The sequence below is a fragment of the Quercus lobata genome, chromosome 6 (assembly GCF_001633185.2).
Source record: "Quercus lobata isolate SW786 chromosome 6, ValleyOak3.0 Primary Assembly, whole genome shotgun sequence".
In the NCBI taxonomy this organism is placed as follows: Eukaryota; Viridiplantae; Streptophyta; class Magnoliopsida; order Fagales; family Fagaceae; genus Quercus; species Quercus lobata.
This window is the reverse complement of record NC_044909.1, coordinates 11,340,635-11,412,723: the sequence shown is the minus strand read 5'-3', so window position 1 is coordinate 11,412,723 and position 72,089 is coordinate 11,340,635. Positions and strand designations below refer to the sequence as shown.

Below are 72,089 nucleotides of genomic sequence, written 5' to 3'. Positions count from 1 at the left end.
TTTTTCTTTTTTCTTTTTTTCCCTATAGCCCTTTTTTCTTCAGCACAATGCTGAAGAAAGACATTCACTGTCAAATAAATCATCAAATTCTTATCAATGTAACTCTCCTCAAACGAAATCCTTGTTTTTAATTTCAATTTACTGTATTCGTTACAAGATCTCCACCCACACAGTAAACACTTAAGTTGGGACTCCTAACCTTTTGCTTAGTAAATCAAAATAGGCATTTAACCAAACATAAAAGAAATCCATATCTGAATATGATATAAAAGAAACAAGCTTTAAAATGAAATGAAAGATAAAATTGTAATTGCATTAGTCAATTCCAATAGGCCAGAATCTCAGTTTGAGTCACAACTCTATTGCCTAAAAATTTTTGTAATTGCATTAGCCAATTCCAATAGGCTAGAAGTAATCAAAATTGATATTTACTAAGAGACAAATTCAATACATACATAGGGCCTGGGCAGTAGTTAGTCTTGCCCAAGGATCCTTCACCAGTAACTTCTTTACAAAATCTTTCGCACTGTTGCTTATGGTTGGCCATGGTTTGCGGTGAAAATCAGGCTTGTTTCGTAAGACCTGCAAAAGTGAGACAATTAGATAAGTATACAAAAGGAAACTATGGGGGGAAAAAAGAAGCAATATTGAAGACACAAACTTTATGGTAGATTGAGATAGAAAAGGCTCGACAATTGAACTCATTTTCTACAAATTCACCGAACTGGGTTTTCCACAACTTCATTGCCTCTCTTCCTCTCCCTCACCCCAAGACATCACACACACACACACAAGAACTAAGGTTAAAAAAAAAGTTCAAAGATTGGAAGGATAAGAACTAATATTAAAAATTTTCAAGTTTATAGAATCTTTTTAGAGACTAAGTATTAACAGCCATATGAGATTTAACCATAGTTCACTTTCAAGTGACATAGTCAAGTTGAAGTTGGGTTTTTTCTATGTTCGACCTACTGATTTTCAAGTAAACCCATTTTCAACGTTATATTGGGCTTGTTAAATTGGCATTGGACCTATTTTTAAAATAAAGAATAACAAACCATTTTGATTAGCCTAAAAACACACAAGTGACTGCCTTCTGAAACATACTAGAATATCTACCAATCATAGTTCATGTAATTTCAACAACACTCAAAAGCATAAATATAGTAGGATAAATATCACAAAACAATAAATACGTACCTTATTACCCATCACGAGACCAACAGCATAGCTAGGATTTGAGTGGCACCTTCCATGATGACGACAAAGTCTAAAAAGAAACCAGAAAATATATATTACAGTGTGCACAAAAAAAAGTTTGACAGAAAAATAGCCAGGTTACAAGGACATAACAGCCTTAATAAATGTGGTTTTCCATAAATAAAAATTCATAAAACCCAACTTCAAAAATCAAGAAATAATGAGAATTATGACATGACAAAAGTCACAATTGCACTAAAAAGTAGCATAAAAGAGGACATCGACTAATTCATGATTGGTATTTACCTAAAAACTTGGGATACCACTAACTAAATGAGAACTTCATTGCAAAAGCGGAGCACTGTCAGGGACCCTGCTATTAGCTACTTATCCAACAAAAAGAAAAAGAAAAAAAAAAGAGCCTAACCAAACTCAATCCATCCTCCAGGAAAAATAAAAAGACTATGCTACCTAGCCTAGTATTATTCAATAGTAATAGTACCCGACTACTCGTTAATTCGATGCCATATTTTTATCTGCATAGCAAGACTAAGAATCTTAAGCATACAACAATTGAACGATTGACTCAAAAGCAGAACTGAAAATCAAAACTCTCTTTTTAAGAGTATATATACATGCATACCTGGCGTGTGGGACAGACGAAGGACTACAATAAATACTTATACAAAGCAAAAACCTAATTAATTTATTAGTTACAAGTTTTAAACAAGTGTGTGTGTGTCTCTCTCTCCCATATGGAGTAAAGTTTATGAGGTGATTTCGAATGAGGGCACAAATCGAACTTTAATGCGATCTTTGACAACCTCTCTCAATACTTTTTTTAATTTTTCTAGCAAAATCGACACAGGCAAATTTTAAAAACCCTAAAAAAATGGGATCCATTCTATTCTACTTTGAAATAAAACTTAAGGAAAGGGCAGAAACTAAAATATTAAAATTAAAAATTAAAAATAAATAATAAATAAAAAACCAAGTACAGCAGCCAAAGTTTCACTAAGAATTCCTGACCCAAAAAAAAAAAAACTTGTTTAATTTTATTGAAGCGGCGGAAAGGAAAAAGATAGGGCAAGAGATACTAACCAGAGAAATAGAGGAGATGAAAAGGTTCTAGAAACTCAGTAGGCCAACGGCGGCCCTGAAGCGTCGCGATCGACGTCGATCGCCAACGGCGGCGTTCAAGCGTCGCGATCGACGTCGATCACCAACGGCGACGCTCAAGCGTCGCGATCGTCGCCGTTGGCGATCGATGCCGAGCGTTGGCGATCGGCGTCGATCGCGACTCTTCAGCGCTGGCGATCGCGACGACGTCGATCGCGACGCTCCAGCGCTGGCGATCGGCGCCGATCGCGACGCTTAAGCGTCGCGATCGGTGTGGGTTGGAGTCTTGGCGTCGCCGTTGAGCTTCATCGGCGACGGCTGAGCTCAACGGCGACGGTGTTTGTGGTTTGTGTTTTTTTTTTTTTTTTTTTTTTTGGACCGAAATGGCTCTGGGTTGAAATGTTTTGTGGCTTTGGGTTTCTTTTTGGTGTGCTATTACTATTGAATAAAGTACGAGGTCCTTAGGCCACGTTTTTAGCTCAAAAAAACGTGGCCTAAAAACCCGTCTATGGCCGCATTTTTAAAATGCGGCCACAGTTAAGGAAAACAAAAAAAAAGTTGCCAAAAAATAAAATACGGAAGTCCTTAGGCCTCGTTTTTAACTCAAAAAAACGCGGCCTAAGAACCCGTCTATGGCCCCGTTTTTAAAATGTGGCCATAGTTAAGGAAAAGAAAAAAAAAAATTTTGCCAAAAAATAAAATACGGAGGTCCTTAGGCCACGTTTTTAGCTCAAAAAAACGCGGCCTAAGATCCCGTCTGTAGCCACGCTTAAAAAACGCGGCCTAAGAACCAGTCAATGGCCTCATTTTTAAAATGCGGCCACAGTTAAGGAAAAGAAAAAAAAATTGCCAAAAAATAAAATACAGAGGTCCTTAGGCCGCGTTTTTAACTCAAAAAAACGCGGCCTAAGAACCTGTCTATGGCCACGCTTAAAAAACGCGGCCTAAGAACCCGTCTATGGCCCCGTTTTTAAAATGCCGCCACAGTTAAGGAAAAGAAAAAAAAAGTTTGAACTAATATAAAGTACGGAGGTCCTTAGGCCGCGTTTTTAGCTCAAATAAACGCGGCCTAAGAACCCATCTATGGCCCCGCTTAAAAAACGCGGCCTAAGAGCCTGTCTATGGCCGCGTTTTTATGAAACGCGACTTCAGTCTATCTTGGGCCGCGTTTTTTATAGCCACGGCTTAAAAAACGCGGCCCAAGGCCCCCGCGTTTTGTAGTGCATCCACTGCCTAACGATGTAGAAACGATGTAGATTTCTTTTACTAACCGATGGTGCATGCACTTTACATATCATGGACACAAATGAAAACTTATGGGATTGAAGCGTAATTTGATGGTAGTACCATTAAAAAAAAAAAAAAAAAAACACTCATGCAATCATATCCAAACAATCTAAGAATTAAGAGATCATAATTTTCTCCACTTAAATTTCTAACATCTTGTTTGCTCACTCCCAAGTGCAGGATATTATAGCAATATAATTCTCGGAGTACTGAGGTCGAACCACAAGGAGCGGGATAAATTCAAAGACAATGTAATTAACAAAAAAAAATTTAGTGAAGATGAAGAATAATTTTTGCCTAGTAATTGTTAACAAAAATAATAATAAAAACTGATTTAAATCAATAATGTAAATACCAGGGCATTGAGGTGTTTCCCTATATCGATATGAAATTCTTTGTAATCTAAGAAAATATATATTTTATAATTGATTGTTCTTATACAATTAAAAACTTATAATTCGATTGAACTGAGACAATTCAAGAACGCATGATAATCTAGATTAATAATGCAGTTAGAATAGTTTTCAAAAAAACCTATTCAATTTAAAACGTGATTTCTATTTGAAACTATTAGAAATTCATCTAAACATTAAGAAAAACATTATTGAACTTATTGAAAGCATGGAAGAACTAATACATCAAAAGAAATCTAATTGAACAATCAAATATGTTGTTGTCTAAAATCTTAGAAAGAATCACATTGAATATTCATACCGTATAGAAGAAACATAACCCCTAGCCCTAGCAAAGAATTTAGACTGCCATTAGAGAAAGGAAAATACAAGGTTTTCTCTGTCAAAATTTGTTCTGCCCAGCCTCCATTCAATTCCCTCACGTAAAAAAGTGTTAAAAGAAAATAAAACTTTTACTATTTTAATTTTCATCCAGGTTTGCAGTAGTAACTTGTGAGTTAATTTCAGCCTTCAAAAATTATAAATTTCGAAAAACTCAAAACTAGAAAGTTATAGATGTTTAAGTCACGGTTCCAACCCATCTGTCCTTGTGTCAATTGAATTTTTGAGGAGAGAGATACGCCCAAAATACTGATCAGTGCTCAAATCTGATTTTTCCTTTTCAGATTCTACCTCTTTGATTTCTTTCCTTATTTGAAGCTTCCAAACATGGTAGATGACCCAAGAACTCCAGCTGCAACTCCTCAAACATTTAAGCATGGTCCTTTAGCTCCTCTTTAATTGTAGTTTGGCCTCCATTCTCTCACAGACTCTTGTAAACTCATCTTTTTCACACGATTTCTTGAAAATAGAAAATTACACACAATGAATGACATCTTATTCAAGAAATTATGTAAAGATAAATAATAAGGACTAGTGCAAATCATGGCTTAATTATATAAATTAAGTATAGTAATAAGGAAATAACGTCCACATAAATATATAACAAGTATACATTTTAAGGCGTTATCACACCCCCCCCCCAACTTAAATCTTGCTAGTCCCTAGCAATCCACGAAGCACCCATGTCTACTTAAAGTGAAAAATTAAAACTAAAATACAAGTCACTTTCGTAGGCTACACGGCTGCACTTCCCATGTGCAGCAAGTCTTTGAACCCCTAAGTCACCCTAGTGGACGAGTTTACTCTCGTGAGGGTTTGCAGTGACTCTACCCATAAAAGAAAGGTTTCCTGAAAATTCCTGCAGCAAATGTTTATCTGCTTTATCATTATATCATACAAATGAACTTTCAATTTTGAGTTGGGATACTATTTATCATATTAAAGAGTCTTCACTAGCTTCACTTTTGGAGTGTGTGTGTGCATAGCCCATCCAATTAAATGGCTTTTCCAAACATGCATACACCAAGAATAATCTAGATTAGAGCCTTCAAAACCTCTCTTAAGTCATCAACACTCTGAAAGAACACACATAGAAGTAATGGCTTTTTTTCTCTCTCTCTCTCTCTCTCTCTCTCTCTCTTCAAATCACATGTGAACAAAAAGGAAAGAAGAAGTTTTAAGAATATCACATGTGTATAAAAAAAACAGTCGCTAAAACGACAGAAAAGGATTTCTTGAAAAGGATGTTGAATTCTTGAAAACATGAGGTTAATACCATTCTCATCCCTAGTTTTTATCCCAAACACATACTAGCCATGCACCTTTAGGATCAATTAAGACTTTAAGCTCAATGGTAGTATAGTCTTATGGTTAGGTAAAGGCAAAATGCTCTCTTTGAAATATGAGATGTATGAATCAAATGTAGAAAATTTAAACTAAACCCAACTCATAGCAGTAACCACCAACTTGAATTAAAATAACCTTTACTCAACCATATAACCCTTCTAAAATACATGAAAGATGTGTAGGATACCAATGATTTATTGATCGATTATGTATGTATTCTCTTTTTTTCTTTTTCTTTTTTTGAATAAAAGAGAGACAATTGTGGTATCTAAATGCTTCAATAACTAGAAACTTGAACCCCTAAGAGAATACCCATAAATAAAAATGTTTTGTGGTATTGTGAAAATATTTCTCATAGCTCAAATGATGGTGACAATGGTAAATGTCAAGGTAGGCTGAATATTTGTTTAGCTGGTGACAAAAGATTGATGGCCTTAGGCTCTCATCTTCTAGAATTCCACATAAACCAGCATGCCTAAGGATAAAAATAAGTATGATCATGGTATATCTCCCCATAATGTTTCTAGTAGTCAACCAAAAAATATAGAGATCTTTTACAAAAATTGAAGCATATGAGAGAAATTTAAAGAGTTCAAACAAAGATATACTCTCACAAAGAAAAGTAAGGCTCAAGAACTCTCTATATGGGTTGAGTTTCATCTTATATCTAGCTTATTCATGATCCATGCATATCCAACATCCTACCATCCGCTAACTTGGCTATTGTGTTCAAAAGTTTCCAATTGTGCTATTCATGAAAGAGTCTTAATATAACAAATAGTATAACCAACTCAACATTATTCATTCTATCACATGATATAAAAATAAAGATTATAACTATTCTGCATTCAAATTCAAGGGTTTTTTTATTTTTTTTTAATTGAAAAGTTGCAACCAAAAAGAAAGAAGAAAAAAAAAAATCATGCTAGGTGCAACAAAATGTGTAGACCTCTCCCCCCAACTAAAATATTGCATTGTCCTTAATGTATCAAAGCCAAAATAAATTCAAGTATAAAGGGAAGAAGTTACCTTAAGCATTTAAATTTTTTTTTTTTTTTTGAAATTTCTTTCACACCTGCAAATGTTATCTCACAAATAATAATAATAATAACCAAAAAAAAAAAACAAAAACAAAAACAAAAACAAAAGGCAAAAAGAAAAAAAAGAAAAAAATAGAAGGAAAAGAAAATTAAAACAAATATGGTACAACTTCATAAGGCTCTTTCAGAGTTCACGTAACATCCCAATAGGTAGGGATCTCTAGTGACATAGTCTCCTCCACTGGTATAACTCCCCCTAAGAATGTTTTTAACCTTTGTCCATTGCTTTCAAAATCCTACCATTCCTACGGTCCTCAACTATTATAACTTCATGGTTAAACACTTCCCTTACAATGAAAGGGCCATCCCACCTAGGTTTTAGCTTACCTGGGCCCAAATATGTATATTTAAGACCACCAAGCAACGGCTTAAGCTCTAGCTGTAATGCCTCTTCACTTGAATGCACAAGCTTTTTTTCATTCTCTAGTAGCTCCTCAAAGCAAGGCTTACATCCTTCATTAACTACCATCATTTGTTGTTCTTCCAAAACCTGTGAGGAATCCAACAAAGAAAATTTTTTAAATACATGAATATCACATTCTAAATCATAAGAACCAATAGAATTATTAAGAAGAGTTTCAAGAGGATCAAAAAAACAATTCTTATTAAACTCTCCTTGAACCACCGCCCCAATGAGGTTCACATAAGCACAGTCATCATCCTAATGTGATTGTTTAGCCACATGAAATATGTTTAGCTCTAAAGTCATGGAACCAAATGTGAGTTGCATCCTTCCATTCTTGCAATTAATTAAAGCATTGGTTGTGGTAAGAAAAGGTCTACCCAAAATAATAGGGGTATGAACACTAGGATGTAAAACAGGTTGATAATATAGAACAACAAAATCAATAGGATAATAAAATTGTTCAATTTTCACCAGCACATCCTTAACAATCCCTCTTGGCTCCCTTACAGAGCAATCAACCAATTGTAAAGTTATTGAAGTAGGTTTTAACTCACCAAGTCCAAGTTTTTGATATACACTGAAAGGGATCAAATTAACACTTGCCCCAAGATCTAGCAATGCATGCTCCATGATGTAATCTCCAATAGTACAAGAGATCGTAGGACAACCTAGATTCTTATACTTTGGTGGGGTCTTATGTAGGATAACTGTAATTACCTGTCCTGTTAGGAATGCGGTCTTCTTTACATGATGCTTTCTCTTGATGGTGCATAGATCCTTAATTACCTTGGCATATGCAGACATTTGCTTGATAATATGCAATAATGACAAATTTATCTTGACTTGATGCAAATGCTCTAATATCTTAAATGTGGTGTCCAATTTCCTAGGTAATTTTAAGGCTTGTGGAAATGGTAGAGGGATTGGGCATTGTTCAATGTTATCGAACCCATGTGACTCAGTTTTATCCTTATCTTTTTCAACTGAGGTCTCCTTAGACTTCTTAGTTACTGAAGGAGAACTTTTATCAATCTCTCTACCACTCCTCAAAATGGTCACAGCTTTTACTTCCTCATGTTTATCCTTAGAACCAATTTTTAAATTTCAATTGATGGGATTAAGTTGAGTTTGGGAAGGAAGCTTCCCTCTCTCTATCCCACTTAATGAATTTGTAAGCATCTAGCCTGGTGAGCATGGATTCAAACTTTTGATTTTGCTCACTTTGCCTTTGAATGAAAGTACGAAGTGCATCCTCCAAGGAAGGTCTAGATGATGATGATGATGATGATGATGATGCATGTGGTGAATTAAAATTCCTTGGAGCAGGAGGATTCAACACATTGTCACTCTTATAACTCAAATACGGATGGTTTCGCATATTTGGGTTATAATTGTTAAAATATGAAGAATTATTTGGCCAGTATGAATTAAATGCATGTACTTGTTCTTCTGGCATATTCAAGAATGATGAAAGTGATGCACATTCATTTGTAGCATGGTTTATCTCATGACATATTTTACACACCTCCATTGGGTCCTCTCTAAAGGTAGCACTAACACTCTTACTTCCTTTCATTTTGAGTGCCTCAATTTCTTTACTTAACATGTTGAGTCCTATCAGTGGAGTCTATAAGGCTATTTCCAGTCCATGTGTTAGAGTTCTCAGCTATCTCATCAAGATAATCCATTACATCTTCGGGTTCTTTTTGTAAAAAGTCCCCTCCGCATGAGAGTTGAACAAGCTATCAGTCCCTAGGTGTAAGTCCTTCATAAAAATAGCTAACCAACCTCCAATTTTCATACCCATGAGTTGGGCAGAAATTAAAAAGATCTTTCTACCTTTCCCAAGCTTGGTATAAGGTCTCATTCTCTCCTTGGACAAAATTAGTTGTCCTTCTTTTTACTTGCTGGACTTTGATAGGCTAAGAATGTATTGACCCATTGTGATGAATTAATTGATTAATTAGCCAAGTTTATTAATTAATCAAATTAACATGCAATGTACGTGGCAACACAAACAAATCACCAATAAACTAAAGTATGCAGCGGAAATTAAATTGATATGGTGATTTGTTTACGTATGGGGAAAACCTACACGGCAAAAACCCCACCAGGTGATTTTAAGATCATTGCTCTCGAGAATCCACTATTATCAAAACAAGCGGTTACAAGTAAAGGAATCCCAATACCTTATACCAACCTACAGTTGAACCCTTACCCCAATACCCAATTGGACTTGCTCTATAGTGACAATCTCTCCTTTTAATGCACGACTCCCAGTACGTGACTAACCAATTGCGCAGGTCCCAGTACGCGACTTCAATCACCAACTAGAGAAGGTTGTTGGCTGCAAAGTTCTTCAATTCATCACACGATGAAGATCGAAAAGCTCCTTGGTTACAAAATCCTACGGTGCACAAACACAGCAGCTTCTTCACAAGAAAGATGAATTATGGCAAATTCTGTCTCCGGTTACAATTTGCTTAAACAAACTTTGCTCAACACTTGTGCAACTTATGTCACCTTTGAAGGCCCTTAAAATAATCCTTATATATATTTAGGGTTGTGAGAAAAGAAAGCCCAAACATACAATCACGGACTGGATGAAAAACATAACAGAAAATCTGAATTTCATAAACCTTGACAGATACAAGTAAAGTGCGTTTTGTCAAAGGATTAGCCAATTACATAAAATAGTGACATATGTTCCTAACAAGTGAATCACATATGTCCTAACAGGTGAATCACATATGTCCTAACAGACTTTGTGGGGAGGAAAATGTTTCTTAAAAACTCTTAGGCCATCTCCCCCCAATTACCTAAAGACCTAGGTTTCAAGGTATAAAGCCAACTTCTTGTCTTATTCTTAAGAGAAAAAGGAAAGAAACGAAACTTAGTAGTCTCAATAACATTTTGTGCATAGAAACTACTAATTACCTCTTCAAAAGCTCTAACATGGACATAAGGATTTTCATTTTCTTGTCCCCTAAAGTCAAGAAGTATTGTTAATAAATCTTGTTTCAGTTCTACATGTGGTGCATTAGGAGGAAACATGATGCATGAAGGAATAGAATTTTGTGTGGGATGCAACAGTTCATACATAGTTCTTCTATTCTTCTCATGATTATTACGTGTTTCATCACCCATGATTGATGAAGAAGGTGAAGGTGATGGATTGTCAAAAAGATTACCAAAGTAAGTTTCAAAAATTTCTAATCTGCCTCTCTTGTTTCTAACCCAAATGCTTATACAACAATGAATACACAATAAGATAAAATAAAATAAAAACAAACAGAAAAATATAAGCAAAATAAGGGAAAAATGGAACGAAGTTACCAATGGAAGAATTTCCACCAGTTATGCTTTGCTCCAAAAGATTGCCTCTGAATACGCAACAACTCCCCAGCAACGGCGCCAAAATTGCTTGCTCACTCCCAAGTGCAGGAGATCGTAGCAATATAATTCTCAGAGTACCGAGGTCGAACCACAAGGACCGGGGTAAATTCAAAGACAATGTAATTTAAAAAAAAAAACTTTTAGTGAAGATGAAGAATAATTTTTGCCTGGTAATTGTTAACAAGAATAATAATAAAAACTGATTTAAATCAAACATGGGGGTGTTTCCCTATATCATTATGAAATTCTTTGTGATCTAAGAAAATATATATTTCATAATTGATTGTTATTATACAATTAAAAACTTATGATTCGATTGAACTAAGACAATTCAAGAATGCACGATAACCTAGATTAATAATATAGTTAGAATAGTTTTTAGAAAAACTCATTCACTTTAAAACATGATTTCTATTTGAAACTATTAGAAATTCATCTAAACAATAAGAAAAACATTACTGAAGTTATTGAAAGTATGGAAGAACTAATACATCAAAAGAAACCTAATTGAACAATCAAATATGTTGTTGTCTAAAATCTTAGAAAGAATCACATTGAATATTCATATCGTATAGAAGAAACATAACCCCTAGCCCTAGCAAAGAGTTTAGGCTGCCATTAGAGAAAGGAAAATACAAGGCTTTCTCTACCAAAATTCATTCTGCCTAGCTTCCATTCAAAACCCTCAAGTAAAAAAGTGTCAAAAGAAAATAAAACTTTTACTATTTTAATTTTCATCCAAGTTTACAGCAGTAATTTGTGAGTTAATTTCGGCCTTCAAAAATTATGAATTTTGAAAAACTAAAAATTGGAAAGTTGTAGATATTTAAGTCATGGTTCCAATCCATCTGGCTTTGTGTCAATTGGATTTCTGAGGAGAGTAATATGCCCAAAATACTGATCGGTGCTCAAATCTGATTTTTCCTTTTCAGATTCTACCTCTTTGATTTCTTTCCTTATTTAAAGCTTCCAAACATGGTAGATGACCCAAGCACTCCAGCTACAACTCCTTAGACATTTAAGCATGGTCCTTTAGCTCCTCTTTAATTCTAGTTTGACCTTCATTCTCTCACAGACTCTTGTAAACTCATCTTTTTCACACGATTTCTTGAAAGTAGAAAATTACACACAATGAATGACATATTATTTGAGAAATTATGTAAAGATAAATAATAGGGACTAATGCAAATCATGGCATAATTATACAAATTAAGCATAGTAATAAGGAAATAACACCCACATAAATATATAACAAGTATACATTTTAAGGTGTTATCACATCCTTACTAAGGTTCGCAACATTACAGTATCCTACTAAATGGGTTTGATAATACAAATATTATCACGTCTTGAATCCAACTTTAAGAACCAAAAATACTAAAATTTTGAGTTATTATACACCTTGATTGTATAAAGTTGACCTTGAGGTAACTTTTTAATTGGGGTGCAACCATTGTTATATACCTAACTCATATAAGTTAGTTAGGGTACTTTAAGGATGTTGAAGGCATGGTTACCGCATCAAAATTTAAGGTAATGGAAGCGAGGGAATCATTTACCAAAACAAATAAAACATATATATGTAACAGGTCTTTTACATGTAACAAGCATAAGGAACCGAAGAAGAAAAAAGAAAGAATGATTGAAATGAGTCTTATATATATATATATATATATAGAGAGAGAGAGAGAGAGAGAGAGAGAGAGAGAGAGAGGGAATAGCATTCAATATTTTTTAATTGAATGCGAATTTTGACAAATTAACCACTGGATTACATTATATTCATATATTCTCCATGTTTGCAAAATTTTAAGATGATTAAATATCACTAGTCATATTATCAATCAATTGTTTAAATTCAAGTTTTTATAGTTTAAAATAAAGCATAAAATATGAATTTATGAATCAAATAACGTGAAAATTGACATGAATGTTAAAAACATATAGGACATGTAATTCAATATTAGAATTTTCAAAATATAAATTCAATAACAAGTTATTGGATGGTATAACATTAATAAGCTATTGTTTATTGGACAAAGTTTAGCTACAAAATTAATTGTAGCTTAAGGCTACAAACTCACTCAATAAAATAAATATTACAACATATTTTGAAAATCTAACCGTTTAATTGCATGTTCTTTATGCTCTTAATACACATATTAAATTTTGTGTCAATCAGATATTATTTACTATATGATCTATAAGCTTATATTTTGTATATAATTTTAAATTACAAAAACTTGTAATTTAAAAAATTTATTGATAACATAGTTATTGATCTTTAATTTTCTTGAAATTTTGCAAGCATAGAAAATATAAGAAGAAGATGTAATCCAATGATGAATTTGTCAAAATTCACCTCCAATAGAAAGATATTAAGTAAGTTTGTAGCCTAAGTTTACAACTAATTTTGTAACTAAACTTTGTTCTTGTTTATTTCAATTAGAGTTTCAACTAAGTTATCTTAATAATTAATAAGACAAATGGAAAAAATGGAATGGGAAACTATAACATTAATCATAATTTCAATGATATCATACTTTATATATTAACTAAAAAAATTTGAAGTCTAAAACAAGAATGAAATACTAGACATGATCTTAGTACGAAAAATTCATAACAAAGAAGCTGGCTGCTTATAAATACATTGATTTTAAAGGAAAATATAAAAACAAAAGCTTCATGAGTAACGTCGAAGATATTTAGTGTTAACGTGTATTTGTTATGGGTAGGCCCAACTAGATTACTTGAATATCACACATTCTTGTATTACACTCTTATTTGTACTGCACTCATATGCCTCCTATATAAAGACACTCATGTATATTCTTTCATTTGAGAAATACAATACTATTACATTCAATATTTCTAACATGGTATCAGAGCCACTGCTCTGACTTTTTCTTAACAGTTTTGTCTTTATTAGTGTGACTCCATTCTCAATATCGCTTCCGCCATCACAACAACCGCCATAGCCTCTCGCCGTTGAACCTCCAACGTCTTCTAGCCGTTGTCCTTGGGTTCTGGACCTGCAGCCGCCGTTGTTAAGGAGTTTCACATTGCACAAACCACTGCCCTTTGCATCACCACTACAAATATTGCTCTGATTACGTTTGTGAAGGTACCACTGAGATTGTCTTGCGCCGATCTACACACTCGTGGAAGCCTCGGCGCCATCAGAGACTGCACGCGCCACCACGCGTCGCTTAAAGGTTCTGTTCGGAAGCTCATGCGCCCCACGCGCCTTCCATGCGCCTCTACGCACCCTCATGCGCCTTCACGCACCTCAACCCTCCCGCTGACGTCATTACTGACGTCATCCACATCAGCCCTAGCTATGCCGTTGCTGACGTCGCTTGCGTTAGCCGTTGACGTCATTGTTTGACTTCTAAGGGTTTGACCGTTGACTTTCGTAAGGTTGACCGTTGACTTTTTCTAGGGTTGACTTTTTGCAGCTCATGTGCTCCTTACCCAGTTTTTCGTGTAGATTTCATTTTTGCAGTCCATTTTTGCATATTTTGCTTCTAAATGAAGAATAAGGACAAGTCTCCTTCCTTTTGCAACAACCGTTGCTGACAATCCAGCAAACATTTTTGCAATTTTTGTAACCGTTTTGGCTATAGTATTGAGACTTACTATCATCGCAACAAATCAGCTGTTTCAATTTCTGCTGCTATTGCTGCTAACACTGAGAGTGTCCAACCAATGGCTCCCATCTCTGCAAAATCTCAGTCTTTTGGATCCACTTTCACCATTTCCAGAGATGACCTTATAAACATCATCGCTAATGTCATTCGTATGGTTAGTAATGCATCTTATTCCTCTTCTCTCTCAGCTTTATTTGGTATGTCTCCTACCTCTTGGCTTATGGATTTTGCTTGTTGCAATCATATGATACCTCACTCCTTTTTATTTTCTGAACTTACTAAGCTCTATTTCAGAGATTGGACTCTCTTACTGTGATTAGCCCCTACTAGTAAGAAGCTGTTCCCGAGCTAGGTTCCCTGGATCCACGTGTTCCTAGTCGGGCCTAAATGAATGAATGAAGAAGCGCGCCCGGGTAGACTTCCAGAGCTCTTGCTCTGCGTATCCTCCTACTTATTATTCTGGGGGTCATAAAAACATACGAACTGCCTAATCTTTAAAGCTTAAAGCCCTACCATTATATTTTTAAAAATGAAAGCTGCTTTCCCTCACTAATAAAAAATTGCAATCCCTCCCCTTCTGTTACCTACTCTACTTTTACTCATATCATCAGCATACCTCAATACAAGACAAACACAGGAAAGGATATTCAATCAAAAACCGGGTGATAGCCCTATTCTCTCTCAATTGCCTATCTTTTATAGATGAGGGAGAGTACCTTAGCAGTAGCTTCCAACACTTAAGATGTACCTCCTCAAGTGCCAGATATGAATGTTTTATGAATTTCATACAGGACTACTTACTTACCTAAAGTTCACTTCTGACTTACCAAATAAATTTACTGAAGGAACTGACCTAAGCATAGCTCTCTCTCTTAAATACAAATGCCAAGAAAGAGATTCCTTGGATAAGTGGAAAAATGCCTTTCATTTCTCTTTTAAGGCGTTTGTCCTACTTATAGTATCAGTCCTCCGGCCTATCGAAATTCGTGTTTTTATTAACCAACAACACATGCACTTTGTTGGAACTAAAAAAAGGTTATTCAATCCACTAGTGCAACTGAAAGCGCATCTACTGTTACTAGAAGTCTAGTCCCTCTCAGGTATAGTTTCGATCTCGAACCAACTTACTTTACTTAATAGGCCGGAAGAGAGAGATATTTAGAAAACCCGATTTCCTATCCTGTCTGAAGAACCTGACTCAAAAGAGAAAAGAAACCAAACTAAAATAAAAGAGATATCACTTTTGACGATTGAACTGCACTTTTATATCCAGATTGGAACTGGATTTGAACGTCTTTGGATCCTGCTTAGAGTTGGCTTTCACTCCACTTTCACTATCATATCAGGAGCGTCGACTTGTGCACTTGCAATATCGAATTTCACTTTCCAGAATCCTTGCTCCTGGCCTATTGGTTGATGATAGGGTTCTTGTTGGTAGAGTTCCTGCCCTTGGCCTTGGCTCCAATCTCGTCTCGCATGCCAGCAAGTATTCTAGAAAGAATGACTCGATTTCATGTCATGTAGCTACTATAGCTCCTCTCGCCTTTCTAGCCTGCCTTATGTTGCTTGAAAATGGCTAAGCCTTTTTCGAGAGGCTTTCACCCTGAAAACTTAACTAGACCCCGTTCCCTTTATGTCCATTCAATCTTAATCTTGCTGCATGAATGCACTATAAGACCGGGGATGCCCTCAATGATCCCTTCCTCTTCCATAAAGGCTTTCACCTGCACTAGCACTAGTATATGGTGATATCCAACTCGAAAACCCGAAGACAAACAAGCTTACCTTATATTAGAGAAAGGGGAAAGGGGGTAAACCCAAAGCTAAGAAGCTGACAATTATGAGACTAGGAGAATGGGAAAGACTTGGTATATAATCCGTGCCTTCGTTCCGGCTATAGTCCATTAGCAAGCGAGTAGGGGAACCGTTCCTTTCGTTCAGTAAGGGAATACAAGCATTACGGGGAGTTTTAAAAAAGGAATATGAATATGACTCTTCCCAACTCAAGTCAAGCGAAGCATAGTGAGGAAGGAGGAGAAGAACTACTAGAGAAAGGCTAAGTGAAGTACTTCTCGGGAGTTCTCTTTTCTTCTTTCAAATTCTTCTCTTCTTTTCTTGCTTATCACCGACTTTCCAAGCGTAGTTTGTAGTAGGGAGGGCCATTCTCGCAGGAAGTAGCATACTCATGTTGCCTGCTTTCCTTCCTTTCATCTCGAAGGCCGGTTCAGTAATAGAAAAAATCCTTCTAACTGGCTAGTGCATTAAGGTGGCATGCCTTACTCCGGGCCAACAATGAATGAAGTGTTAAAGTAGAGAGAGCTAGCGTTCCGTACTCAGCCGAAAAAGCAAAACTCCAGCTAAGCTAATAGCTCTAATTGTGGTATATCTAAAAAAGATGCTCTTGTTTGTGGCCTTCCTTCTCTTCGGGGTAGCTAGATTAGTCGCAATAGTCCTTATTAGTAAACTACAGCCTCGTTGTTAATTGACTCCCTACTTCCATTTTAGCTTCCTCCCACCCCCTTTTCCCTCTAAAACCCTTCGCTCCACTCATTTTAGCATTTCTTAATCAGACCTGGCTGAACTGGGAACAATATAGATCAAAGGGTCGTTCATTAGCCCTACTAGTAAAGCACAGGAAAAAGAGGGATTGATTTCAACCTTGCTTTTAGTTGTAAGGCTAGCTTTTGACTTATAGGGCGCTTAGGCTTAGCTCATCAAACAAGTGCGCCAAAAGTGGGAGGTGGTATCGTATTATCTTATAATAGGAGCACACCCGCTTTTAGCTCGTAGTTTCACTCTTGCTTTTGCCTTACCTTCTATTCTATTAGTAAAGAGCGTGTTCTCATCTTTTGAAAGAAAGATGTACAGTGGCGGTCTTCTCGTCAATCTTCGGAGCTAAGCTAGGCACTGGCTACAGGGTGACCGACCGATACTCTTTTTTTTTTCGGTATGCTGCAGAGCAAATGAACATAAATCCAACCTAATATCATGAATCTTCTTCGACCGTTTTATACTTTCTTTACCATGGTTCTATTTAAACTTAGCCCCTTCCTATTGATTATGGTTTCAGTGCTATAGAAACTTATTCTTATTCCGTTATTGTTTTCTTGGAATTTGAACTTAGGTATTTATTTATTTGAAGTGTCGATACTGGATTTGTTAATGTCCTTCATGGACAGTGCTCTTATGCCGCTTGAAGGCAGTGTCACCCCTTCCTCCCCGGGGTCCTCCCAAATGGCAGACCAAGTGGACCCCTCTTAATATTCGCACAGCAAATGGTTCCACAATGTCTGGTCATAATATATGTTCTGTTTCGACCTCCAACCTCTCAGTTCCTGGGGTCTTTAATGTTCCTGACCTTTCTTACAATTTATTCTCTATGGGACAATTAGCTGAGTTAGGTTATGACATTATCTTTGATTATTTTGGGTGTATTATACAGGATCCAAGGACGGGACAGGAGCTTGGGACTGGTCCTAGAATTGGGCGTATGTTTCCCGTGGACAACCTTCGTCTTCCACTTGTTACTCATATTTCTGTTGCTGCAGCTGCTGCAGTTTCTTCTGTTCATTCCCTTGCACTTTGGCATGCTCGACTCGGTCACGCATCTTCCTCTCATGTACAACAAAGGGCTTCTAGAGGTTTGTTAGGTTCAGTGTCTACAGAAAATTTTGATTGTGTCTATAGAAAATTTTGATTGTGTCTACAAAAAATTTTGATTGTGTCTACAAAAATTTTTGATTGTGTCTCATGTCAGTTAGGAAAACAACTAGTTTTGCCTTTCAATACTAATGAATCAATATCCACTGATATCTTTGACTTTATTCATTTTGATGTTTGAGGGCCTTACTCTGTCTCTAGTATTGGTGGGTCTTGATATTTTGTTGTCTTTGTTAATGATTATTCTCACTATAGCTGGATTTTTAATATGAAACATCGTTCTGAATTATTGCAAGTATATTCTAATTTTGCAAAAATGGTTGAAACTCAGTTTTCCAAATGCATCAAAATTTTTTGATCTGATAATGCTCTTGAGTACACTCAATATGCTTTCCAAGCTATTTTGCATTCCTATGGCACTGGTCATCAACTAACTTGTCCAGGTACCTCTCAACAAAAAGGTAGAGCCGAACCAAAACTTCGTCATATTCTTGACACTGTTCATGCTCTCCTTCTCTCTGCCAAAGTTCCTGCTCCTTTTTGGGGCGAAACTGCTCTTCATGTTGTTTATACTATTAATCGCATTCCAAGTCCTGTTATCCAAAATCAAACTCCATATGAGCACCTTTTTGGGTCACCTCCAAACAATCACCACCTTTGCTCCTTCGGTTCTGCTTGTTTCGTTCTTCTTCAACCACATGAGCATAACAAACTTGAGCCTCGGTCAAGGTTTTGTTGTTTTCTTGGCTATGGCAAAACTCAGAAAGGGTATCGGTGTTATGATCCTATCTCTCATCGTCTTCGTATCTCCTACAATGTTGTCTTTTGGGAACATCACCTCTTTGTCGAGCTCTCTCACTTCCGTGCTTCTATCTTCCTCCTCTGTCTTAGATCTTTTTCCAAATGAAGCACATATTCCTTCTATAGCAGCTCCTGATCATTTTGTAGTTGCTCCTAATTCTCCTATAGACTTCTCTATCCAACCACCAGATATCATTGATCCCTTTCCTAGTTCACCCTTTAATAAACAGGTGGAAGATGAATAGGTCGAAGATGAGCTACCTAACCCCAACCCTGAGCTTGGGTCCCCTGCTCCTACTCCGCCTGAAGATCTTGCACAAGACATTCCACCTCGTCACTCAACTCGGGTAAGATCCATTCCTGCACATTTACTTGACTATCATTGTTACACTGCTCTTGTTACACTACATGAGCCTCATACTTATCGTAAGGCTTCCACTGACCTTTTATGATAGATTGCAATGAAAGAGGAACTTGATGCATTATCTAAAAATCATACTTGGGATTTGGTGACACTCCCAACTGGGAAATCTGTTGTTGGTTGTAAGTGGATCTACAAGATTAAGACTCGCTTTGATGGGTCCATTGAGCGCTACAAAGCTCATCTCGTTGCAAAAGGTTTTACACAGGAGTATGGGATTGATTATGAAGAGACCTTTACTTCGGTTGCTCGTATCTCATCTGTTCGTGCCCTCTTAGCTGTTACTGCTGCCAGTAAATAGGACCTTTTTCAGATGGATGTCAAAAATGCATTCCTTAATGGGGATTTAAGTGAAGAAGTTTATATGCAACCTCCTTCTGGTCTCTCTGTTGACTCCAACAAGGTTTGTGACCTTCGACGTGCACTTTATGGCCTTAAACAAGCTCCACAAGCTTGGTTTGCCAAATTCAGCTCTACCATCTCTCGCTTGGGTTACATGGCCAATCATAATGATTCTGCCTTATTGCTTCATCGCACTGACAAAGGCACTATTTTACTTCTCCTATATGTGGATGATATGATCATAACTAGTGATGACCTCAATAGCATTCAAGAACTCAAGGATTTTCTCAGTTAGCAATTTGAGATGAAAGATCTTAGACATCTCAACTACTTCTTAGGTCTTGAAATCACTCATTCTACAGATGGACTTTATATTACTCAAGCTAAGTATGCCGCTAAACTCTTGTCTCGATCTGGACTCACTGATAGCAAGACTGTTGACACTCCAGTTGAGCTTAATACGCATCTGACTCCCTCAAGGGGGGAAACCATTGTCTAATCCCTCTCTTTACAGACGCTTGGTTGGCAGTCTAGTTTATCTCACTATTACTCGTACAGATATTTCCTATGCTGTTCACCAGATGAGCCAGTATCTGTCTGCTCCACGATCGACTCATTATGTTGTTGTTCTGCACATTCTTTGATACCTAAAGGGCACTCTCTTCTATGGTCTTTTCTACTCTGCTCAGTCTCCTCTTATTCTCCATGCATTTTCTGATGCTGATTGAGTAGGAGATCCCACTGATCGCAGGTTCACCACTAGTTATTGCTTTCTTCTTGGTTCTTCTTTGATTTCTTAGCGAAGTAAGAAACAAACTCGTGTGGCCCGCTCCAGTACTGAAGCAGAATATCGTACCCTTGCTAATACCACATCTAAGCTCCTTTGGCTATGATGGCTTCTCAGAGACTTAGGTGTGTCTATATTCTTTGCTACTCCTTTTTATTGTAACAACTAGAGTGTCATTCATATTGCTCACAATGATGTTTTCCATGAACGGACTAAACACATCGAGATCGATTATTATTTTATCCGTTATCATCTTGTCCATGGTGCTCTCAAGCTGATCTCAGTCTCCTTTAAAGATCAACTTGCAAATATCTTTACCAAGTCACATCTTAAAAGATGCATTCGTACTTTGGTTGACAACCTCAAGTTGGTCTCACATCCACCTTGAGTTTGAGGGGGGCTGTTAACGTGTATATTGTTATGGGCTTTAAGCCCAACTAGATTACTTGTATAGCACACATTCTTGTACTACACTCTTACTTGTATTGTACTCATATGCCTCCTATATAAAGGCACTCATGTATATTCTTTCATTTGAGAAATACAATACTATTGCATTCAGTATTTCTAACATTTAGAATCTCTTCCTCTTGTTTTCCCTCGAACCATTTGCTTTTGGAAAAATTGAACTCTCCACATATGCAATCACATAATTACTAAAGTCGTGAAATGATATGATTCTCTGAGTGTTTTCTTTAAGATTAAAGATGACTAACTTCTCTTGATCTACCTCCATTATAACATCACCATTCCTTGTGAAACAAATTGGAATCAAGGATCTAAATGATTCTGAGGTGACAAATAATTTAGTTCATGATTCCTTTACCCCATATTCTTTCATAGCCCACACCTCAAAGCAGCTTCCAATGGCCGTATCGCAATGAGTTATGCAAAGGCAGCCACTCAAAATCCCCAACTCAAATTTAGTATCCTTGGGTAACCAATCTGGCAATGGAATTTCCCTAAACCTTTCAGAGTCCATGTCAAAGTAAACGATTACATAGGGCAGTGAAAACCCTTGACAGACCATAGAACCCAATGTGGAGCTCCTCAATGTGACCCCTATACTTCTAGTCTTCTATGTATGTCCCCTATACATCTATATGCAAATGTATAACATGGGAATTCTCTACGCAAATATCTTCATGAATTGCAATGGAAACTATAGACACAGACATCAGTAAATTCAGAAGAGCCTGATGGACTATCATTTTTAGATAACATCCTCTTCGTGTTGTCAATTTGATTCCAAGCGGAGAATCTTCATGAACTTATTGAATGATGAATTCCAGAGGATGTAGTTCGCATTTTTGTCAGCTTTAATAAGTAGTGAACAATTACAAGTGTTAGTGTATAGCGTATAGCTTAGACTAGTTTAGCCCATTGGGCTTAGCCCAGTATACTGTACTTGTAGTTTACTCCATTTACTTGTACTGCACACATATCTAGCCTATATAAGGCTCTCTATTGTACATTATTTCATACACATTAATATACAGACTATTCAGTCTTTCTCTCTCACTTTACATTGTTAACATAGTATCAGAGCCAATCCTCTGACTTTCTGGTTCCTGTGGACATCTCCGGCGTTCTTCCGCTGCCCTCGCCTTCATTCAGTAGCCACTGTCAGAAGCGAGTCACCGCCGTCACGCCCACAGTCCAGCAACTCTCGGATCTCATTGTTTTGCTCATCCAACTGTCAAAGCAAAGGCATTGAGTGACAGAACAGACAATCCCGAGCAAAACCCAACCAAGAACGGCCAGAAAACACTTCACACGCGCCCCCACGCGTCGCCTGAAGTTTCTGCCTCACGAGCACACGCTACACGCGCCGCCACGCGACGTCTCTCCCATGCGCCAGATCAAACGTTCTACACGCGCCCCACGCACCAGCTGCTTTTCGCGAACTGCCACGTCAGCCCTAGTGTGACGTCACCCTGCCACGTCAGCACACGTCAGCCGTTGACTGGATCAGACCTGGCCGTTGACTTTGACCGTTGACTTGACCGTTGACCAAGTCAAAATTTTTCAACAGGACCTGTCTTGCTCAGTTTTTCGCGTAGATTCTGATTTTGGGCTCCGTTTCTGCATTTGAGGTATCTAAATCTCACTTTTTGGTCATTTTCTTCATTATGGCTCAACAAAGTGAACGAGATATCATACATCCTATCACCATCATGTTGGATGGTCCTACTAGCTATCATGCATGGTCTCAGAATATGACCGTCTTTCTCAAGGGTCGTAAACTGTGGAGATATGTGACTGGTTCAATTCCTAAGCCAGTACCAAACCCTAAGTCCAAAGCCACAGCTACTGAAGAGTCTTCCAAGACTGCTGTTCCAACAGATGATTATGAAGAACGTCTAGAAGAATGGGAGAGTATTCAGAGTAAAATCTTATCTTGGTTTATCAATACCTCTATTCCCTCCATTCATAATCTTCTTCCTCATCTTGAAACTGTTGAGGCTGCTTGGAAATTTTTGGCCGATCGTTATAACTGCACTAATGATTCAAGCTTGGAGTTTCACATTGAATCAAAGCTTTATCAAATGCGCCAAGAGACAGGTCAGTCTATTTCTGATTTTTATTCTCAGACTTCTACTATGTGGGAACAACTCTCTGCTGCAGATCCTCCACTGGTGTGTTCTAAGGACATTGAGCTCTTTGTCAAATATCGGGATCGCCGTAGATTTATGCACTTCATGATGGGTTTACGTGAGGATTTTGAGCCTACTCGAGCTTCTCTACTTAGCCGGTCTCCTACTCCTTCTCTTGATGCTGCAGTAAAGGAGCTCATTTCTGAGGAGAATCGTCGGCCCACTTATCACATGACATCATCTAATCATGTCTTGGCTACACCCTCACCACAGCCTCCCATTGTTGCATTCACTGCTCCTCCGCGAATAAACTCCGGGCGTCCCACCTCTCAGTCTTCCAAAGGTGCTCATTGCAAGTTTTGCCGTGCCAAAGGCCATGACATCTCTGTTTGTCGTAAGCTACAGAAATTTGTGCAAGAGCAGAATAAAGCTTCTCTTCCTCAGGCAGCTGCTGTATGTCCTTCAGATCCATCGGTTCCTACAGGTCCATCTTTGGCTTCCTCACTTACTACGGCTGATATTGAGGCAGTTGTTCAACAGGTTTTATCCCGCACTTCCACTGCCCTTTCTGTCACCTCAGGTAAACAACCTTGGTTTTTTGATACTGCATGTTGTAATCATATGACTCCTGATGAATCCCAATTTTCTGATAAGGCACCCTTAGAACATCCAATCACCATTTACACTGCTGATGGAACTCCTATGCCTGTTAGTCATAAAGGAACAATCTCTTCTCCTTGTTTATCCCTTAGTGACACTTTTCATATTCCAAAGTTATCCCTCAATTTGCTTTCTGTTGGTCAACTTTGCGAATTAGGCGTAGATCTTCTATTTACTAATCATGGTGTGGATGTGCAGGATCCCCGGACGGGTCAAGTGCTTGGGACAGGCCGTAAGGTTGGTCGCATGTTTGAGGTTCATGACTTGAAGATTCCTTCACAAGTTGTTTCTGCAGCTGCTACCACTGTCACCTCCTCACCTGATCTATGGCATGCTCGTCTTGGTCATCCATCCTTATCTCGTCTTCAATTGTTAGCTTCTCAAGGTCATTTAGGTTCAGTTCAGTTTTCAAAATTTGATTGTACTTCCTGTCATTTTGGCAAACAAACAAAATTACCATTTAATAAAAGTGACTCCTTTTCTTCTGCCCCTTTTGATCTTATACATTCTGATATTTGGGGTCCTGCACCTGTTCCCACTGAGGGGGGATCTAAGTATTTTGTCATATTTGTGGATGATTTTTCTCGGTATACTTGGATTTATCTGCTTCACCATAGGTCTGAACTTGTGTCTATTTACCAAACATTTCATAAAATGATTGAAACACAGTTCAATCGCACCGTTAAAGTCTTTCGATCAGATAATGCTCAAGAATATAATGATAAATCTTTCCTATCCTTTTTAGACAGACATGGTACTCTTCCTCAGCGGTCTTGTCCTTACACCTCTCAACAAAATGGTCGTGCAGAACGAAAACATCGTCACATTCTTGATGTTGTCCGCACCCTTCTCATTTCTGCCTCTCTTCCTGAGCGATTTTGGGGTGAGGCCGCACTCACTGCTGTGCACACTATTAATCGTATTCCTTCACCAACTACACACAACAAATCACCATTTGAGCTTCTCTATGGTCAAACTCCTGACTACTCCTCTCTTCGGGTTTTTGGTTGTGCTTGCTTTGTCTCTCTTCCTCCTCATGAACGAACAAAGCTCCAACCTCGTACTCGTCTCTGTTGTTTCCTTGGTTATGGTGTGTCTCAAAAGGGGTTTCGCTGCTATGATCCCATTTCTCATCGCCTTCGTGTCTCCCGTCATGTTGAGTTTTGGGAACATCGCCCTTTCACGAGTCTTCAGCAGTTTCCTACATCTTCTTCCTCAGAGTCTCCCATTTTTACTGATCTTTTCCTCCCTCTATATCCTGAACTTGTGGAGGATTCTTCAGCATCGACTGCCTCTCCAGACGACTCATCTCCGGTTCTGTCTCCGGCATATGACCCGCCTGTCTTGGATCCTGTGGCACCACCCTCTCCTGAGTCTCCTATTGGTCCTGAACTTCGTCGTTCCACTCGGGTAAGCATTCCTCCCCCTTATCTCACTGATTACCATTGCTCTTTTGCCCTTGCCACTCTCTATGAATCTCACACCTATCGTAAGGCTCATACTGACCCTCTTTGGCAGCAAGCTATGAATGAAGAACTAGATACCTTTCATAAGAATCACACGTGGGATATGGTTGATTTGCCTCCTGGTCAGTCTGTAGTAGGTTGTAGGTGGGTTTACAAGATCAAGACCAAGGCTGATGGATCTGTTGAACGATACAAGGCTCGCCTAGTTGCCAAGGGCTTTACTCAGGAGTATGGTATTGACTATGAGGAAACATTTGCTCCTGTTGCTCGTCTTACATCTGTTAGATGTCTCATTGCTATGGCTGCTGTTCGTCGTTGGCCTCTTTATCAAATGGATGTGAAGAATGCTTTCCTCAATAGAGACCTCCATGAAGAAGTGTACATGCAACCACCCCCTGGCTATCCACACTCAGGCAATCAATTTTGCCGCCTTCGCCGTGCTCTTTATGGCCTCAAGCAGGCTCCTCGAGCTTGGTTTGAAAAGTTTAGCTCAGTTGTTGCTCAGCAGGGTTTCACTTCGAGTCCTCATGACATTGCTCTCTTTGTTCGAAGATCCTCTGCTGGTATCACTCTTATTCTTCTTTATGTTGATGATATGATTATTACTGGAGATGATTCTGCAGGTATCTGCTCTCTTCAGAACTTCCTTAGTCAGCATTTTGAGATGAAAGATCTGGGCACTCTCAGCTATTTTCTTGGGCTTGAGGTTACCTCATCCTCTGATGGATACTATCTTTCCCAGGCTAAATATGCTTCTGATCTTCTCTCCAAAGCCGGTGTCACTGATAACAAGACTGTTTCCACTCCTTTAGAATACAATGCAAAGCTCACACCCTTGGACGGTGAACCTATATCCGATGCTACTCGCTATCGTCAGTTGGTTGGCAGTTTGATCTATCTCACTGTTACTCGTCCAGATATTTCACATGCCGTGGGTATGGTTAGTAAGTTCATGGATGCACCTTGTTCTGTCCACTATGCTGCTGTTCTTCGGATTCTTCGATATGTCAAAGGCACACTTTATCATGGTCTGCATTACTCCCCTCTCGATCTTCTCTCGAGCTTCATGCATATTCAGATGCTGTCTGGGCAGGTGATCCGACTGATCGATGCTCTATCACAGGTTTCTGTTTCCTGTTAGGTACTTCTCTGGTCTCGTGGCGCAGCAAGAAGCAGGATGTGGTTTCCCGTTCTAGTACTGAGGCTGAGTATCGTGCCCTTGCCGACACCACTTGTGAGCTTGTTTGGCTTCACTGGCTCTTGGCTGACATGGATGCTCCACAGGCCACTGCCACTCCTCTTTATTGTGACAATCGTAGTGCTATCTACATTGCTCATAATGATGTCTTCCATGAACGCACTAAGCATATTGAGATCGACTGCCACATCACTCGCCAGCATCTTAAGAACGGAAATCTCCAGTTATTCTCCATCTCCTCTGCTGACCAGCCTGCTGATATCTTTACCAAGACTCACCCGCCTGGTCGTCTTCGAGATCTTATATCCAAACTCCAGTTGGCTTCCTCCTTGCCACCTCGAGTTTGAGGGGGGATGTTAGTGTATAGCGTATAGCTTAGACTAGTTTAGCCCATTGGGCTTAGCCCAATATACTGTACTTGTAGTTTACTCCATTTACTTGTACTGCACACATATCTAGCCTATATAAGGCTTTCTATTGTACATTATTTCATACACATTAATATACAGACTATTCAGTCTTTCTCTCTCACTTTACATTGTTAACAACAAGAACCCAATATCTTAGCCCTACAAGGATTCTTCGATTTAAAGATATCATCAAGCTTTAAAACTCTGTGATCGGAAGCATCACAATCCATGGTATAGAGAGAGAAAAAGGAGTAGTCAGATAATCCAAGTTGTGCATATCTGACATGGCCAATATCATTACTAGCTCACTTTTGGTGTGCTAAAATAAAATCGTGGCTTGTGATCAAAGCAAGCCATAATTTTCTTAGGGACCTAAATCGTTGAAGAGACTTGAAGGGAAGTCTTAGCAGTATGTCAAGCACTATATCTTGTGGAAGGTGCTCTGACAAGGCTTGTTCCATAGCACTATATCTTATTTGCTTTGACTACTAGGGTTTTCGTTTGTTGTTCTATTATATACTATTTTTGACGGGAGGCTAGGGTTTAATTTTTTAAAGAAGAGCACATTACTTGATGGAGGGCTAGGGAACTTTTATACCGTCAAGGATCAGTAAGTTGGTTGTTGTGGACAAGGTAGAAGTTAATTAATTTGATGGAGAGTAGGTTTTTTTTTTTTTTTTTAATGTTTTGATGGAGGCTAGGGTTTCACAAACTTCTCTATCATTATTATTTTTTTGTTGGATTGGATATATCATTAATTAATTAGTAATCAAAGTTTGTTAGGTCTCTTAAGTCTAAAGGCAGTTTTGGCCAACATTACAGAGGGATTTGGATAAGGAACTTGCGGTTGAATATGGTGAAAGCCATAATTCCTTATTTGAATTAATCAAATTAGGGGGCAATTTGTGTTTGTGTATCGGATTCGTGTAATGTCAACTCATGAGTATTTGACTATGTGGGTCAGCTAATTTGACACATTTATTAAATGAGTTAGGATTTCTCAACCTTAACATGACCTATTTATTAAACAGATCAGTCCTGTCGACTCATTTATCAGATTTTATCAAAGCAAAAAAATAAATAAATACGAATTTCAATATTAACCAAATGATTTGAATTATGAAAAGCCAAACAAATTGATATTCTAATATAAAACTCAGAACTTACGAATAACTATATTACAAATAATTATTCAAAACTAAAACATATCTTAATATAAAAATAATCAATTACAATATGTCAAACAGAATAACCACAACAACTATTAAATTTATATTCCTAGAATTTTGAATGGTATAATGATGATAGTTAAACGAGTCATACGAGTCAAACAAGTTCTATGAGTAATGTGCGCACCGGAAATGAAATTATTGGGCCTAACTTCACTTGGGCTCACCACTTATTTATGAGGTGGGTTTTAGGATTTCCTACTTTGGGTCGTTCTCGGCACAGAGACTCAAAGTGATATTCCTTCTCCCTCTCTCTCTCTCTTGTTTTTTCTCCTTGTTTCTAAACCCTTTCTTCTTCCCCAACTTCTACTATTTATAGCCCTAAGCTAGTGGGGAGGTCATGATTACTGCCATTGTTAGTGCAATCAAAGGTGCAATATTATCTGTTGTAAGTGGGTGTTTAGGTGAGAGTGGAATGCTGAGATTATGGCTTTGGAACTTGGTCCCAACTCAAGTTAATATGCTCGGTAGTGATGTTTCCTGGAACTGCCGAGCACCCTATGGTACGTCTGGACAAAAGACTTTCTTAGTTGTTCGGGAAATTTATGCCGAGCACCGGTTAGGGGACGAGATTTAAAACTCGTAGTTTATGAAGGTAGTTTGAAGTAGAGATTTGAGAAATGGGGCCGTGCTATTGGGCCTGAACCCAGGGCCCAATTGGGTCTGGGTACCTCGGTGCCGTACATTAGCCCCCCTTGATTCATGCCCGGTTGTCGGGAAGAATCAAGGAACCGACCAGGCCTTCTTGTTTCGAAAGCCCTACGGCTAGGGACTCATGCGGTTTTGGCTTCCCATTAATGCTCTTCTCAAAAGACGCGCTATTCCGAAGCTCCAGGTTCAGTTGTCATTATTGCCTGACGGTTCGTGAACCGAAACGACGCGCATGTCGGTTATCTTTGGCATTTGTAGGGTCTTTTGTGAATCGTGCCCATTTATTGTTGATTAAACGTTCCCATGTCCTCTTTCACTCCTATAAATAGCTCTCTTTAGAACATTCTTTCACTTTTTCACTTCTTATTTCTTGAGCATACTCTCTGCCGATCACTCCTTTGAGCGCTTACTCACCAGCCCAGAGTCCCTTTCTTCCTTAGAGCCCAAAGTAAGTTCTCTTCCCTTTCCTTTTTCTTCAACTTCTTTCTACGAGTTTCCTCTCACAGTATTAGATTTCAAAAATGGGTTACTCTTATCTCCTGGAGGCCCCGGCGGCTTTGGCCACCTTTAGGCAAAAGTTTGATATCCCCAGTGACGTGGAAGTGGCTTACTGCCACAAGAGCGAAATCGCTTTCCACAGAGGGTATGGTACAGCTTTTTTTCCTTTAATGGCAGTTCTAGAGGGTAGGGTTAGGTTTCCCGTGGACCCTCTTTTGACCAACACACTTAGGTACTACAGGCTGTGCCTCGACCAGCTCCCTCCCAATTTTTACCAGGTAGTTAGCTGTGTTAGTAGGTTAAATCACACCTTTGATTTACAGTTAGATCACCATGACATAAACCACATGTACAGTCTCTATGGGAATAAAACTTCCAACTATTACTTAAAAACTAGGGATAATCGAGTATGGCTGATATCATGCCTACCTGATTCGAATAGAAACTCGGCCGGGGAGTTTGTCCAGGTGCGCGACAACTGGTTTGCCGGGGAGATCTCCTGCCCCCTTTCACGGCGTGAAGTGGGTTCGTACCAATCTCTGACTTAACCGTTTCTCCTTTTTTCTTTTTATTGAAGTAACTTTTTATTACTGGTTGTTGATATTGCATCTTGTTCCTTTGCAGACGGTAAATTGATCGTCTCAGACATTAGAACAGTCCATCTCAAAGACTTGAATTTCATCCTTCGTTCTGAGATATTTGTGCATTGGGATGGACAGCTCCGAGCCTCGCATCTGATCCTCGGAGTAGAACCCATTTATTCTACCTGGCAGTCCTTTAAACAGGCGCTGTTAATTGACAGCCCACTTTTGTCTTATATAGACGTTCGGTACGCAAATTTTCTACTGCCGAAACTTACGACCAGTGAGGCGAGGGAATTTGGACAACATTACACCTACTTAGACGAGTTAGCGCCTCTACGGGACGAGTCTGTGGAGCACGTGTCTCGGCGTCTCCGAGAGTTAGCTCACAAGGCTATCCAAGAAGAAGCTCTTGTTCAAGGACCCACTCACCCCGAGAACCCTGTTGAACCTGAGGCCCCTACTAAGGAAGCCGAGCATCTTGCAGTTGACGTAACCAACTTGTCAGCCACTGATCCCCTTCTCGGCGAAGACATGGTGACCAGGAAGACCATGACCATTGATCGTTTCGTACCCGATACGCGGTAGGCCATTCAGCCCCCGCCCTCTTAGAGTCAAACCCAGGTACCTCCCCCTCCACCCCCTCCTCAAGCTGGAAAAGCCCGGAAACGGCAGAGGGCCGTCGATCAGCCGCCCACGGGTCCAGGAGATGTAGCCACTCAGACCCCTCCCCGGCCAACAGGAGGTATCATCATTCACGAGCCACAAACCCAGGTCGGGCTGGGTGTTGCGTCCTCATCTCAAGCCGCGCCGGCGTGGAAGCCTAAGTTTCTGCTGGATGGCAAGCCTCTGCCTTCAACTACCTGTGTGCGGATGTGGGAGAAAGGCGAGGGGGGCCGCATTGCTCAAACCCTGGCCACGGGTCTTCTTCTGCCCGATGATGTACATGCCTTTGAAGAAGGGTCGGAGGAGTCCGTGGGGCACCGGTTAGAGTGGCATACTATCGCGGTAACTCTCTAGTTGTCAATTACTTATCATTCTCTTCATTTCGTTGCCGTACTAATTTCTGTCTTTGTCAGGCTGCTCAATTGGCCCATATTCTGGCTGGCCGTGCAAAGGATCTTGCCGAGGAGGTTAATTGTGAGAGGGAGGCACGGGAGACAGCTGCCAAAATGGCGAAGGAAAAACTAAAGGCAGCTGATTCTGCCGAGAAGAAGGCTGCTGCTGTGGAAAAGAATAGAGATTTGGCGGAGAAGAGGTGCACGGAGCTCCTGGCTAAGTAGAATGAAATAGATGTCAAGCTGGCTCAAGCAATTAGTTTAAACACGACCCAAGCTGAGGAACTTGCCGACCTGAAGGCGGCTTTGGAGGCTTGCGAAGAAAAATGGTACAATGAAGGGTTTGCTGATGCCGATAATTCTACGAAACCAATGGTGAACCAAGCTCGAAGGCTGGGTGGTTTGCTGCTCTGCAAGTTTAGGGGTTCCCGAGGATTCCCCTCTGAGAGATCCTAGCCAGATTCCCTTTTCAAGCTCTGTTACTGCCATACAGAATCCCCCAGTGCCCGTTGAGGAGGAAGAAACAGCAAGTATGAGGGAGCTGGTGGAACAGATCGACGCTCATGAAGAGCAAAATGAAATGGAAGCCACCAGCATCCCGAATGCTCAAGACCAGCTCGGTGGGGACCTGCACTTTCCCGTGGCCGACCAGCAGCAGCCTGAAGCAGCAGATCAGACTGGACCCTCGACCTGACTAAGTTACTTGCTGTACCGCTTTTCTTATGCTTTTACTTCTTTTTACTTCATTTTTTTTTTTTTTACTTGGTAAATTTGCCTGTCACCGGATTGTGGTGACTGAACAAATTTTTTTTTTTTTTTTTTTTTTTTTTTTTTTTTTTTTTCGCGGGGATGACCCGTACACGGTTGCCGAGTTTTGGCAATGGGGCATTAATTCTGCTTTTAACTTTATTTGAATGACTATCTATTCATTGTGTGTTTGTTTGGATCATGCCTGTGAGTGCTTTACTTTGATCTTCGGTGCTGCCTTTCTTCATTTATTTTTGTTGTTGCTATTTATTCTTTCACATGTTAGCCTGAGAGTTGCCTGCACGGTGGGTTAAATCGTGCCCCAATATATCGTGTTTATACAACGTATGTTTGTTTTCCTGAGAGTGTGAACGGCACGGTGCCTTAAAACCTGGCACACAATTCTGACCTACTTAGCGATTTTGATCGTATCGAGAATGAAATTCCCGACGTTAGAGTTTTTGTAAGAACGATAAGGTTTCCACTTGCTCAGCGATTTTGATCGAACCGAGAATGAGGTTTCTGTCCTTAGAGTTTTTTTGTAGGAACGATAAGGTTTTCACTTGCTCGGCGATTTTGATCGAACCGAGAATGAGGTTTTCGTCCTTAGAGTTTTTTGTAAAAACGATAAGGTTTCCACCTATTCGGCGATTTTGATCGAACTGAGAATTAGGTATCTGTCCTTAGAGTTTTTTTTGTAAGAACGATAAGGTTTCCACCTGCTCGGCGATTTTGATCGAACTGAGAATTAGGTTTCTGTCCTTAGAGTTTTTTTGTAAGAACGATAAGGTTTCCACCTACCCGGCGATTTTGATCGAACCGAGAATTAGGTTTCTGTTCTTAGAGTTTTTTGTAAGAACGATAAGGTTTCCACCTGCTCGGCAACTTTGATCGAACCGAGAATAAGGTTTCTGTCCTTAAATTTTTTTGTAATAACGATAAGATTTCCACCTGCTCGGCGACTTTGATCAAACTGAGAATGAGGTTTCTGTCCTTAGAGTTTTCCATTCGTACTAAATATGCAATTTACTTAAAGCGTGTTGAAGGCCAAAATTTCACAAGAAAGCCCATTCCATGAAAAGTAAAGAAGGCCCAATTTAAGCAGTAAGAAGAATCAACATTAAGGCCCTATTTATGTTCAGATTTCTAGCAAAAATGCCATTAAAAAATCCAGCAAAATCTAGTGAAAGAACTGGGCCGGGATACCCAGAGGCTGCCAGAGGCCCGGGATCCTCGGGTAATGCAGCACAGCTAATGTGGGATTAAGACAACTCAAGAGAGGTACCACGAAATACAAGAAATGAAGAACAGATATGTCCTTCTCAAGTACCCAGTGGTGCAGCAAAGAATCAGAAAGTATAAAACAAACATTCATGAACAAATGAGCTGTATCACAAGGAACCAAGAATGAGAAAACCATCAGTAGAAGCAACTGGAAGGGAACTTTCAATCCAGCAGTAAAAGATTCCAACTATTTGGGAATAATGACAGTAAGGAAAGACAACCGACAACTGAGTCTGAAAAGTGAGAAACCTTGAAAGAAGAGAGATTGAAGGCTAGTTGCCCAAGGACGCCTTGAAATGGAAAGTCAGCAAGTGACTTTTAGAGAAACAGCACTAAAAGATGAAAACTATGAGAAAAAAGGGAAGATACCAGCCCCTGGGCAACTGTCACAGCACGAGCTCTGAGGGGAAAAAGAGAGAAATCACTAGTACCTCGAAGTCTAGAAAACACACTATAAAAGGAAGAGAAAACCCATGTTGAAGGGAGGATTTTCAGTAGGAAGAATATCATAACAGAGCCATTAGAACTCTGTAAAATTTAAGAAAAACAAAGGAACGTCTCCTGGTATCCCAGAAACAGCCACTATAGCACATACTTGGATTCAAAAGGACTCAAACTTTGCAAGTCTTAGAGGCTTGGATAGCCATCAAAGTCTGTAATTTTTGAACTTATTTGAATCTTGTATCACGTCTTAGTGAGCACATTTGTAATCCACAATTAAGAAAAACTAATGAAGTATTTCTTATTAATTTGAGGATCCCTAACAATTGTTTTGTGTATTTCCTAATTACTTTGCATTCCTTTTGCATGTTTTCATTGTTATTCAATACAAATATTCTCGTTTGCTAGTTTATGTGTATTGTAGGAAGCTTGCCTTGTGCACCACTTGGTTCTTAAACAGCCCCTTTAGCTGCGGTGAACCAAGTCCAGTCCACCAAAATACAACTATTTGGCCCAGGATCCTTGGGCCTGTGTGCTAAAGAAAAAGGCACTCTCACAAAGCGCAATAACGAAATCGAAAATAGCTTAGGCAAGTAACTTCATCATTAACTTGATTACAGCGGAGTACAAGATTTGGACTTACGTTTTCGTGTATGAATGGTCATAGATAAAACTTCTTTAGGTTGTGGACATTCCATGGCCGGGAGAGTGGCCTCTCATCAAGGTCTTCTAGGTAGTAAGCCCCCGTGCCTGCAATGGTGGTAACTCTGTACGATCCCTCCCACGTTTGAGCTAACTTCCCTGCGCCTGCGTCCCACATGTTTCCCACGACCTTTCTCAGCACCAAGTCCCCAGCACTGAATTCTCTACCCTTTATATCTTGGTTGTATCTTTGAGCGAGTATCTGTTGATACTCCGCGAGCCGTATGGTTGCTGCTTCCCAACATTCTTCTAACCAATCCAAGTGCTCCATCATTAAATTGGCGTTTTGGATGGGGTCAAATCCCGTGACCCGTGCATTGCACAAACTCACTTCAGTCGGTATCACGGCCTCTGCCCTATATGTCAAGGAGAACGGGGTCTCCCCTGTGGATCTTCTAGGAGTTGTGCGGTAAGCCCACAAAATGTTAGGTAACTTTTCGGCCCACCTCCCCTTTGCCCCGTCCAACCTTCTCTTCAACCCGTTCAAAATCGTCTTGTTCACTGCCTCAGCTTGGCCATTGCTTTGAGGGTACACCGGAGTAGAATATTTGTTCTTAATGCCGAGATCGCTGCAAAAGGTCCGGAAAGCTTTGCTGTCAAACTGTAGCCCATTATCTGATATCAGTGAGTCTGGCACCCCAAACATTGTAATTATGTTTTTCCATACGAATTTCTTCATGTCCACATCCCAGATATTGGCCAGGGCCTCGGCTTCCGCCCATTTTGTGAAATAATCAACTGCCACCAACACAAATCGACGGTTACCTGTTGCTCGGGGAAAAGGGCCGAGGATGTCTAGCCCCCATTATGCAAACGGCCATGGACTGCTGAAGGGGTTTAGACGACCTGCCGGTTGGTGGATTAGAGGGGCGTGTTTTTGGCATTGTTCACACCTCCGAACGTATTCCGCAGCATCCTTTTGCATCTGTGGCCACCATAACCCTTGGGTCATCGCCCTGTGTGCTAAAGATCGCCCCCCAACATGACCACCACACACTCCATCATGCAGCTCGGTCAGAAGTTCATTTACTTTCTCGGGATGTAAGCATAAAAGGTACGGGCCTGCGAAAGACCTCTGGTACAATTTGCGATTTGCCGACAGCTAATACTGGGGAGCCACTCAACAAATCTTTTTAGCCTCTTTTTCATCGTCCGGAACTTTATCCTCGGCTAAGAAATTTATGATTGGGTTCATCCAGCATGGATTGGTTTTTGATACCACGGCCACCTCAACCCCGGTGGGGTTACAGTTATCTTCCATACCGATACTTGGCTCCCTTATAAGTTCTACTTTGATGAGCTGAGGAATCTCCTCGGTAGTCAACGAGGCCAACGTGGCCAGCGAGTCAGCGTGTCTATTTTGTGCTTGACCTACCTGGGCTACCTTCACTGTCCCAAACTTGCTAATGATTTTCTTAGCTGCGCTCAGATAAGCTTTCATTCGAGAGTCCCGAGCTTTAAAGCTTCCTAGGATCTAATAAACAACCAGCCAAGAATCTGAATAAATCTCCACATCCTTCGTGCCTAGGCACAATACGGCCCCAATCCGGCTAGAAAGGCCTCATATTCGGCTTCATTGTTAGAGGCCCTGAATCCAAATCTAAAGGAATGCTCTAGTCGTATGCCCTCCGGGGTGATTATGACAATACCGGCTCCGGCCCTCATAGCATTCGAAGCGCCGTCCACAAACACCTTCCACGGGCGATTCCCTACATTACAGATTATCTTCCCATCATTTTTTGGGGTGAATTCTGCAATGAAATTAGCAAGAACCTGTCCCTTCACCAAGCTTCGCAGCCTATATCTTATGTCAAACGAATCTAACCGAGTTCCCCACTTGGCTATTCGGCCCGTGAAGTCTGATCTTTTCAACAATAAATGCAGGGGATACTCGGTGAGGACGAACACAGTATGAGCCTGAAAGTAATGTGGCAGCTTTCTCGTCACGTGCACTAGAGCCAACACTAACTTCTTCAAGGGCAGATATCTCGTCTCAGCATCTACCAAGGTTTTGCTTATGTGATACACCGACTGCTGCACTCCTCGGTCCATCAGTAATATAGAACTCACGGCGTGGTCAGTCACCGAGAGGTACATGAACAAATCCTCTTTGGACTCTGGGGCCGTTAACATGGGTGCTTGCGTCAGATACTCCTTTAGGTCTCGAAAGGCCTTGTCACATTCCTCATCCCACTGAAACCCCTTCCACTTCTTCAGAAGTTGATAAAATGGTCTGCAGCAATCAGTAAATTTGGAGATGAATCAATTTAGTGCGGCTAACATCCTGGTCAATACTTGTACCTCCTTGGGATTGCTCTACGGTCTGAGGTGATTCACGGCCTTTATCTGGTCGGGATTGGCCTCTATCCCCTGAGTAGAGATCAGATATCCCAAGAACTTACCAGCCCCCACACCAAAAGTACACTTTTCGGCGTTTAGGCACAACTTATGCTGCCGAAGTACCTCAAATACTCCCCGGAGATCTTCTGTATGTCGTGTTTCCTGTTTACTCTTTACCACCATATCGTCAATGTACATTTCTACCGTGCACCCAATTTTCTCTCGGAACATTCTCGTCATCATCCGCTAATAAGTGGCTCCGGCATTCTTCAACCCAAATGGCATGACCTCATAGTGATAGTTTGCATCTGGGAAAATGAATGCTGTCTTTTCTCGGTCCTCGGGTGCCAGGGCGATTTGGTGATACCCTTGAAAAGCGTCCGAGAAACTCATCCTCGGGTGCCCATATGTAGCATCTACCAATTGATCAATCTTGGGCATTGGGAACGGATCTTTAGGACATGCCCGATTTAAGTTCGTGAAATCCACACAAACCCTCCATTTACCATTCTTTTTCTTCACTACTACTGTATTTGCTAACCATTCCGGGAAGAATATTTCTCTTATCACTCCTGCTTCCTTCAGCCTTTGGACTTCCAAGTTTATCGCGTCAACATGCTCCTTCGATGCTCTTCTCGACCTTTGCTTTTTGGGGGGGAATGATGGGTCCACGTTGAGCTTATGGACAATGAACTCGGGACCTACGCCAAGCACTTCGTACGGACTCCAAGCAAAAACATCCACATTCTTCAAAACCTCCTCGGCACCATCTGCACCTGTTTCTCCTCGGGGCTTCTGTAATTGCTATAAAGTTTCTCTTTCGGTGGTTTCAGTTTGTCCAACCTGTTCGCCCTTCCACCTGACCGCGGTGACTAGACACTGCCTAGCCACTCTCTGGATTCCCCGTACCACGGCAACTCCATACTCGGTGGGAAATTTAACTTTTACGTGCAGGGTGGACAGAATAGCTTTCATTGCGTGAATCCACGGCCTTCCTAGGATTGCAGTGTGCGGCGAGAACGACCTGACTACTATAAAGGTCACCATTACTTCCTTGCCTTCCATATCCACCGAGAGAGAAATTTGACCTTCGGGGATCACGACTCTTCCGTCAAACGAGACTAGTGGTGTATCATACTTCACCAAGTCCTGATTCTTTAATCTAAGCCCCTCGAACAAATCTGGGTACATTACATCAGCTCCACTTTCTTGATCTATCATCACTCTTTTCACCAAGAAGCCGTTTATCTGTGCTGTTACTACCAACGCATCATCATGAGGTTGGATCGTCCCCTCCAAATCTTCCTCGTCAAAAGAGATTGTCTGCCGACTAACTTTCATCCTTTTCTCGGGTGATTCTCCCTCCGCACAGGCCACCGTCAATACTCTCCTAATAGTGGCCGCACTCCTCGGGGCGGCGTGGATGACCTCGATCACTCCTAACGGTGGTGGGAGGGGATTCCTTTTCTGCTAAGCACCCTGACCGACGTCTCGGTTACCAGAATCCACTACGAATTCTTTCAAATACCCTACCTTTACTAGTTGCCCCAGGTGATCTTTTAATACCCGACACTGCTCGGTGGTGTGCCATTTATCTCTATGGTATGTGCAATACAAGTTTTGATTCCTCCGAGATAGGTCGCCCCCCATCTTGTTCGGCCACCTGAAGAACGACTCGTTCTTAATCCGATCTAGAATTTTATGCACCGGTTCTTTGAACGCCACATTCACTCCTTCAATTTGCGCTTCTGATTCCTACATTCTGAAATCCTTTTTTGGTCTTGTCGGAGTAATGCCCTGTCGAGATCTACCGAGCAACGGGGCCTTCCCCTTATTTTGCAGCCAATCATCTTTGAGACGCTTATACTCTTCAATACGCCTCATAAGTTGCCTCATATCCTCGGGAGGTCTCTTCGTCAGCAACTCCCGTAGTTCGGAATCTTCGAGAAGACCCATCCTGAAGGTGCTTGCCGCAATCTTCTCATTTCCCCCACCGATCTCATTGTAAATTTCCCAATATCGACTGGCATAACTCTGAAGGGTTTCGCCGACCCTCATTTTTATGGAAAGTAGCGCGTCCACCGGTTGCGGCACTCGACTGTACATCACAAATCAAGCGCCGAACTCCTGGATCAGCTCGGCGAAACTGCGAATGGAACCTTTTCGTAATCCATTAAACCATCTCAAGGCCATGGAGCTGAGACTAGAGGGGTATACCTTACACATCAGCGCATCATTGTGTGCATGCAAGGACATCATGTGGATATAATGACTAACATGCTCCACAGGATCCGTTTTCCCATCGTAGGAATTGAATGGCGGCCGTGTAAACCGACTCGGCACAGGGGCTTGTTCAATCTCATTTGAGAATGGTGACCGAGCAACTCTTCATAAGGCCTGGCTTATGGCATCCATGGCAGCATTGTGGGTTCGCCATTCCTCTTGTGAATTCGAGCCTCGGTCGTCATATCCATGTGAATGCGAACAGTTCCGATGCTGACGCGTCTCTCAAGAGTACGAGTGGTTCCTACGTCGGCGTGATTCTTGGGAAAGTGACCGGTCCGGGAATCATCGGGGACTAGATTGGCTAGAGCCCTCTTCGCCTCAATTTCCCATGCTATCATCCCTCCTTTCTCGGTTGTTTCGGTTCCTTCCCTGGCGCCGACTCCTTGCTTCCAACTCTAGATCCATCACTAATCTGCGCAACCACTCCAATTCTCGGTCTCTACCATCACGCTGCCCGTGTCCCGAGGCACCCGACATCGTTCGGTGAGTCTGGTCTGATCCCTCTCCCAGGCTAGATTCTTCTTCTTCTCGCACACGCTCCCTATCCTCACGCCTTTTCTGCCTTCTTTCCCGCCATGTGGAATCCCGAGAAGATCCTATCGATCCGCTCTCAACTTGGCCTCCTGAATGCCCTTCGGACATTTCTCGCGTTTGAGTCTCAGTCGAACCACAGCTTCGTAGGATGGCCCCACAGTAAGCGCCAATTGTGCGCGCTGAAAATGAAATTATTGGGTCTAACTTCACTTAGGCTCACAACTTATTTATGAGGTGGGTTTTAGGATTTCCTACTTTGGGTCGTTTTCGGCACAGAGACTCAAAGTGATATTCTTTCTCCCTCTCTTTCTCTTGTTTTTTCTCCTTGTTTCTGAACCCTTTCTTCTTCCCCAACTTCTACTATTTATAGCCCTAAGCTAGTGGGGAGGTCATGATTACTGTCATTGTTAGTGCAATCAAAGGTCCAATATTATTTGTTGTAAGTGGGTGTTTAGGTGAGAGTGGAATGCTGAGATTATGGCTTTGGAACTTGGTTCCAACTCAAGTTAATATGCTCGGTAGTGATGTTTCCTGGAACTGCCGAGCACCCTATGGTACGTCTGGACAAAAGACTTTCTTAGTTGTTCGGGAAATTTATGCCGAGCACTGGTTAGGGGACGAGATTTAAAACTCGTAGTTTATGAAGGTAGTTTGAAGTAGAGATTTGAGAAATGGGGTCGTGCTATTGGGCCTGAACCCAAGGCCCAATTGGGTCTGGATACCTCGATGCCGTACAAGTAAGATACGAACACGACACATTTATTAACAGGTCAATCGTGTCAACTTAAATATGACACGAACCCGTTAAGCTTCAACCTCTAACCTGCTATATTGGTGTCGTGTCATGTCGTGTTTATTGGTCGTGTTAGATTTTGCCACTCGTAAATCAAATCCCTCATTTGGCAACACAAAAATCCCAAAATTTCCATCTTCTTGTTGTTTCTTTCATATTTATAAATCTATTTCAAAATATGGGTACCCTTGGTATTAGTTTATTTATTTTCTTTATTTTTTGCTCGAACACTAACCAAAGATGAAATTCAATAAAATCAACATAATTGTATAGTGAAGGATTTTAGAAATTCTAGTTGTATCCAAAATTTAGAATTTCCCAATGTCACCATTTTCAAATTTCTAAAAAGATTAGAGCCAAACAAAAGAATCTGTAAATGGTGGGATTATAAATATCTCATCATTAAGTTGAGCATTTTACAAATCCCTTGCCCAGACACACAGTAAAGGGAAAAAGAAAATTTGATAAGGAAAAAAAATGATTGCAAAAGGAAAAAAAAAAGATTTAAATTAATATTTATGTAAAAGTAGAGACCTCATGCGGGAGTGCATGAACTCCTGCCATGTGGCACTATAATATTTCATTTAGTATTTTTAACCTCTTTTCATTATTTTTTTTTTAATCCAAAAGATCATATTAACTTTTTTTTAACTGTTATCTATATGGGCTATAATTTAAAATTAAATTAAAATCAAACCAAATCTTATGAAAAGCCTAAGCCCACTTATTACCTTACATATTATGAACTAGGTCTAACCCTTCCACATTAACTTTTTCTCACATTCTCGAAAATATGGGCTGGCATAATAAAATAGGACACACACTTTAAAAGACTTTCTACAATCTTTTTGATAAGACTCTTATTATTAAGTGTCACATCAATTTGCTCTTTCCTTTACCTATGGCTGATAGTATTTTTGCACAAAAATGGATTATTTCTACACCATCTTCTTTCATATGGTGGAATCTATTAAAAATAAATGAGCAAACAGTTTATATAATAGAAACAATAATTCCCTCAATTTGTTTTTTGTTTTAATTTTTACTGTAGAAGACTCTTGAAGCCAACAAATTATATGCCCCGTTGTCGACTCTCTTTCAAGGAATGTAAAAGATAACTGTACACTTTAATTAGCCAAAATAATTAAATAATTGTGAAATTCATTTAGACTATATATATATTCATATTCTTAATTATGTATATTCATAATAATTTTGGTTCTTTTTATTTATTTTTTTCCTCATAATGATATGTATATTATTAATTGAACATAAGATGAGTGTTATAGGGCCATAATGAATAGTTAGAAATTATTTCAAAATAAAAATATAAAGTTTTCGCCTATCGCGGGGAACATCGACTAGTTAAATTAAATTGTATGAGCACATCACCTCTTTAATTAGTAAAGATTAATGTTATTAACTCTATCCACTTTGTTTTTCAAGAAATACTTAGGTACTCTCGAAATATAGAGAAATTGTGTTTCCTCTTCTCACATTTATGGTAGACCCTACCATAAATTTAATTAGTGAACCCCGCCACGAACGTGAGAGGAGTGAATACCATTCAAAGTGGTCTGAGAGTACTTAAGAATTACTCTTGTTTTTCTCCTCTTTTATTTTCCTTCTAGTGAAAAAACTAAGTTGAACTTTAATGTTATCGTTTTCTCTTTTTCAATTTAACATGAAATTTAATAAGTGTGGTACTAAATGGGTTTTTATTAGGATTGCTTTCCTAGGTAAAATTATCCTTCTCTTTCTTTTTAAAAAAAATAAAAGGATGCGGGTTCTAGTTAGCTCAATTAGTAAAATCTCTGATGGTTGAATAAGAGATTTGGGGTTCAATCCCCCGCTTATATCAAAAACTGATTAATATCTTGGTCTGATGATAGAGCTATTATCAAAAGCAGACGTCATAGGTTGAAACTAAAAAAAATAAATAAATAAAAGGATGAGTTGAGATTAGAGTAAAATAATGGATTTTTTTTATTAAAAAAAACTATATTATATAAGTTAAACTCATAAGAATCCACTATTTTCATTAATTAGTGCAAGTTCTAGGTTCAACCCCATTTCTTTGAGTCTAGCCCGAGTGGTTTTTAATATTTGGTATAATAAATAATATGCAAATTAAAGAAAACATTTTTCCTAGTTTAAATAATGCAGTCTTAATAATTAATTAGCCACCTAAATCTTCAATAAAATCTAACATAAAATAATGTTAAGACTGAAAGTACACATACTGAATTGTATGAAAAAAACTCCTGTTGCTGCTCTAGCCTTGACTCCCACAACTTGGTCCCAATGCTCATGCCACAGTCAATTAAGAGCATTGAATTTGTGGGTTGGAAGCATCAAACAAACTAACTTCACTGATGGTAATTAAAGAAAACATTTCTCCTAGTTTAAATAATGCAATCTTAATAATTAATGAGCCACCTAAAACTTCAATAAAATCTCACATAAAATAAAGTTAAGACTGAAAGTACACATACTGAATTGTATGAAAAAACTCCTGCTGCTGCTCTAGGATGTTTAAGGCCTTGATCCTTGACTCCCACAACTTGGTCCCAATGCTCATGCATGCCACAGTCAATTAAGAACATTGTATTTGTGGGTTGGAAGCTTCAAACAAACTAATTTCACTGATGGTAATTAAGTCTGCTACAAATTGGGATTGTTTAAAAATTGCCAATAATCGTATACTACAAATTAACCTGCAATTGTTTACTTATTTCGAAATGTAGACAGTCACTTCAAATACTTGAAGCACTGGATAGAAGCGCTTGACAGAGAGAACTTGATTGAAGGTGATATTGAGTGGCTTTTACCAGAGGGGTATCATTGCTACTTTTGTTTTACTTATAACTCTTTGCCTAAAGATGCTTTGAGCATTAATTGTTCCTTTTAACTCCATGTGTTCACAAAATGGGATAGGAAAATAATCAAACAATATCAATGATATCATACTCTATCAACTGACAAAATTAAGTCTAAAACAAAAATGAAATAGTGGGTAACTAAAGAAGCTTCTTAAAGGAACTTGGAAAATATAAAACAAAAGCTTCATGAGTAACTCCTTAGATATTTATTTAGAATCGCTTCCTCTTGTTTTCATTCCCACCATGTGCTTTTGGAAAAATTAAACTCTCCACATATGCAACCACATTCAAAGCCCTATCCTTGTGATCATACAACGATATGATTCTTCGAGTATTTTCTTTAAGATTAAAGATGACTAACTTCCGTCCATCTACATCCATCAAAACATCACCATTCCTTGTAAAACAAATTGGAGTCAAGGATGCACATGATTCTGAGATGACGAATAATTTAGACCAAGATTCCTTTACCCCATGTTCTCTCATTGCCCATGTCTCAAATCATCTTCTATTGGACTTACGAGTTATGCAAAGGCAGCCATCCAAAATCCCCGACCCCAACTCAATTTTAGCATACTCGGCAACGGGTAACCAATCTGGCAATGGAACCTCCCTAAATTCTTCTTTCCCCAAATCAAAGTAAACGATTACATAGACCACTGAATTATGCAGGACAGACCATACAACCCAATGTGGAGCTCCTTTCACTGTGACCCCTATACTGCTATATAAAAATGTATATGGGAATTCTCTACGCATATGTCTCCATGAATTGCAATTTAAATTATAGACTGAGAAATTAGTAGATTCATAATTAAAACTGAAAATTTTCTTAATGGATTGTAAAGTACAATCTCGGTGTTATGAGTAATCTAAACTGAGATTAATATCTGTTTGTGTGAAGAGAAAATATTCAGAGAAAAGACGTAACAGAAAAGAGAGAAGAAAAGAGAGAGAGAGGGAGAGAGAGAGAGAGAAGAGAATGAGAGAAAATGGATTTTCTTTCTTAATTCATAATCTGAGTGTACAATCATATATATACTGTAATCTGCGTAAGGTATAGAGTAACAGAATTGCTCCTGATCATACGGATCAGCTCCATGAATTCAGGAGAGCTAACTAACTTCCAACTGACTCAGGTTTCGCGCCATTATTTGAAAAGCTGGTTTCATGCTTCTAAACGACACCTTTCTAGCTCATCAAGCTTAAATAACAAACACATACAAAACGGTGCGTCGCTCTTTATATTTACATAAATGAAACGGTGCGTTACGTCTGTATTTAAAAAACCAACGGTCATCCCCAAATTCAGTCGTCTTCAACCTTGCGCCTATTGATGCAACCAATCCAGAACTGAATCTCATCAGCCATTTGTAATTTCCTTTATCTTCTCTGAAGTGGAATTACCACGATCACTAACAAAAACCACTTATTGGTGAGCCTGGTGGACTAACATATTTAGATATAACTACTGCCTTGTAGCTATCAGTGGTGGATCTGTAGCCAAGTCCAGAGAGAACATACTCTTTACCAGAATGTTGATTTGATTCCTGTTAGAAATCAACACTAACTCTCTTGTGTCTAGAAATTTCTAGAGTACTCTAGAAACTTCTAGAACTTCTCACACAATCTCTCTCTCTAGAAATTTCTCTCTAATTCCGGAAATTTCTCTCTTGCTCTCGTTCCGAAATTCTCTCCAAGATAGTTCTTATATTTTCTCTAAAAACTTCCTTGCACTAGTGAATTTTAGCCACATGTTTATAGAATAGTCTAGAAGGTTGGAGAATGGCATTCATTTAATGCCAATAAAAAGGAAGATGCTAGAAGCTTCAAGTTGGTTTCCTAACCAACATATACCTAGTATAAATAGATGTGGTGGTATGTGAAGAGTGCGTGAGATTAGTGAGATATGTGAGAGACTTGTGAAGTGAAGAGAAGTAGAGTGTGTGTCATAAAGCACCAAGTGAGAGATGTATGAAGTTGTGAAGTGTGTGCCATAGGTAGCAAGTGTGTAGAGTGAAATAGAGTCAAGAGCTAATGTGTGTAGGTGTCTAGAAGTGAGGTGTGTGCAAGTGTATTTGGTGAGTAAGTTCTATGTTTGTGTGCACTAGTGTTAGTGAGTCAAAGTATTAGTGCTTGTAAATTGTTGTAATTCAAAGAGTCAAGTTTTAATAAAAACTCTTTGTTTAGTCATTTGTTTAATAATTTAGTGTTAGAGTTTCTGCTAACTCAACAATTCCAAGCCGCAAATCTTCATGCACTTCTTGATAGATGGATTCCAAAGAAAGTAATCCTCATTATTATAGTAATGCTTCTTATCTTTTACTTTAATAAGTAGCAAACCATTACAAGAACCCAATATATTAGCCCTACATGGTCGATTCAATATATGTAAAATTAAAAGTATCCTTGCCATAGTCAAGCTTTACAATTTCACGATTGGAAGCATCACAATCAATGGTATAGAGAGAGATATAGGAGTTGCCAGGTGGAGAAAGTTGTGCACATCTACAAAGGGTGACACGGTCGATCTTATTAGCTCTCTTTGTGGTGGGCTTCAACAAAACCTTGGCTTGTGATCATAGAACGCCATGATTTTCTTACAGACATGAATCGTAGTAGAGACTTGACGGGTAGTCTTAGCACTATATCAAGCAATAGGTCTTGTGGAAAGTGCTGTGACATTGGATATCTGTTTAGTGGTTATATTATATCTGATGGGAGGGCTGGATTATGTTTTTATGGAGGCTAGGGAATTTTGATACCGTCTTGGATCTATAAGTCGGTTGTGGCCAAGGTAGAGATTAATGTGATGGAGGCTAGGGTTTTTTTGGGGGGGCTCGGTTTACTATTTCGTTGTGACTTGTGATGGAAGCTAGGGTTTCACAAACTTCTATATCATCAGAAATCAACGTTTGTTATGTTAGGTCTCTAAGTCTAAAGTCGGTTTTGACCAAGGTATAGGTTAATTTGAACTATCCCATACAAAGTATACAAAGGGTAGAGGTGAAATTTTCATTATAAAGGTGACTATATTTAATAACATAACATGATTTTCTCCACACAAAAAAAGCACTGTGTGAATTCCAGAGGAAATAATCATCTTAAACAAACAACTAAGAACAGGTTATGATATTCTAAACTCATTATTTTGTAAATTCATTCTTTTCTACATTGGTTGGTTTAGGGGAAAACTTAACTATGTTTTGTTTGTTTCAATATTAACATTTTTTGGAAATAAGTATTTTCTAGAAATTTTTTTTCATTTTCTTATGTTTGGAAGAAATCTTAAAATGAGTTGGAAAACTATATTTTGATTTTTCTTATTTAGTTTGGTGTGAAATAGAGTTGTTTTTCATTTCAATAGTATTTATTGTTGCTACACTCATGTTAAGCTACATCAGTGTAGTATTTTGATCAATTTTAGTTCATTTAGTCCACTTAGGTTCATTTCGGTCCACTTCAATCTATCAATTTATTATTTAGACTAAGATACCTTTACCCCCATATTCTTTCATTGCCCATATCTCAAAGCACATCAATTCGAATTATGAGTTATGCAAAGGCAGCCATCCAACCCCAACTCAAATTTAGTATCGTCGGGTAACAAATCTGGCAATGGAACCTCCCTAAATGTTTCAGTCACCAAATCAAAGTAAACGATCACATAGACCAATGAATTCTCAACTCATACTGCTCCTGCTAGTATGTTTAAGGCCTTGATCCTTGAATCCCACAACTTGGTCCCATGGCTCATGCCACATTCAATTAAGAGCCTTGAATCTGCGGGTTGGAACTTGGAAGCATCATACAAACTAACTTCACTGGTACTTAAAAGTCAGCCACAAATTAGGATTCTTCAAAAACTGACAATAATCATATATTTAAATATTAACATGTTCTTGTTTGTTTGTTTCAAAATGTAACCACTCACTTCAAATACTTGAAGCACTGGATACATGCACTTGACAGATAGAATTTTGTGTGCAAGTATACTTTGATTGAAGGTGATGTATTAGGTGACAAGATAGGATCAAAGCTGGTGTAGAGTTCAAAGAAAAGATGAGATCAAGGAAGGAAAGGAATCAAGGACAAAGCAATGACAATGTACAAGGTTGTTGAAGTGACATCTCACCAACAACCCTACAGTCTATGCTTAAGCTTATGCGTCTCATGATGAGTTACCAATACCCTGTTTAGTTCACATCTCATCCATATCTCATAATTCGTATCTCAATTTTCATAACTCACAACTTACAATTCATAAACTCATTCTCATAACTCATAATTCTTTAACTCAATTCCAATTCCTATTTGGCACTTCATATTTCCTTAGTTTTGGTTTGTAAAAAGCAAAGAATAACTCAGTTTAGTGGGTCTTTAGTATAGTACCCTCCTCTTTAGTAAAGGAGCAAAGAGCCAGTTCCTAAAAAAAAAAAAAAATCATTGGAGACCTTGGAGTAATAAATACCATCTGACTTAATGAGACATTTTATCACATGTGGGTCCCATTTTGTGGGTGTTATTATAATTTTGCCACTTAACTCAATTTTCTAAAATTAGAAAACTCACAAAACTAGTCTCATTCTCACTTTTTTGACTATTGAGTGATGAGAATTATGAATAAAAATTAAGTCAAACAAGAAAACCACTGGTTGAGTGTACAAATTTTGAGTGATGAAAATGACTAAACCAAATACCCCCAATTGATTTGCCTCTGGATAGTTTGAATGTGTGGCCTTCCTTTGGCCCTTCTTAGTTCTTTATTTTTTTTCTCTGATTAATTTTCATTTGTGGTTTGTGATATTTCCTTTAATATAAAATGGTAGAAGCAAAAATCTTGAGAAAATCCTCTTTTCCTTTCTTTCTTAACTTTCAATGTAATAAAATTTCAGGTTGTAGGGATATGATAAAAATATAACACATGTTCTACCGGCTTGCCATTTATGGTATTCACCTCCAAATTAGGGTCAGAGAGAGAGAGAGAGATGAAAAACAGCATGGTAAATGAAGCTGTAATTTGAAGCAGAACACTGATTAGGATCTATAGAGACATTATGAATCTGAATACAGTTAAATGAAACAATAAATTGAAGAATAATGAGGATTTGACAATAAAGTATCCCCCCAAAAAATTCACACGTTGGGAATTACATCAGGAGTAAAAAGTAATGGCTTAATGCATTAAAGCTGCAAGATATCAGCAACCACCTCATAAACCAAAGAATCAAATATTTCACCCTCAATCTCTATCCCAAGTTCAAATTCATCAGCTTCAAAGTCTAGCCATCTTCCATATTGGCTGCTCATGTCCTTATCCACAAGCTCATCAACCATACAATCCCCCATGCCTCTCCAACCAGAAATCTCCTTGTACACTTCTTCTGCTAGCCACTCCTTTCTTCTCACCATTGCTACACCTTTCACCCACATTCCATAACCCCCACCCACATATCGCTGGCATCTCAAATCCAGGCATTCACTCACACAATCAAATAATGCCTTCCGTCTTAGCCTAGATTCACCACTATTACTTTCCCATTGTATTTTTCGACTTTCCAACTGATCAAAGAGATAAGGGTTTATGACCTCACGGGCCCGACCCAATGCAAAGTCCTTAAACATCAATTCCACATTGAACAATATCTCCTTCACATATTCTATTTCCCACTTGGTTGAACTCACACGACCTGTCAAAATAGAAATGCTTGCATATTTCTCTGCCATAGTTCCATTCGATGTAGAAGAAGCCGAATCTGATAATTCTGTATCAGCTTCTACTGAACTGAACTTCTTTGAAGAATTCAAACCAAGAACCTCCTGAGCTAGAACAGATGAAAACAACTTGCTTCCTGAAAGTAAGTTTTGAATGCTTAGCATTGCTGACTGAATGATACATTTACATGGAGATTAAATAACTGAATCTGTAAGCATAAAGGATATAATTCTTTTTACCTTCCAAACTGTTACTATCTGTGCTATTTGAAGAGTCACAACTTTCAGTTGAAAAGGAAGGCTCAAGAACAGAGACTGGACTAGGATGTCGACAACCAACCAATGGTCCAGCTTCAATATGATTGCTGCTACATCCATCCATCTCATCGGCTCCCTAATGATATTGCATTTGCATCAACTACCATTAGATGAAACAGGGATAAATGCTACCAATTAAATTTTGAAACTGCAAGAAATTGGGGATGGTGTAGGGGGCATGGTGGCTCTTTACAGCAATTCTTGGGATCATTAGTAACAAACACCAATCACATTTGCTCAAAAGGGTTCACAAAATATTAATAAAAAATCAAAAAAACAAAATCAAGCCAGAAATTCAACAATAGAAAGCAAGTTTCACCAATATAATGCTACTGCTATAAAATTAAGTTCACAATCTTGGAACACCAGGAGGATGACCTCTTTTTAACTTTCACAGTTTGCTAAAAGTTTGAGTATCACTACAAAGAATAGACCTCTATAAATAACTTTAAGTTATACTAGACATGGACCTTTTTCTTTAGATAATTAACTGTTATACACTTACACTAGACATGAACAGAAACCCATGTTTTATTTGAATTGCTACAAGTTCTACTTTCTAAAAAGAGAGTTAAACTAAGACTGGAATGCCCATCTGCACTTAAATTTTACAAAACATGTAAAACACAACGATTTAAGTTGTGTTCGGGATTAGAGTTTAAAGTCAACTTATTTTACTATTTAGTTTATTTTTGCTACTAGTCATAGGCCCCATTGCAATTTTTGGTACTATTCATGGGGTATTATTTCAGCTAACTTTTACATTTATCTACAGTACTTTTAACAAAAAAATTTCAATTTCAGTTAACTAAGTTGTTTCTAAACAAACCCTTAAGCGCTCAAGAACCTTGATAATCAGCTAAAGTGGCCCCCATATAGTCAGGACAGTGAACTATACCAAATGGCTATATCTTCCTAGTTTTTTGGAACAATTGCAAATCAACCAAACAAATTCATTCTAAACAGTACAGTATTTTTCTATCGACTCCTCATTTCTAGAATTAAAGATTGATTTGCGGCATTTGCCACAATATATATAACCCAAAAATGAATTAATCTAGCATGAATAACAATTGCAGTTTAACCAAAGTACCAAACAGAGCAATTCTAAACAGCACAGTGACTCCAGATATTCCTTCACTGTTGGTAAAAGCACGCTGCAAAGTGCGAAAAACACTACCAGAACTTCGCGCTGTTTGCCTCCAAAGCAAGCATGCTTTTTGGAGCTTTGTTATTTTTCAAAAAAAAAAAAAAAAAAAAAAAAAGAGTGAAATGTAGTGACCAAATCTGATGTTGTTGACACACACCATTGATTTGTTATACAATAGTCAAGTTTATGGTATGATTTCATACACCTAAGCCCACCCACCCCCCCACCCCTTTACAGATTTTAGAAGATGTAAACTTCCATTCAGGACCACACTCCACCACTCATTCTCAGAAAAGGAGACTTGACCAAGACAAGCTATCACTTTAACCATGTACATGACACAATTGATCCAATTTCCTTGAATGATATAGACAATAGCAAAGAGTGTTTGACCGGAAGAATATAAGAACCTGATGAATGTGCTAAAGATGATCTTGCATTTAACGATGATCATTTGACATAGGACTGCTAGTGTTGAAGAAGAAAGATTCAACATGAGATCAAGAATGAGGTCATTAGAGAGGGCAACAAGTTCATGTTCTAGTTCACAACATACTCCCCATGGGGGATAGACTATTAATTTAGATGAAGTAGATGAGAAAAATGGTAAGGGTTACAAATCTTGTGATGACAATGATGATGCTTAATGAGGATGATGATTATATGCTTTAGGATTGCATTGCTTTGCTTTAGTTAGGCATAGAAATCCTTACTTGACATTCCAGTACTTTTTGGCCTTAGCCTTTTGGGTATATCTTGATTCAACCATGTACTTCAAGTCTTCATTTTAATCATGACTATCAAAATATCATATGATTGTGTAGATTTTGTAAAGCACAAGAAAATAATATAAAACATTATATTTTCACTTTTCTATGATTAGTTTATTAGTTAATTGTTATATTGTCCATTAATAATTATTTTCAAATCTATTACATTATTTTTTTTAAATGTGTGCTTAAGCACGCCTGTCACTTATACCAACACCCATTCCTCTCATTTCTAGAATCAGTTCAGTGCATCTAGCATGAATAGCACTAGATCGTTTGTATCTAGCATGACTAAGAGTCTAAAGTCCAAATAAACAGAAGATAAATAATTACCAAAAAAAATTTCTCAAAAATAATTAATGAAAAATTATATACCTGAAACTTATTTTTCCATCTGAAGGTAGAAGAATTAGAGGAGGAAAATGACACAGAACTAGAAGCTGACCCTACATTCAAGGAGTCACTGGAAGAAGACTCAACTCCATACGTTAACTCCCTTAACTTTTGTTCCAAAAGCATACTCAATGAATCACCCCCTATCACATTGTATCCCAGTGAAGATAACTTAATACTATCTGAGTCAAGCAACGCTCTTTTACTTCGATGATCCATGGAAATAGCATTATTTTTCTGTGCAGCCTGGCAAGAGGGGTCAGAACCAGGCATTGATCGTGCCAGTGGGGCTGTGAATGTAAAAGAAATAACATCCATGCCTTTCTTTCTGCTATCTTGAGCCCAACTAAAGTCCCTGTCCATAGCCAGATTAGATTGACCTGGCCTCTGATTTTTGTCATTCAACACATTATCAACAGTCTGATTTTTCTCAAAGTGAAATTCCCTATCTATTGTTCGCTTCTTCCTAGGGAAATTCTTTGTACTAGAATATGTGTCTTTATCACCATCAGCTGCCTCTACGCCTAACTTTCTGGACCCAAGTCTGGAGTTCCCAGTGGTTTTATTTGAACTTTTGTGACGCCCAAAAGATGAATCCCCAGACATCACTTTTCTACTATGCAAGTTTGAACCCAAAGGTTTGGAGGGCAATTTGTTGTCCATGAGGCAATTTTGTTTCTGATTATTCTGCCTTAGAACTCCTGAAGCATTATGTATGGAAGATTTCTTATTCAAATTCTTATGAATAATTGGCTGGCTCTTGAAGGGCTGGTTTATGTTAGCCTCACTCTGTTCTTTCTGGCTTACCAAATTTCTACTGGCACTTGAATTTATTCCTTCTCTTCTCTGGACATTGACCTTTGCTTGGATTGCAAGTGAAATGGACTTTGACTTACTCCTTGAACCAGAAGAGCCTTCTTCTATGTCAGGAGAAGCCCTGAACGACGTATCTACAGATCCATTCCAGCTCTTGTTCATAGATTGTCCCTTTAGATACTTGGCAGCATTAGACTCAACTGGCCTTTGAGAAGTATCAGCAACCCTAGATGCTTTATGAGTGGCCTCTACTTTCTCTTTTAGATCTCGAACTTTCATGTTTACTGAAGAAGACCCAACCACAGGCACTTTCTGTGCAGCCTCCACTTTTTCTTTGAGATCCCGAACTTTCAAGTGTACTGATGAAGAACCTACCAGAGGCACCTTGGTCTTGGTAGTAGCTTGAGGTCCAGGCTCAATAATTTTTGCAGCTGCTTCCATTATGTGAGCAGCATTCTTTGTAGAAATGAAGCCAGGACTCTTTATAGGAGACAAAAGTTTATGGTGTGTAATTGGAATTGATTTAGCTGATTTAGGAGGCAAAACTTCAGTTTGAAACTTCTCAATTGGCCTGTTTAGCATCTTCAGGGGTTTTGACTCCACAAAGTTCCTGGCAGGGCCATCCACCTTATTCAGTAGATTTCCAGAATACATGATTTGGTGGTCATGATGATAATCAAAATCTTTCCTCTGATAAGGAGCATCTCGAAGAGACTGAGTATCAAAATATGGCGTGGAGTAGGGCTCAGGCGAGTTGGATTTGGGTAAAGATTCTAATCCCATAAGCCTGGCCACTACCCCAGGGGCCCTAGTTCCACACCCTTCTTCATCTGTAACTGATGAAGCACAACTATAATCGCTTCCTTTAATGCTTGACCTTGCTCTGGTGTCATCGTCATCTACCTGGACATGTTAAAAGAATCCAAAAAATGTCTTAGATTAAATTTTACAAACCAAGTAATAAGATCCTAAATACAGAAACAATAAGTAGCCACACTCCCACCAGATGGAGCCGCGTCATTGGCATGTTCCCATCACATTTCTTTCCCTGTATGGAAAGCTCTACACAAAATGAAGAAAAAATATAAATCCAAAACCGATAATGGAAGATACTAATCATATGTGCAACATTAAATCTACACAGGGACTGAAATTTGATATTGAATATTCTAGTCACATGGAATATAATTGTACCAGATAAATCTGACTTGCTTGAGAATAGCTTCTTCCGAGATTTGGCACTCCAGTCAAACAGGTGAAAAAAACTGCCTACATAACCTCCTCCACTTTTCGAACCTTCTTTCTCAACTCCCATTTTTCTCACACAGAAAATAAAAAGTAATTCAATGTTTAAAACTGAAGAAGCAAGAGCAAGCAACAAATCCCCTTTCGCCAACCAAAATCCATCTGCAACATGATCAAACAGAACAAAATTTTCAACCTTAAAACACACTTTTTTTCCTTTTCTGATTGGTAAATGTGACTCATGCACCGAACAACTCATACACTTGAATAGAAGTGGTTTCACCATTTAATGGGCAAATTTTGCATCATGACTTTTCAGAGACCACAGATATATATTGTAAACCATTGATAGCCTTTTATCAGCTGACCTAGAATTTTACAATTGACTTTATTGTTACTACTTGTTCTGATCTATTCTTATGGTGGTGGAAATAGGTCATAAATGTTATAGAACAAAGAATGATGTTAGGTATACTACAAAGTTTACTACATAAGCTGTACAAACTGATGCATTAACTTTTAAACACAAAAAGAAAATGTAAATAAGAAATTTTATTATGTTGCTAATGTAGCACCAATCACAATTGTTGACATGTTAGTTTGTAAGATTTTTGTAATAAGATTGGTAATAACTTTCGCATTTTCCAAAAACAAAATAGAGACGATTAACACAAGTACGGAAAGAGGAAACAAAAATATTGGATGCAAAAAACAGGACCCTAATTTTTATTAAATTTGAATTACTGCCACCAAAAGGAAACAACGATTTGCACATAAATTGTTCTACTTTCATATTCCTTATTTGAAAACCATAATCTGCTTCAAAATCAATACAGTGTGATCTGCATTTGCTCAACATTCAATGAACTTGATGCAACTAAACTTTATAAATCAATGAGGGGAGACAACAACTTAACCAACTAAATACAGAGACAACAATAAAGCCTGCATCCCAAAACTTTCGGATCAGCTAACTTAACTAAGCTAAATGCATCCCCTAATTCAGAAAAACAAATAGCCCCCCAATTTCCAAACAACTCTAGTTTAACAAAAAATGGAGCATAATCCTCCATTTGATTTGACTGAGAAACTCCACGGTTTATATGTACCCAAAAAGGTCAACACCTTTTTTAATCTATTGCATTGGTTTTTAAAGTTAAGTTATTCAGATAAACCACAAAAACAATCTAGCCTGTTATAGATTTCTAGTTTTCTTAGTCCCAATTTTAACAAAGTACGAATTTGACAAACGTCAATCTTTTCCAGTTTACCTACATTTTCTCATCAACCAAACAGCACTCCACAAAACACAGAATCTAACAAAGCCAACAATAAAAAATAGTAACAAACAGAAAGATCAATACCAACAACTTCACTTCACTAACTACTTTTCAAATTAAGCAAAGCAGTAACAAATCACAACCCACAAATCTCACAATTCAAGATCAAAAGTCCCACTTTTACGAAACAATCACTTTGAGAAAACATCAATCTTTCCTCATTTTCCCACACTTTCTCATCAACCAAACAGCACCCACCAAAACCCAGATTCTAATAATGCCAAAAAACCAATACCAAACTACAAATCTAAAATCTAAAATCTCACTACCCCAGATTCAAAAATTCAAACTTTAACATAGAAAGGTAAAGAAAAGACTTTACCTTGAAACAATGATAGTAAGATCGTTTAAATTTCTCCAGAAATCTTTGACTGTCTCACTACTATAAATGCACCAAAATCTTTTGGTAGTGGGGTTTGCGTTTTAAACACACAAAAGCAATCAAGTGAAGCAATTAAGATTTTTGCAGAGATTTAAAGAAAGACTGAGAATTTGAGATTTTGGGGTCAGACTCAAAAGAGAGAGAAATTAAGACTGAGAGAGCTACTATTACTGAGTAGAGTTGAGAAGAAAGAGTGAGAAAGGTCGTGCGTAGTTCAAGCATTAAATGGAGACAGAATGAAAATGTGTTTTTCGAAAACAAAATAATTATATATAAAAACAAAAATAATTTAAAATGTGTTTTTTATTTATTTTATGAGGGATGGGTATTATTAAAAGGTTAAAAGTTTATAACGTCTCTCTGGGAGAGGAGAGAGAGAGGGAGAGATTTCAAATTCCAAATTCGGAGTGGTCCTTTCCTTGGATAGAGAGCATGATAGAGTTACAGATGGCTGTACGTTGGTGTGGGGAGACATGACAACAAGGCAACCTCATTTTTTGTAAAACTTTTATTTTACCTTTACAATCCATTGTATTTGTGCTACCAGAGTATAAATATTATAATATTAAAATACCATTGTGGATAACATACACATCTATGTTTACCCAAAAAAAAAAAAAAAAAACATACACATCTATTCTGCTAAGTACAATAATTTTGCAAAAAAATCTGTGAAGTACAATATATATAAGCTTTGAGGATGCTTTAAATGCATGAAAATATTTAAGTAATGATTGCAATTTTAGAAGTTAGGTATGATACATTATACTAGCACTCTATTTGTTTCACTGTCAAATATTATGCATTTAACAATATCTGCTTTGTTGTTAAATGTATTGTTAAATGTATGCCAAAATTTAAAACATTTTCAATTAACCATAAAACTCTTTGTAAAATTTTGTAAAACGTTTTACCAAAAATTTTGATTTAAAATGTTGGTCAAAATTGAAAACATTTTTAATTAACTGTATTATCCTTTGTAAAACTTTATAAAATGTTTTATTAAGAAGAAAAAAAAAAAGAGCATTTAACAAACTATTGAGCTCAGACAATTCCCCTACCCCCGCAACACTCATTGTATACCCACCCACCCCCCTTCCCCATCCCTTTCCTCTCTCGCTCACAAAGGTGGTCATCGGAGCCTTAGGTTGTTGTGGTCATTGAAGCCTTGAATCATAGACTCATGGTAGTCATTGAAGTCTTGAGGGGCACCAATGGTGGCTAAGATCGTAGGTTCCTCTAGGTTGCGTTGATCTAGTGGTTAGGACTATAAATCTAGGCAAGTTTAGGGTTGATATGGTGGTGACAAGCTCGATAGACACCAATTTGGTGTGTGGTCGATCAAATTGTGCTGATCTTGTGGTAGTTGTTGGTGGTGGCTAGTAGGCTGTGATATGGGATTTTTTTTTTTTTTTAGGCACACCAAACACTTGGAAAATGTTTACATTTGAAAATATTTAACAAATAAAAAACATAGATTTTCCAATTGAATTTAAACACTTGCAATGGATGCATTGATTGATAAGACAAGAATAATGATATCTTTTCCAATAATATTTATATTCAAGACAACTAAGAGTTTGAATGCAATTAAAAAATCTAATGTACTGCATTTAAGACATTGTATCTAAGTTTTACTTAATTTATAATTAGATTTGAAGAAAAACTATTATATATGAATTTCACCGATATATAATTGATTTGAGTTTTTTTTTTTTGCTCCAACAAAAAGCATAGAAGGGAGTTCACAAGTCGATCAAACTTAATTTAAGGGTTATTCTGCCACTCAAACCAATCATTTCAAGTAAGAAGTTATCATGTGAGACAATTTAATAGTAAAACCACTTCCGACTGATCAACATTTTCAGTTGCCCCAAAAAAACTGGATTCAAGGATTTATTCTTGAGACAAATATGTGTAATGTTATTTATGAAATTCATGCAGAACTTTTATACATACATACATACATATATATATATATATATATATATATACAAATTTAATGATTAACATCTTTATAATTGATGATGGAAGAGCATAAAGATATTTGGATTGATGTGTAAATCCTTTGTAAGTATAAGAATATAAGTGCATATTGCAATATCGCATAAGAATGCCAACGTTTATTCCTATTTAAATCCTTTTTTTTTTTTTTTTTTTGAGATAACCTACTTAAATCCATTGTTCTACAATAATATTGTAATTTATCCGTTGGAATTTAATCAATTATATCATATACAATTAAATTAAAAATAATAAGGAATACTGCTTATTGGTAAAAACTGAAAATACTGTAACAAAATAATTTTTAAATGTGTGAATAATGTCATATATAGGACCCAATTTTAAAGTTGATTTTACCAAATTTCGTACTTGTGGGTCCCGTGAACAATGCATGGGACCCACTGTTTAAACGCAAACACAGACGTGAGTTTAGATTTCAGCTGTATCCAAACTCACGCTAAATTGTAACAAGGTCACATAAGATAGTTTCTTCATCAACCCAATGATAACTTCAACACATCATGTAATCACCTAGGTCTTTTTTCCCTCATTTATTTGTCGATTTGAGTAAGGCATAACATGGTTACACTTACATACGACAATAATTTTGTCAAATTTATTTATAAGTCATGTCATATTGAGCAGTGATTCTACAATTTTTTGTCAAGAGCCTTCTAATTCAATTGACACTTTCTAGTGTTTCAAACAAAGATGTCTAGGGTTCAAAGTCCTCTTTCACCATTGTTGCTATCTAATTATCAAAATAAAAAATAAAAAATTCCATGACTATCTAACCTTTTAAAATCATTTTTCTTGTTAGACTATGATAGAGTCACATAATAAGATAGGAGCTACATCAAATCCAATAGTAGGTTCCCTAATGTTGTATAGTAACTCAATTCCCCCCCCCCCAACACCAACCCAAATTTTTGCCACTTTAGACAAGTAGTAATAAGATCACACAACTGTAGTTTTGTCACATCTATTGATAACTTCTATCACATAAATTTAGATTGTTTAATGTATTATGTATCTTTTACATAAAATTCATTAAAAATGGAGATTTACATAATATCATACGCAATTACTATCTTATATGGAGCATAATTATTATGCAATGAATACTATGGACATGGTTGGCTTAATACATTTTGGGGCTTAGGGCGATGAATTTTATATTTTTTTTAAAAAAATCATTTTTCTTGCTTTTTAAGATTCAAAAGTGATAATATAGTGTTTGGCTTTAGGTTTTATTAATATCTCTTTTACAAATGTTTAAGAAAATTGATTTTCAATGATTATTCAAAAAATTCATAACTAACTTATAACAATTTTATTTTTATTGGAAACAATTTAAGGTTTCAGTTATGTTGAATTTTATTGTCTCAATATTTTTGGGGTCTTCTTGAAGATGGGGAAAAAAAAGATGAAGCAAAATCCACATATATATATATATATATTTTTTTTTTTCTTTATAAAAAAATTAGTTATCATCTTACCATTTGAGACATTTTGGATGCAATTATGGGGCCTTTTATTTATTGAATGGGCCCCATAAACTTTTTTTTTTTTAATTGAAACAAGTGAAGAGCTAAAACTTTTAGAGACATCGAGAATTCAAATTCGTTCCATCCCCCTTAATTATCGGCTTATTAAAAAAATTACCCATAAAATTATATATATCTTGTATGAAATTTAAGGACTCAAAATTGTTATGTAATAAATGTTGGGAGATGCAGATTGTGAGGTCTTTTTCCAAGAATTAATTGCATAGTGGTTCTGGTGCCACAACTCTGTGCATAACTTTGTGCACAACTCGCCCACGTGGCGAGTTGTGGTTGGTGGAGGGGTGATGGTGGGTCACCTTTACACCAACCACAACTCACCAGTCACCACGTGGGCGAGTTTTTTTTTTTTTTTTTTTGGGTTAAAGGATGATTTCATAAAACTCAACACATTACATCTAGATCAGTACATAATCTATTAAAGAAAACACCAGTACAATCATCCTCCAAAGCCTTAACTAAGTCCACAGGCAGACTTGAAAACAAAATGTAATCTAGTTCTTGGTCAGCTCCTAGTCTAGCCATTAGATCAGCGCATCGATTAGCTTGGCGGTAGCAATGCTTCAACTGAACTTGCTGAAATCCAGCCATCAACTGCCTACAATAGTCCAAAATGGGAGATATAATCTAATTTACATAAGTAGAATTCTTCATGACATCCGCAATCACTTTGACATCTATCTGAACAATAAGACAAGAGATATTCAAACTACTACACAACAAAAGACCATCCCTCAGCCCCCACAATTCAGCAACAAAACTATTAGTTGCTCCTATATGCCTAGTGAATCCTGCAACCCAATTCTCATGCTCATCCCTCACTACCCCTCCACATCCCACCCGCTCCATACACCCAATATGCTCATCCCTCCCTCACTACCCCTCAGCAGCAAAATTGTTAGTTGCTCCTATATGCCTAGTGAATCCTGCAACCTAATTCCCATGCTCATCCCTCACTACCCCTTCACATCCCGCCCGCTCCACCACGTGAGCGAGTTGTGCACAAAGTTGTGTCACCAGAATTTTCCTTAATTGCCACTCTAAGGATGACGTGGCATTTTACACCTAGGAGATGTGGGTACGTGTCAGCTGGAGAGGAAGATAGCATGAAGCAAAAGGGTTTTTAAAAAGTCAAATTTAAGAGGGTCGGATAAGCAAACAGAAAGATCCGAATTAATTTGTGTGAAGGGAAACACTTCAGTGCTTCGCTTATATATATCCTATCCTATACGTCTGCCTTATCTTATTTCAGAATTCAGGATTGGTTCCAATAGTGGGCCTCTCTTTGTCTTTGGGACCCAACAAAAAATGCTGAAATCACTCCCAAAATCTAGTCCTTACGCACATGACAAGAATCATATGCAAAGCAATTATTTTTTTCTGGCCCGCAATTTAAAGTTTGAAACACAAAGCATATGACAAGAAATAATTGTCTAGTAGTTATTTTCACAAAAGCAAATGCTATTGTCAATGCAAAAACAATTTTTGTATCTCAAGAAGTTTCCTTGCTTTGTTTATTTCTCGTTGAATTATGCATTCACTTGCTTCTTATGATGATTACTTTAAAAAAAGCAAATGTTATTGTCAAAGCTAAAACATTTTATATATATATATAAGTAAATAGTTAGAAAATAAGAGGCAGAGTTCAAATCATAAACATGAAACACTACAAAAGATATTATTACAATCACACTATCATTAAGGATAAAGTAGAAACAATTTTTTTTTTTTTTTTATACAAAATAGAAATTCTACTTTAGCCTAATTTAAGTATATATATATGTGAAGTTCTCTCCTAAATAAATTTCCCTTCTTCATTGTTTTCTAAACTTTTTTTAGAAATTTTTTTTTCTTAAACCTGTTCCTCTCATCTCTTATGTAATGATTTAAATAATTATCCACTAATTCCTTTAGTTACAAGTTATGTAACTTGTACGATCTCAATGCTCCTTTTACCATACTTCAAAAGGTAGGTAAGGAAAGGGAAAAATATTGAAATTATTAAATTTTGAGTTATCTAAGAGATCAAGCTTACGCAAATTTTTCAATTGGATATGAAATTTTGAGTGGTGTAACATTGCTTAAAGTTACAAGCCATGTTACATCACTCAAAATTTTTTAATTGGATGCGAATTTTGACAAATCTATTGTTAGATTACATTATCTTCGTATATTCTCCATGTTTACAAAATTTTAAGGTAATCAAAGATTAATAGCTATATCATCAATCAATTATTTAAATTCAAGTTTTTATAGTTTAAAATAATGCATAAAAGATAAGTGTATGGATCGAATAATAAATAACATCCAATTGGCATGAAAATTGGCATAAATATTAAGAACATATAGAACATGTAATTTAACGGTTAGATTTTCAAAATATGAATTTTATAACAAGTTATTGGGTAGTGTAACATTACTTAGAGTTATATCAAGTATAACTCCAATGGTTAGAAAAATAGTATTAAATGATTATTTCTTTCCACCTTATTTACCTAATTAATAAGATTTTTTCTTTTATCCTCATTTATTACTTTCCATAGATCTCATTGTGTGTTGTTTAACGGTGTCCCTTTCTTCCTAAAATTGCTGGATATTTTTTGGTTGGGTGTTATTAGACAATGTTTCTTCTTCTTTGTTAGACTTGTTCTGTGTTTCAAATGGTTTTAGGGTTTTCAGTTTTCCTAATCTCCTAATTCACATACTCTCTTTTTATATATATAAAAAAATTAAAAAATTAAAAAAAAAAATTGATAGAAAAACTTTATGGATATGAAATGATTATATAAATTAGTGTATCTAAAAATCATACTAGCTCACCAAGACCGTGCATGTGTTGCTAGAGGTGTCAGCCATAGAGTAAAGCCCTCATATAAAACATAACTCAAAACTCATACTTAATTACATTTCTACTCAAAACCAATTAACCAAGTCTCCTAAATAGAATAAATAAATAAACAAATCTCAAAATTAAAGCTTACAAAACCTCATGGGATTTATTTTCTTGCAAAGCTTCTTAATTCCGTATTTTTATTTTAATTCATAAAAAATAAAAAATAAAAATCACTTTGTTTTTATCTTTTCTTCCTCTACCTAGATCACGGTTAGAGAAAGAAGTAGAGAATTTTGTTTTTTACTGGAGAAGCAAGAGAGAGAAAATAGGTGAGAGAAAGAAGAAGAAGAGAATTTCATTTTATATTAAGTAAGAAAGAGAGAGACATTAGGATAGAATTAATTTGTCATAAATAAGGAAGAGAAACGTAAAAGATGCTATATTAATTAGGATGACTAAGGGAATGTTTGGTAACTGTTTTTTCTCCTTATTTTCAATTTCCAAAAATAATTTTCTATTTTTGATACTAACAAACTTGTTTGGCAACCCAAAATGGACAGAAAACAAAAACTGTTTTCAAAACTCAATTTGTGAAGGAAACTAAAAACATGTAAAAGACTATTTTCAGTTTCTATTTTTCAAAAATCAATGAAAATACACATTTAATTTAATGAATCTATCTCATTTAATAAGTTAGTATTAGAGTTCAAATCTTAGTAACAACATATTTTAGTATTTTCTATTTTTTTCTTGAAAAAATTATCTTTTTTAATTTCAACTAACCAAACATGTTTTTGATTTCAAAAATACAAGAAAATTGTTTTTTCTTTATATTCCCAAAAACAAGTTTTTGAAAATAAAAAACAAAACTGTTACCAAACATGTGGGGACCGTTCGACTAATGGGCCCATAGGGTTCAGAACTGATTTAAGATTGTTAGGCCCGTGGCCCATCCGAGGACGTGTACCCGTCCGAGGACACCATACTCCTCGGCAGTATGCGTCCAAGGACGATCGCGTCCGAGGACGATCGGGACGTGGTCTCACTGCGATCAGATCTCAGAATTGGGTCACCGTAAAGGATAAGAGTAACCGACTAAGGATGAAAGAGATAAGGCAAACAAATATCTGTAACTACAGCTGCCTCCGCATTAATGACCTCTCAACCAACTCTTTGGCCGCATTAATGTGGAGGTGATACCTGAACAGTAAGGAAGCAGCCTTACAGCTGCCCATAGGAAGTTCCAGGAGGTGCCCGATGGGACAGAAAGAAATCCTCCGGACCCAACCTACACGTGTGCGGTAAGGATGGAGCGCAAAGGGGAGTATATAAACTAAAAGAAGAGCATGAAGAAAGGGGATCGGAACAGAAAAAGAAAGGAGAGGGACAGACATAAACAAAAAAAAAAAAAAAAGAAAGAGAGGAGAAAAAGAGTTGCACTAGTCACTAAAGAAAAACGTTCATTGTACCAACTTTAAACCTTTAACGTTCATGAGAGTGAATCTATTGAGGAGAAACCACAGTTAACCTAGTTCTTTACACCCACGCTCTAAAAATCATATTGTCTGGGCCTTTTACGTGCGAACCCAATACTGTTTAGATTCGTTACAAAATCGTGTCCTTACAAAACATATTCTAAGGTGGTCAATATGTTTTTTTAACCTTAGATTTCATACAATTTACAAATCAATGATATTAAGAAAATGTAACTCGAACTCATTTATATATATATATATATATATATAATCATTTTGTAAATGTTAGACATCAGTTTTTATCATTAAATACACAACTCTCAAGTCTCAACTATCCTAAAAACCCAGAAAATGCCTCTCTCTATAAATAGGAGATGTATCCAAACTGCTGAAAGGGGGTTCAAAATCTTCACCAACGGTACTTGTGAGAGCCCTAATGCAAAGTTAGCATACCAAACATTTCGAACCACGAATTTTCATTCTTTTTTTGCACTTTCACAGTTTCACCACCTAAATACAACACATACAGCATGGAACTATGGCAGCATGCAAATCCATTACAATCCATAGAATTCTACTCACTCACACAAAGATCCGAGTGTTTTCAAGGTAGCACACCAATCATCATCATCAAACGAAGCAAAGAATTTATCAAGGCACCACTCCTCCAGCAAATCCATATATAAGGTAAGTCCGTGGATTCAAAAACCCAAACCAATGATCAAATATCCCACTAATCCCTTTCCCTCAACGAATAAACAATACTGAGAAATCTAAAGGGGAAAAAGGTATTAACAATAACAAAAAAATGTTTCTACAACCAAATTATTCATTCTAATTCTAGTAGGCATTGGCTGTATATTTCACATCTAGTTAATTACTGTTGTTACTAATTTCATCCTTACGTTTACAAGCTGTGAAGCAGCAACAGAATATGGCATTAAGAAAAATTAGATGAAGAATCTGATTAATTGATACATACAAAATGGAAACTAGTTTCTTTTTCAAATTAAGTACATCCTGAGACCAAAAGTAGGCATCGGATTAATTCTGAATTATTGAATTCAGTATCAATGACATGAAAGCTCAAAATGAATTTATTCAAACTGATTTGGAGGTATTTCGCTCTCTCCAACCTACCATGTGACAATTAAATAAACTAATTATGTGTAGTTTTAGTTACATGACTAATTTTCGGCTAACTTTGCTTTATTCACACTCAATCCAAATGATCATAAAAGTAATTGAAGGAATAAGAAATCCTAAATAAAAATTGTAACATTTTTTTTATATTGATTATGTGAGAGATCTTAAACACCGGAAGAAATTAACATACCTCATGTAATGGTTACTCAAGTGATTCTTAGAGTTGAACTTACCACAAAGCAGAGAATTATGAAGAAATTCTTTTAACCTTGGTCTTCTTCTTAGAAATTTTTTGATCCAAAACACAGTCTTTTTCAAGGCTAGACTACAAACTCCCTCAATTTTAACATTGCTTCTTTTATCCATACTCATTCCATCAAGAAGTATGTTTATTCACCATAAAGCATCTATATACCAAATAAAATATAAGTGTTTGTTCACAAAAAGACTACTAACATTATGAGTTTCGTCCTATCACTTTTATTTTTAGAGAAATAAAATAAATTTGTATATGCGATAATTAAATGATTCAAATAAACTCAATATGGATCACATTAAGTCTCCATTAGTCTCCTAATGGAGAAAATCTTATAGATTAAACGAATGACATCTCATATGTTCCCAATTGCTTTGAAAATCCTCACATTCTGTTTAGTCCACAATTAACGTTCAGGCAAATGAGAAAGATGAAGACACAACACAAATGCTCATATTATTTCAACCCAAATAATGAGAAAAACAGAAAACTCAATTTACAATGCTGAGGACATGCAATGCCCTCTTTGAGAAAACGAGAAGACATATATAGAAAAATTATGCGTATGTCATATGCATCATACACATAGTCTTATTGCACATCTGCCTCCTTTGTAGCTAGCATCTATGCACAAGCTGCTTATACTTGTTCTTGATCCAACGAAACCCTCTGCTTATGGAGGCCTTCACTTTCCCTTTAACCGCAAAAGACCTGTACTTGGCCACACGCCTTTTCCTCTTTGTTTCTGGGTCATTGAAGCCCCATAACGAGGACGTGTGGAAATGAGAATACCTCGTGGATACTGATGTTCTATTGAACTGTGGTTTTTCTGGCAAGCAGTGACGTACCATGACCATCTGGTTTGTGCCGGGCTTGTTTTGGAGCCTCCCTTCGGCATTCTTTCTGTATGGCTTGTTATACCCTGGGAACTCGTCCTTAGCTCTCATATTTCTTACCCTGTAGTTCATGAGAAAGAGAGAGACAGAGAGAGAGGGAGACCTGGACTGTATATATCTATGTATTGGGTTTTATGTGTGTGTGCATGTGTGTGTGTGAGAGAGATTAGGGAGACTCGGGTTAATATATATATGACTCTATGTGCCTTTATGTGGGAGGAGAAGGAATTAAGAGAACAATAGAATAAAGAAACAGCACGTACCTGGTTTGGTTTTGTGAGGAAGTATGAGAATTACAGCAAGGATTGCAGTGCCTGTGGGAGAAAGAAAGAAAGACAGTTCAAGCTGTCTTAAATTGCTTTGTGATTGGGGTGGCATAAGCTTTTTTTTTTTTTTTTTTTCCCAACTAATTATGTGAGTATAGGGATTTTTGACACTGGGGTGGCATAAGGTTTTTTTTTCCCCTACTAATTAATGTGAGAAAATAAATTTTGACACTGGGGTGGCACATAAGCATTTTTTTTTTTTTTTTTTTTTTTTAATTTCCCTACTAATTAATGTGAGTATAGAGATTTTTGACACTGGGGTGGCATAAGCTATTTTGAAAAAAATTTCCCAACTAATTAATGTGAGTATAGAGATTTTTTGACACCTAAATGATTGTAAACAGTAAGTATATACTAAATACAGGTAGACAAGGAAAGTGTGTGGATGACCTTGAATATCTCTCGAGCTTTGGATTTTTAATTATAAGTAATGCGATAAATATAACAAATTTCTCAATTTAAAAAAAAAAAAAAATTTAGAGGTGGAAAATTTTGATTGGTATTAAATAAAATAGAGGGTGTGATAAATAAACTTCTTGCGTTATTGATTTTATGTAAATTACATCACTAACTTCTCTTACATCTAAAACAGGAAGCACAAGAAATACAACTAAAACTAACTAATTGAAGACTAACAAACTAACTAGTTGTAACTAATTACAAAAGTCACATGCAAAATATATGTAGAAAAATTACAAAAGGCACATGCCACCTACAATATGTAGAGAAAAATTAATCTAATCTAAAAAAATACAATATCTGATAACTTGTGCAACATTACATTTAAATGAGTCCCCACTTATCGACGCCAATCACAAACAGCAAACTCAACGAATAACATATATTAAAAAAAGTTGGAAATTTATTATATATAAGTATACTTTTGTAAAATCCTTATTTTTGCTTGTTTAATTTGCTTCAAAAGCGAAAATAATGGCACTGTATAATAATAATTTGTTATGATGACTCAAATGCCTTCATGATTATGGAAAGTAATATGTTGAATTCTTAAGGGAAAATATTCAAATATAATCTGTCATAACATTCTTAAATTAGGACTCTGGAATAATTGAATGGAGTTTTAACTTTATTTTTTATTTTTTTTGTCAATATATGTTTCAATAATTCTTGGCCCTAGGACATGTAGACGTGGTGTATTGTTTTTTTGATGAGGCGTGTTCTATTGTTATTAACACATAATAAAAGTAATGTTAATGGTGGATTTATGTAAAAATAAAGAATATAGTTTCATTACAAATTTGGTTATAATCAATAACTAAAACTTTCACTAAAAAAATTTAACATGACTTAATCTTTTGTAAATATAACCGTTAAATTGCATGTTCTTTATATTCTTAATATATATGTCAAATTTTGTGTCAATTAGAATATTATTTATTATTTGATTCATAAACTAATTTTTTTATGCATAAATTTAGACTACAAAAACTTGATATTTAAATATTTGATTGATGATATAGTTATTGATTTTTTATCTTTGATCTTTTAGAAATTTTGCAAGTATAAAGAATATAACAATATAATGTAATTTAATAATAGATTTGTCAAAATTCATATTTAATTAAAATATATTAAATGAAATTGTAGTCAAACTTTGTCCAAAAATATATTATTTTAATTCTAACTTTCCATCATAAGAAGTTGCAAAAAATTATAAAAATAATTGTGCTATATTTGCGGTACTGTAAAAATGGGTTAAAGACCTCTTGATTTGACTAGTTCTTGGAAATTTGTCCTAAGAAAATGGTTTGACTGATCAACCAGACAGGATTACAGGATAATAATTTAATTTTTTGTATTCTGCAAAAATTATGACCTAAATTTGGCAAAAATAAAATAAAATTATGACCTAAAAACATGCATTTTTTAGGTCAAAAAGCAAGTGAAAGAAGATCGAGAACTAGCTATAGTTGCCAATGTAATACTAGACCACTGTATCACATATCCCAACTTAGACTGGTCTCTTGTGCTTTTCGTTGGGGGAGGACAAGAAATGGGATCCATAAAAAGAGAAAATTAAATCAAGGTCAGTTAGAGAAAATTAAATCAAGCTCAGCTTTTCGTTGGGGGAGGACAAGAAATGGGATCCATAAAAAGAGAAAATTAAATCAAGGTCAGTTAGAGAAAATTAAATCAAGCTCAGTTAACTGAGCTTGATTTAATCTTCTCTTTTTCTTTTTCTTTTTTTCCTGTTTTTAAAAAAGCAAAAAAAAAAAAAATTCACAACTTTATTTGAGTACAAACCAATTTTGAATTTTCGTTAATTATGTTTTCAGTTTGCTCGAAGTGAATGTCAAGATGCTTATTCTAGCTTTTGTGAAATATCTGACTTTAAAGAGACTAGGGTATGGTGTTCGGAAACGCTTAATTTAATAGGATTTTTTGAGAAATGCGCAAATTAACAATGAGAATAAGAAATCTTAGGTGACTAAATTTCTAAATGACTCAGTTATTGAGCCTGAATTACCAAGACTAAGTTACTGGGCATAAATTATCAAGCCTACTTGAAGAGAATTAATTCGAAGTCTCGAAGTAACCGAGTGTGAAGTAAATCATACCAAAGCAAGTCATCTAGAAATAAAGTAGATTACAAGAAATGTAAAGAATTCAAGCCTAATTGTTTATTCTAACAGTAATTCTATTCAAAGAAAGCAATAAATCAGATCAAATTTCAATAAACAACTAAATTTTGCATCAAACTACTTGAATACTTGATTGAATATAACACAAGTACAAAAGAAATGAACTTACAAGAATAATGTCTTCTACGAGTCCAAGGATTACTTGATTTGGTTACAAAGAACTTGATCTCTTAAAGAATCTAAAATAATTAATCTTAGAAGCGCTCTGCATGGTTTGTGCCTATTAATGTTCTTGTAGGCTATTTATACTTGAGTCTTTGATACTTACAGTACTCGATGTTGCGTGTCATTTTCTGATTGCATCTCCACTGCCAAGTGTCCTAACAATAACAAAGCTTGGTAACCTCTTTTACCACTTCAAGGCAGTTGTGACCTTGACACCCTTGATTGCCTGGCTCATGTTGAATTCTGATGTTCTCTGATATATAAGTGCTTGAAGTAACCGCTTGAAGTAAATACTTCCCCTTCTGAGATAACTGTGCTTGGAAACTCCAATGAATTAACGACATTTGTAATTTCTTGGATCTTAATATTTAAGTAAAACAATTCTGACTTGGCAATCTTATCAAAGTCTTAACATTGAGTTTTTAAAGACTCTGAATAGATTGTCTTGTAAAGCTCAACAACTCCTCCAAAAGTTGACATAGTCCAGAGTTTTTACAGCTTCAGTATCAAATAAGAATGCATTCAACCCTCCTCACCTGTACTTTGACTAAAAAATGTAGTTGGTTTACATGTTGATAGGGCAAAATTGCTTAATTACTGTGATTGAATGAGCGGAAATGAACGAAGAAGAGAAGGTGGCTGAAGTATATTACAATAATAAAAGCTAAAATTATTACATATTTTACAATAAAAAGCTTATAAACTAATGTGGTAATGAATATAATTTTAGTAATCTCAATAAGATAATAAATGAATGTTTGAATTCTTTTTTGCGATTAGTAACGCATTAGTTTGTAAAACTTATGTAGAAAAATTTGTAGTATTTTTAGAATTACTCTATTCCAATCACTCTTCCCATTTCTTCTCCGTCCATCCATCCATCTCTCTCTAATTTAGATAGTATTATATTTTGGATAAAGTTTTCCACCACTACAAAAAAATGGTCCTCTGGCCGCGTTTTAAAAACGCGACTATATGTCAAAAAAACGTGGTTATAGCCTATAGTCGCGTTTTTTTAGGCCGCGCTTTTTAATGTGACATAAAACCTGTCATTTAAGAGACCATTCATGCATATTTAAATTACATGATTCAACAAATCATTTAAGCAAATTATATGACTATTAAATACATAATGATATAAAAAGTACATTTGGATAGTTTTTAAGTTAACATGCAATGGGTTGGACTTGGTCCTATAAACTTTTTTTTGATAGAACTTTCCTATAAACTAGTTCAAAGGAAAACTTTGCCCCTTCTACTCCTGCCTAATGATCAATTAGCTATAAAATATATATATATATATATATGAGATGAGTTCAAGTTACACCTGGTGTAACTCCTTAAGAGTTACATCTTTTTTGCACCGTAGATTTCTAATAAATCTAACGGTTGAAAAAATAGCATTAAATGATTATTGCTTTTCACATTATTTATCTAATTAATAACAGATTTTCTCTATTCTCATTTACTACTTTCCATAAATCTCATTGGGAGTTGTTTAACTGTCCTTTTCTTCCTTTTTTTTTTTTTTTTTTTTAATCTTTTACGCAATAAGGGTATTATCATCAAACAACCCGATTAAGTTACAAGATCCATATATTTACCAAACTGTCGTCTAAAGTATTATAGACTTACTATATATATATGGAGAAGTCCTATATCGAATTCAGAAATATGGAGACCTCACCAACGAGGTCCTCTCAAGACACCCAGACACAATAGCTACATACTTTTTGGTTTGCTCTTTCTCTTCCAACAGAGAATCAACATTATTAACATCTTAATGGCTTCCTACGCACCATCATCTTCAAGGTTGTTGACCCGCTCACATTCATCAATCCAGTCACTATATATATCTATGGGTTCAGTTAAAGCTGTTACAGTTGAAGATAGGGCGGATTTGAGATCAAAAAATAAAATAAAGAAGGGAGTAGGACAAGAGGAGTGTTTATGTAAAGAAAGCATCAGATCTTGTGGAGTGTCAATCAATGAAAGAAGGTGGTAGAGTGTCAAAAGTGTGTTCTATAATAAAAATAATTTTCGTTACTAAGCTTGCAATTTTTTTTTTTGTTTTTGTTTTTTTTAAGGAAGAAAGGGACACATTTAAACAATACCCAATAAGGTCTATGGAAAGTAATAAATGTGGATAGAGAAAATCTGTTATTAATTAGGTAAATAAGATGGAAATCCTTAATCATTTAATGTTATTTTTTCAACCGTTGGATCTATTAGAAATCTACGGTACAAAAAATGTGTAACTTTTAAAGAGTTACACCAGATGTAACTTGAACCCATCTCTATATATATAGTGTTTTAGATTATAATATGAAAGAAAGGATATGAGATTTTGTTTTATGACATGTCCAAAATTAATGGAAGACTGCAAAAAAAAATTGTGAGTATATAAAGTAAGACAAAAATTTGTGTTTGGGAGCTAAATTATATATTCATAAACCGGTCAAGATAAACTTAGAGCACATACAAACACACTTTTGTGTGTGTGTATATATATATTTTAAATAGAACTTATTATTATTTTCTAAATTTCAGTGAGTAAACAAAAGTTGTCTATAAAAAAAAAAAAGAAATTAATGATTCCTTATTTTTGATAAGGAAAGCCAAAATTGTAAAAGGTTATTAAAAAACGGAAATGTTAACCGATGCCCTTAAGGCATTAGTTTAGGAACTATTTTTATAAACATTTTATTGGGAGAATGATAAAATAATAAATGTTGTTGACACCTTTTTATATTTCCTATATAAGTGGTGTTAAAATTTTAGGGTATCTGTTAACATGACCCATTAAAAAATGCATATGGGATAAAACATTTTAAAATTTCACTGTATTACACCAACATATAAAATAATTAAGGGTCTCTTTGGATGGAGGGGTGGAAAAGTGGGAGGATAGAAAATAGTGGAATTAATGATAGAAAAGTGAGAGGATAGAAAAATTTTTAATTTTCCTCGTGTTTGTTTGGTTGAGACTGAAAAAGTGGAGGGATGGAAAAAGTGAGTTTGCATAAATTTGCTCATATACTTTTGTTAAAAAATGATGCACAATTAAAACAAAAAAAGTGACAAGCAACCCAAAAAAAAAAAAAAAAAAAAAATTATATTAAATATTAAAATCATGTCCAAAAAAAAATTGTGTCTAGTTAAAAAAACAAAGCACCATGCCACAGCTCCAGGAAATCACACACACAAAAAAAAAAAAAAAAAAAAAAAAAAAAAAAAAAAAAAAGGTAAACGCCTAGTGAAGCAAAATGCTATTAAAGAAGCAGTAATGTGAAGCCTAAGGCTAAAAAATAGAAAGCAACATTAAGCCCATGTGCTAGTTGCACATGGGCATTTTTGTCATTCAGCCATCATATTTCTCCTCTCAAATTTTCTCTCCATTTTAGGGAGAAAACTTTTTGGTGAGCTCAGAGAGAAAATACCTTAGCTTCACCATTTATTTTCCTTCCTCCTCACCCAACCAAACACACTCCAAAAAAGTTTTCCTTCTCATTTTCTCTCCAAAATTTTCCATTCACCCTATTTTACCTCCAAACAAACACACCCTAAAAGATTTTATGGACATGTGGCACACGTGTGGTTTACTTGGCAGGCTTGATCAAGATTAGATGATGATTTTTATTTAATTGAAATAAAATTGAGTGCACTAGATCATAACCAGTGAAAGTTGTTTTTCTAATATGAAAATAACCAAATTTAAAAGGTAAAGTGGGTTCCAGTTAGCTCAACTAGTAAAATCTCTGATAGTTGTATAGGAGATCTGGGGTTCAATCTTCGCCTACACCAAAAACTGATTGGTATTTTAATCTGATGATAAAGAACGCTTTTCAGGAGGGGACACCACAGGTTGAAAATTTTTCCCAAAAAAAAAAAAAAATTTAAGGTTAAGGCTGAAAAGTAATAATATTCATAAGTGAGTTTTTTTTTTTTTTTAAAGTTGTAATTC

At 36.9% G+C, this 72,089-nt stretch overlaps 3 protein-coding genes across 4 annotated transcripts; 1 reads left to right on the top strand and 2 right to left on the bottom strand.

The window, feature by feature from the left end:
* The first annotated feature begins 22,782 nt into the window (after window positions 1-22,782).
* LOC115950877 lies at window positions 22,783-23,975 on the top strand. Its single transcript, XM_031068153.1, has 2 exons — window positions 22,783-23,487; window positions 23,766-23,975. The coding sequence occupies exons 1-2, from the start codon at window positions 22,860-22,862 to the stop codon at window positions 23,801-23,803; spliced, it is 666 nt and encodes a 221-aa protein (XP_030924013.1). The 5' UTR covers window positions 22,783-22,859; the 3' UTR covers window positions 23,804-23,975.
* Window positions 23,976-36,418: 12,443 nt separating this feature from the next.
* On the bottom strand, window positions 36,419-37,513 carry LOC115949820. The gene is made up of 2 exons (XM_031067094.1): window positions 37,016-37,513; window positions 36,419-36,967 (listed from the first exon to the last, which is right to left on the bottom strand). Exons 1-2 carry the CDS (start codon window positions 37,511-37,513, stop codon window positions 36,419-36,421), a joined length of 1,047 nt encoding a protein of 348 aa, XP_030922954.1.
* A 10,162-nt stretch (window positions 37,514-47,675) lies between these two features.
* On the bottom strand, window positions 47,676-55,057 carry LOC115994904. Of its 2 annotated transcripts, XM_031119244.1 has the most exons (6): window positions 54,737-55,057; window positions 53,024-53,236; window positions 52,833-52,891; window positions 50,996-52,732; window positions 48,623-48,776; window positions 47,676-48,519 (listed from the first exon to the last, which is right to left on the bottom strand). In XM_031119244.1, the coding sequence occupies exons 2-6, from the start codon at window positions 53,142-53,144 to the stop codon at window positions 47,852-47,854; spliced, it is 2,739 nt and encodes a 912-aa protein (XP_030975104.1). In that variant the 5' UTR covers window positions 53,145-53,236; window positions 54,737-55,057; the 3' UTR covers window positions 47,676-47,851. The 2 variants fall into 2 exon arrangements, with proteins under 2 accessions (XP_030975104.1, XP_030975103.1); XM_031119243.1 differs by lacking the exon at window positions 54,737-55,057 and having other exon boundaries at window positions 53,024-54,727.
* Window positions 55,058-72,089: the final 17,032 nt, after the last annotated feature.

Coding starts and splice junctions, on each gene's coding strand:
- LOC115950877 (XM_031068153.1), top strand. CDS start 22,860: ATGCGCCAAGAGACAGGTCAGTCTATTTCTGATTTTTATTCTCAGACT. Junction 23,488..23,765: donor TGCCCTTTCTGTCACCTCAG/GTAAACAACCTT, acceptor GTGGATGTGCAG/GATCCCCGGACGGGTCAAGT.
- LOC115949820 (XM_031067094.1), bottom strand. CDS start 37,513: ATGAAAGTTAGTCGGCAGACAATCTCTTTTGACGAGGAAGATTTGGAG. Junction 36,968..37,015: donor TCAGGTGGAAGGGCGAACAG/GTTGGACAAACT, acceptor TAGCAATTACAG/AAGCCCCGAGGAGAAACAGG.
- LOC115994904 (XM_031119243.1), bottom strand. CDS start 53,360: ATGGTGAAACCACTTCTATTCAAGTGTATGAGTTGTTCGGTGCATGAG. Junction 52,892..53,023: donor AAGCAAGTCAGATTTATCTG/GTACAATTATAT, acceptor CATTTTGTGTAG/AGCTTTCCATACAGGGAAAG. Junction 48,777..50,995: donor GATGGAAAAATAAGTTTCAG/GTATATAATTTT, acceptor CAATATCATTAG/GGAGCCGATGAGATGGATGG.